Here is a 72,089-nt window from a genome sequence, read left to right as displayed (position 1 = left end):
GGCATACGCAAAGGCGGGATCGAGCCTCGGGATTGCCCCCGGATATTCTCGAGCATCTACCCCCCAAAAACCAGAGTCTGCCTACTTTATTGCTTTATGCTCTCACCTCTGACTTTACTGGGGGCTGTCCCCCACCACCATCTCACTCTCTCTGTCAAAGAGTTAACTTACAGCTCCAATTAATAAAGTTCCTGGGCAATTAGAAGTGTTTAAATCCAAACCCCTCAGATGGCTCTCTAACTCGCCTGACAAGTTTACCCGGACACCTACAGCTATGCATACGATTGTTTACAGTCTCCCAGCCTCCAGAGGCACGGGAAGCTTAAGATATTCAAATAGCTTAGAGCCTCTCAGAGAATTAGAAATTGTCAGAATAAAACTAGTAAAAGATTTCATTGATGAGCCAATGTTTGTTGCCAAGTTTTCACATCCCCTGAATTGTATCCTTGAATGTGCATTAATTAATATAGTTGGTATGTAGAAAAAATAAGTAGTGGCCTGGTGTTAGTAACTTTAGACCCTTAAGGTAGTAAATTCTTTCCTTTGTAAACCCATTACACATCCACCCTATAGGAACGTAATCTTATCTTCGGAAGATGGCGCCAAACCTTAAAATAATTACTCTTAGAGAAAATAAGTCTTTGTTGATAAGTGCTTGTCAAGAGTCATAAAATGTTAATAGGCCTCTGGCCAGAAGATGATGTAAATCACCTAAACCATTTGTATACGATAAATCTGCAGGAAAGAAACCCTGGTTTTTGATAAGCATCAAAGACTGCTGACTTTGCATCCCCTATTATCCTCTATGTGTAACTTAGGGTATAAAAGCCCCTGTTGAAAATAAAGCTATGGGCCTTGCTCACCAACGCTTGGTCTCCCCATGTCATTCTTCCCTTTAACTTCTAGCTGAGTGTCCATCTGGAGCGTGGATGTCCTCTGCGACCATTTATTTGCCTGGGCTTCTAAGACCCACTCGAGAAGGTGTCTAAGGTGGGGCACCTTCTGCTATTCGAGAGGGCGCCTGCGGCCTCCGTGGTCAGAGCTAACCTGGTGTCACGGGTTATATTGATTTTCCGCGTAAACCAAGCCACTCAGCTTCTTTTCTCCACTGAATTTTCCTACTGAGCTATCCTCATTCTATTCCTCTTTATTATATCTAATTAACATTTGAATAGGTCGCCTAGCCGTCTCTCCTTCGAATACCCTGGATCAGCCGGGGCTGGACCCCGGCATGTTTCTATTTTTTTTTTTTTTTTTCAAAATTCTCTCTCTCTCTCTGCCTCTCTCCCTTTTTCTTTCTTTCTTTCCTTTTTTCTTTTTTTAAATGAAAACTTACAGGAACTCCAATTTGTAAAACAGATGAAAGCAAAGTTCTATTGGAGACACATCATCTCACTTGCCCTTCATTTACTCCATCTCCCACCATCTTCCTAAGTGCAAAGTTCTATTGAAAACCATTAAGCTAGATGCTATGCAAAATCTCTACTAACTTTAGTATTTTATGCATCTTGTATTTGTCAGAATATAATTTCACTTACAATTCCATTCAGTCTACATCACCTTATTCTTTAGTGACTGCTCCTTTTTGTGAACTTCATCTAGTATTTTAGTGTAAACTATAAAAGAAGAGTTCCTCAATAGTAGTTCTGGAGTCTATTTCAGGAAACAGATACAGCACTAAAGGAATTTGCTGCTCAGTGAGAACACCAATCCTCAGATAGCATATTCCTGGTATTTATGTCACATGGCATCCTGGATGCAATCTGTGGGACAAAACATACACAAAAAAAGCCACATACTCTTCATGGTGATACCATCTTCCAAATTTTCAACAGCCATCACTGCCAGAGTCTAAAAGACAAACCCAAGGTCATCATCTTGCAGGCCTGGCAAGGCAATGAGTCCGAGTTCAGGAAACTTGGGGAGTGGCTGTGTAAGCTTTTCTATAAGTCTGGTGTCTAGCCTTCATTTTCCCAGGGATGGGAAGAGAAAAACATTTCAGTACTACTCTTGGGTCCACTCCAGGAAGAAACTCCATTAAGCCTTTACCATTTTTTTTTTTTTTAAGAAATGATAAGTAACCTAGAAAAATGAGGAATATTCCAATCATTTGGGACTTGGTTATCAACATGGTCATTCTAAATTTAAGTGACCTATGTATGGTTCCTAGTCAGTGAGGCAGATTTTCCATTCCCCAATGTCTCAGTAGTAAAGAATCCACCTACCAATGCAAGAGACACAAGAGATGTGGGTTTAATCCCTTGGTTGGGAGAACATAGGCAAAACACTCTCTGACATACATCACAGCAGGATCCTCTATGACCCACCTTCCAGAACATTGGAAATAAAAGCAAAAATGAACAAATGGGACCTAATTAACCTTAAAAGCTTCTGCACATCAAAGGAAACTATTAGCAAGGTGAAAAGACAGCCTTCAGAATGGGAGAAGATAATAGCAAATGAAGCAACTGACAAACAACTAATCTAGAGAATATACAAACAACTCCTACAGCTCAACTCCAGAAAAATAAATGACCCAATCAAAAAATGGGCCAAAGAACTAAATAGACATTTCTCCAAAGAAGACATACAGATGGCTAACAAACACATGAAAAGATGCTCAACATCACTCATTATCAGAGAAATGCAAATCAAAACCACTATGAGGTACCATTTCACACCAGTCAGAATGGCTGCGATCCAAAAGTCTACAAGCAATAAATGCTGGAGAGGGTGTGGAGAAAAGGGAACACTCTTGCACTGTCGGTGGGAATGCAAACTAGTACAGCCACTATGGAGAACAGTGTGGAGATTCCTTAAAAAACTGGAAATAGACCTGCCTTATGATCCAGCAATCCCACTGCTGGGCATACACACTGAGGAAACCAGAAGGGAAAGAGACACGTGTACCCCAATGTTCATTGCAGCACTGTTTATAATAGCCAGGACATGGAAGCAACCTAGATGCCCATCAGCAGATGAATGGCTGAGAAAGCTGTGGTACATATACACAATGGAGTATTACTCAGCCATTAAAAAGAATACATTTGAATCAGTTCTAATGAGGTGGATGAAACTGGAGCCTATTATACAGAGTGAAGTAAGCCAGAAAGAAAAACACCAATACAGTATACTAAGGCATATATATATGGAATTTAGAAAGATGGTAACAATAACCCTGTGTACGAGACAGCAAAAGAGACACTGATGTATAGAACAGTCTTATGGACTCTGTGAGAGAGGGAGAGGGTGGGAAGATTTGGGAGAATGGCATTGAAACATGTAAAATATCATGTATGAATCGAGTTGCCAGTCCAGGTTCGATGCACGATACTGGATGCTTGGGGCTGGTGCACTGGGACGACCCAGAGGGATGGAATGGGGAGGGAGGAAGGAGGAGGGTTCAGGATGGGGAACACATGTATACCTGTGGTGGATTCATTTTGATATTTGGCAAAACTAAAACAATTATGTAAGTTTAAAAATAAAATTAAATTAAAAAAAAGAAACATTGCAAACAACAACAACAAGAAAAAAATAAAAAAAAAAATAAAATGGAGGTGAGAGACTATTAAGAATGTAAACCTTAAACACATCCTCACCAGTTGAAACATGAATTTTTGAGCTGGACCAAACTTCAAATACTCCAAATATTTGAGGAACTCTATAAGAATAATTCAGAGAAGGCAATGGCACCCCACTCCAGTACTCTTGCCTGGAAAATCCCATGGATGGAGGAGCCTGGTGGGCTGCAGTCCATGGGGTCGCGACTGAGCATCTTCACTTTCACTTTTCACTTTCATGCATTGGAGAAGGAAATGGCAACGCACTCCAGTGTTCTTGCCTGGAGAATCCCAGGGACGGCGGAGCCTGGTGGGCTGCCGTCTATGGGGTTGCACAGAGTCGGACACGACTGAAGCGACTTAGCAGCAGCAGTAGCTTTGGCAAACAATCATGTTCGGCCAAGACTAGCTTTCTGCCTGAAATTCCAATCAAAATTATTTGTAGCAAATTATTTAGACACTCCCTTTTTTGTCTTTAAAAACTTCTGATTTTGATCCTTATTGGGAAACCATTTGGTTGTTGTTCAATTGCCAAGTCATGTCTGACTGTGACACCCTGGTAGCATACCAGGCTTCCTTGACTTTCACTTCCTCCCAGAGCTTGCTCAAATTCATGGCCATTGAGTCGGTGATGCCATCCAACCACCTCATCCTCTGTCATCCCCTTCTGCTCCTGCTCTCAATCTTTTCCAGCATTGGGTTCTTTTCCAATGAGTTTGTTCTTCACATCAAGTGACCTAAGTATTGAAGTTTCAGCTTCACTATCATTCCTTCCAATGAATATTCAGGGTTGATTTCCTTTATTCATCTGGATTCATTTCCTGAATTCATCTCCTTGTAGTCCAAGGGACTCTCAAGAGTCTTTCAGCACCATAATTTGAAAATGTCAATTCTTTGGCACTTAGTCTTCTTTATGGTCCAAATCTCACATCCATACTTGATTACTGGAAAAAAACAAAAAAAAAGTAGCTTTGACTACTTGGACCCTTGCAGTTTCTGCTTCTTCTTTCTTTCTTTCTTTTTTTTTTTTTTTTTAATCATGATTATATGGTGGAGGTGACAAATAGATTCAAGAGATTAGATCTGGTAAGTAGAGTGCCTGAAGAACTACAGAGGTTCATAACATTGTATAGGAAAACGAAACCATTCCAAAGACAAAAAAAAATGCAAGAAGGCAAAGTCTGAGGAGGCTTTACAAATAGCTAAGGAAAGAAGAGAAGTGAAAAGCAATGGGGAAAGGGAAAGAAGCAACCAACTGAAAGCAGAGTTCCACAGAACAGCAAGCAGAGATAAGAAGCCCTTCTTTAATGAACAATGCAAAGAAGCAGATAGAAAAAATAAAATGTGAAAGACTAGAGATCTCTTGAAGAAATTTAAGATATCATGAGAACATTTCATTCAAGAATGGGCATGATAAAAGACAGAAACAGGAACAAAAGAGATTAAGAAGAGGTGGCAAGAATACACTGAAGAACTATACAAAAAATGTTACTAGTAATAATAATAATAATGTCTTTTTTTTTTTTTTTTGAGGGTGCACCAAGAGTGTTATTTGAAAACCATGCCTTGGAATGACTTAGAGAAAATGATTCCATTATAGCACTTTTAAAAGTTGGCATGTGGACATTTTGTTTTTCTTTTTATTTTAATTGGAGGCTAATTATTTTACAATATTGCAGTGGTTTTGCCATGCATTCACATGAATCAACTATGGGTGTACATGTGTTCCCCATCCTGATCCTTCCTCCCACCTCCCTCCCCATCACATCTCTCAGGGTCATCCCAGTGCACCAGTCCTGAGCACCCTGCCTCATGCATGGAACCTGGAATGACGATCTATTTCACATATGTTAATATACATGTTTCAATGCTATTCTCTCAAATCATCCCACCCTTGCTTTCTCCCACAGAGTCCAACAGTCTGTTCTATACATCTGCGTCTCTTTTGCTGTGTCGCCTATAGGGTCATTGTTACCATCTTTCTAAAAACCATATTTATGTGTTAATATACTGTATTGGTGTTTTTCTTTCTGACTTACTTCACTCTGTATAATAGGCTCCAGTTTCATCCACCTCATTAGAATTGATTCAAATGCATTCTTTTTAATAGCTGAGTAATATTCCATTGTGCATATGTACCACAGCTTTCTTATCCAATGATTTGCTGATGGACATTGAGGTTGCCTCCATGTCCTGGCTATTGTAAACAGTTCTGCGATGAATATTGGGGTACACGTGTCTCTTTCAATTCTGGTTTCCTTCGTGTGTATGCCCAGCAGTGGGATTGCTGGATCATATGGCAGTTCTATTTCCAGCTTTTAAAGGAATCTCTACACTGTTCTCCATAGTGGCTGTACTAGTTTGCTTTCCCAACAACATTTTAAGAGGGTTTCCTTTTCTCCACAACCTCTCCAGCATTTATTGTTTGTAGACTTTTTGATAGCAGCCATTCTGACCGGTGTGAGATGGTACTTCATTGTGGTTTTGATTTGCATTTCTCTGATAATGAGTGATGTTGAGCATCTTTTCATGTGTTTGTTAGCCATCTGTATGTCTTCTTTGGAGAAATGTCTATTTAGTTCTTTGGCCCATCTTTTGATTGGGTCATTTATTTTTTGGAATTGAGCTACAGGAGCTGCTTGTATATTTTGGAGATTAATTCTTGGTCAGTAGCTTCTTTTGCTATTATTTTCTCCCATTCTGAAGGCTGTCTTTTCACGTTGCTTATAGTTTTCTTCATTGTGCAAAAGCTTATAAGTTTAATTACGTCCCATTTGTTTATTTTTGCCTTTATTTCCATTACTCTGGGAGGTGGGTCATAGAGGATCCTGCTGTGATTTATGTCAGAGAGTGTTTTGCCTATGTTTTCCTCTAGGAGTTTTATAGTTTCTGGTCTTACATTTAGATCTTTAATCCATTTTGAGTTTATGTTTGTGTATTGTATTAGAAAGTGTTCCAGTTTCATTCTTTCACAAGTGGTTGATTAGTTTTCCCAGCACCACTTGTTAAAGAGATAGTTTTTTCTCCATTGTATATTCCCTCCTCCTTCGTCAAAGATAAGGTGTTCATAGGTGCGTGGACTTATCTCTGGGCTTTCTATTTTGTTCCATTGACCTATATTTCTGTCTTTATGCAAGTTCCATACTGTCTTGAGGACTGTTGTTATGTAGTATAGCCTGAAGTCAGGAAGGTTGATTCCTTCAGTTTCATTGCTCTTTCTCAGGATTGCTTTGGCTGTTCAAGGCTTTTTGTAATTCCATACGAACTGTGAAATTATTGTTCTAATTCTCTGAAAAATACTGTTGGTAGCTTGATAGGGATTGTGTTGAAGCTATAGATTGCTTTGGGCAGTATACTCATTTTCACTATATTGATTCTTCCAATTCATGAACATGATATATTTCTGTCATCTTTGATTTCCTTCATCAGTGTTTTATAGTTTTCTATATACAGGGCTTTTGTTTCTTTCAGTTCAGTTCAGTCACTCAGTCGTGTCTGACTCTTTGCAATGCCATGAATTGCAGCATGCCAGGCCTTCCTGCCCATCACCAATGCCTGGAATTCACTGAACTCATGTCCATCAAGTTGGTGATGCCATTAGGGCACCTTATCCTCTGTTGCCCCCTTCTCCTCCTGCCCCCAATCCCTCCCAGCATCAGAGTCTTTTCCAATGAGTCAAATCTTTGCATGAGGTGGCCAAAGTACTGGCGTTTCAGATTTCCTATCAGTCCTTCCAAAGAACCCCCAGGACTGATCTCCTTTAGAATGGACTGATTAGATCTCCTTGCAGTCCAAGGGACTCTTAAGAGTCTTCTCCAACACCACAGTTCAAAAGCATCAATACTTCGGCACTCAGCTTTCTTCACAGTCCAAATTTCACATCCAAACATGACCACTGGAAAAACCATAGTCTTGACTAGACGGACCTTGCTGGCAAAGTAATGTCTCTGCTTTTGAATATGCTATGTAGATTGGTCATAACTTTCCTTCCAAGGAGTAAGTGTCTTTTAATTTCATGGGTGCAATCACCATCTGCAGTGATTTTGGAGCCCAAAAATATAAAGTCTGACTCTGTTTCCAATGTTTCCCCGTCTATTTCCCATGAAGTGATGGGACCAGATGCCATGATCTTCGTTTTCTGAATGTTGAGCTTTAAGCCAACTTTTTCACTCTCCTCTTTAGAGTTCATCAAAAGGCTTTTTAGTTCCTCTTCACTTTCAGCCATAAGAGTGGTATCATCTGCTTATCTGAGGTTATTGATATTCCTCACAGCAATTTTGATTCCAGTTTGTACTTCTTCCTGTCCAGCGTTTTTCATGATGTACTCTTCATATAAGTTAAATAAGCAGGGTGACAATATACAGACTTGACATACTCTTTTTCCTATTTGGAACCAGTCTGTTGTTCCAAGTCCAGTTCTAACTGTTGCTTCCTGACCTGCATATAGGTTTCTCAAGAGGCAGGTCAGGTGGTCTGGTATTCCCATCTCTTTCAGAATTTTCCACAGTTTATTGTGATCCACACAGTCAAAGGCTTTGGCATAGTCAATCAAGCAGAAATAGATGTTTTTCTGGAACTCTCTTGCTTTTTCCATGATCCAGCGGATGTTGGCAATTTTATCTCTGGTTCCTCTGCCTTTTCTAAAACCAGCTTGAACATCTGGTAGTTCATGGTTCATATATTGCTGAAGCCTGGCTTGGAAAATTTTGAGCATTACTTTACTAGCGTGTGAGATGAGTGCAATTGTACAGTAGTTGGAGCATTCTTTGGCATTGCCTTTTTTTGGGATTGGAATGAAAACTGACCATTTCCAGTCCCGTGGCCACTGCTAAGTTTTACAAATTTGCTGACATATTGAGTGCAGCACTTTCACAGCATCATCTTTCAGGATTTGAAATAGCTCAACTGGAATTCCATCACCTACACCCGCTTTGTTCGTAGTGATGCTTTCTAAAGCCCACTTGACTTCACATTCCAGGATGTCTGGCTGTAGGTGAATGATCACACCATCGTGATTACCTTGGTTGTGAAGATTTTTGTACAGTTCTTCTGTGTATTCTTGCCATATCTGCTTAATATCTTCCGCTTCTATTAGGTCCATAACATTTCGATCCTTTATCAAGTCCATCTTTGCATGAAATATTCCCTTGATATCTCTGATTTTCTTGAAGAGATCTCTAGTCTTTCCCATTCTGTTGTTTCCCTCTATTTCTTTGCACTAACCACTGAGGAAGGCTTTCTTATCTCTCCTTGCTATTCTTTGGAACTCTGCATTCAGATGCTTATATCTTTCCTTTTCTTCTTTGCTTTTGCTTCTCTTCTTTTCCCAGCTATTTGTAAGGCCTCCCCAGACAGCCATTTTGCTTTTTTACATTTCTTTTCCATTGGGATGGTCTTGATGCCTGTCTCCTGTACAATGTCATGAACCTCTGTCCATAGCTCATCAGACACTCTATCAAATCTAGTCCCTTAAATCTGTTTCTTACTCCAGTGTATAATCACAAGGAATTTGATTTTCATCATGCCTGAATGCCTAGTGGTTTTCCCTACTATCTTCAATTTAAGTCTGAATTTGGCAATAAGGAGTTCATGGTCTGAGCCAGGAGTCAGCTCCTGGTCTTGTTTTTGCTGACTGTATACAGCTTCTCCATCTTTGGCTGCAAAGAATATAATCAGTCTGATTTTGGTGTTGACCATCTGGTTATGTCCATGTGTAGAGTCTTCTCTTGTGTTGTTGGAAGAGGGTGTTTGCTATGACCAGTGTGTTCTCTTGGCAGAACTCTATTAGACTTTGTCCTGCTTCATTCCATATTCCAAGGCCAAATTTGACTGTTACCCAAGATGTTTCTTGACTTCCTACTTTTGCATTGCAGTATCCTATAATGAAAAGGACATCTTTTTTGGGGGTTAGTTCTAAAAGGTCTTGTAGGCCTTCATAGAACCTTTCAACTTCAGCTTCTTCAGTGTTTATGGTTCATTTATAGACTTGGATTACTGTGATATTGAATGGTTTGCCTTGGTAATGAACAGAGGTCATTCTGTCATTTTTGAGATTGCATCCAAGTACTGCATTTCAGACTCTTTTGTTGACCATGATGGCTACTCCATTTCTTCTGAGGGATTCCTGCCCGCGGTAGTAGATATAATGGTCATCTGCATTAAATTCACCCATTCCAGTCCGTTTTGGTTCACTGATTCCTAGAATGTCAATATTCACTCTTGCCATCTCCTGTTTGACCACTTCAAATTTGCAGTTTAAGTTCATTTTTTTTGTAGGTCACCCAGTCTGTGGTATCCTGTTACAGCAGCACAAATGTTAAAATGCATATCATGTTCTAAACTCAACTATAAATCACTTCCATCACCACACTTGCCCTTGCCAGAATCCTAGCTTTGTAAGTTAGTTCCTTCTATATCCTCTTCTGACATAAAATTAATCACCAAATCTGCCAAATTTACTGTGTCATTTCCAATTTTGTTTGTTTTCCTGTACTCACTCTCACCAGTTCATGTCAAACCCTCTTTATTTTTCATTTGAAATACCACCTAGACTCATACTGGCCAACATAAATTCATATTTGTCTTTCTCTAATATATTTGACTATCATTAGAAAGATTGCTCTAAAAAGAATGCCATTCATCAATTTACCAGTTTCCTATTATTTTCAGAGAAAAATACAAACATATTATCATAACTTGAAAACTCTATTGTGCTTACCTTCAGGTTTCCTCTTCTATTTTGAATCCCAGCTATGCTGAAATATACTTGCAAGTCTCCATGCCATATTCTATGTGCCTCTACATGCCTTTCTGGGTATTAATCTTGCTTCTCTGGAAAAACTACAGTCTCCAATCCTAGACCTTTATCTATGACTCTCTGGTCTTTTCTCATGATAGTATTTTCAGTAATAACAACAGTAGTAGCAACAAAAATAGTGGAGGCATGAGTTAACATGAGAAAATATTCATTTTAAATGTTTTATTTATATCAGAAAACATTTTTAAAATATTTTCTTATTGAAGGTTCAGTTCCTCAGGGAAATTTTCTTTGTTATTTTTTATTTTATTTTATTTTATTTTTTACCAGTTCTTCAGTCAGTTCAGTTCAGTCACTTAGTCGTGTCCGATTTTTTGAGACCCCATGAATCGCAGCACGCCAGGCCTCCCTGCCCATCACCAACTCCCGGAGTTCACTCAGACTCACGTCCATCGAGTCAGTGATATCATCCAGCCATCTCATCCTCTGTCGTCCCCTTCGCCTCCTGTCCCCAATCCCTCCCAGCATCAGAGTCTTTTCCAATGAGTCAACTCTTTGCTTGAGGTGGCCAAAGTAGTGGAGTTTCAGTTTTAGCATCATTCCTTCCAAAGAGCACCCAGAGCTGATCTCCTTTAGAATGGACTGGTTGGATCTCCTTGCAGTCCAAGGGACTCTCAAGAGTCTTCTCCAACACCACAGTTCAAAAGCATCAATTCTTCAGCGCTCAGCCTTCTTCACAGTCCAACTCTCACATCCATACATGACCACAGGAAAAACCATAGCCTTGACTAGACGGACCTTTGTTGGCAAAGTAATGTCTCTGCCTTTTAATATGCTATCTAGGTTGGACATAACTTTCCTCCAAAGAGTAAGCATCTTTTAATTTCATGGCTGCAGTCACCATCTACCAGTTTTGGGTACTCCTAAAACATGTTTTCACATGTCATTCATCATTCATTAGTTCCCCCACTCATTTCAAAGCAAAATACAAGCATATTGTCATAACTCACAGAATCTATTATGTCCCTACTTCTTTCAGTTTTTTCTCTTCTGTTTTGAATCATACCTATACTGAAATACTTGCAATTCAAAAGCTGTTAAATAGCTAACTGGCAGCCATTATTGTATCAGTTACCCCTGGAGGAGGAAATAGCAACCCACTCCAGTATTCTTGCCTGAGAAATCCCATGAACAGAGGAGTCTGATGGGCTACAGTCCATGAGGTCCCAAATCATCTTAGTACCACTATTTTGTCAAATACGGTTCCCCTGAAATTTTGATAAAGCAGGCATGTGTCATTGGCTCTAGACAGCTCCCTTTGCCACACTTCCTTGATCTGCCCTTAACTCTGATTTTCATCACCAGAACTTTGGCTTTAAAGGTTGATATAGCTAGAGAGAAACTGGATTTACGAATATTATAGACAGCAAGACCTAGAATGGCTGAATAAAACAGATTGGCTTTTTACAATGCTTGCACCTATTTAAGGTGTTAACTTACCTATTTCAACGTTCTTCTTTCTTGCTTAGTGTTTTATTTGACTTGATAAGCCATGTTTTCAGTTTTATTTATTCTGAAAGCCTTTCCGTTTCATTTTCTGGGATAGCTTCTCAGTTAGTATACTGAAAACTATCACTTCATAAACATAATTTCCCAAATAATAATTCTCAGCTAATGGTGTGGCCATTTGTCTTGAAAGAAGAGAAGGAGAAAAATGCCTCTGAGCAGAATAATGTCAAGGCTATTGTTTTCAGTTCAGTTCAGTTAAGTCGCTCAGTCTTGTCCAACTCTTTGAGACCCCATGAATCGCAGCACACCAGGCCTCCCTGTCCATCACCAAATCCCTGAGTCCACTCAAACTCACTTCCATCGAGTCGGTGATGTCATCCAGCCATCTCATCCTCTGTCGTCCCCTTCTCTTCCTGCCCCCAGTCTCTCCCAGCATCAAAGTCTTTTCCAATGAGTCAACTCTTCGCATGAGGTGGCCAAAGTACTGGAGTTTCAGCTTTAGCATCATTCCTTCCAAAGAAATCACAGGGCTGATCTCCTTCAGAATGGACTGGTTGGATCTCCTTGCAGTCCAAGGACCTCTCAAGAGTCTTCTCCAACACTACAGTTCAAAAGCATCAATTCGTTGGTGCTCAGCTTTCTTCACAGTCCAACTCTCACATCCATACATGACTACTGGAAAAACCATAGCCTTGACTAGATGGACCTTTACTGGCAAAGTAATGTCTCTGCTTTTGAATATGCTATCTAGGTTTGTCATAACTTTCCTTCCAAGGAGTAAGCGTCTTTTCATTTTATGGCTGCAGTCACCATCTGCAGGGATTTTGAAGCCCCAAAAATAAAGTCTGACACTGTTTTCCCATCTATTTCCCATGAAGTGATGGGACCAGATGCCATGATCTTCGTTTTCTGAATGTTGAGCTTTAAGCCAACCTTTTCACTCTCCTCTTTCACTTTCATCAAGAGGCTTTTTAGTTCCTCTTTACTTTCTGCCATAAAGGTGGTGTCATCTACATATCTGAGGTTATTGATATTTCTCCTGGCAATCTTGATTCCAGCTTGTGTTTCTTCCGGCCCATCATTTCTCATGATGTACTCTGCATATAAGTTAAATAAGCAGGGTGACAATATACACCCTTGACATACTCCTTTTCCTCTTTGGAACCAGTCTGTTGTTCCATGTCCAGTCATTATTTTCAAGTTAGGTCAAAATCAAAGTAAATGGATAAATTCACATTCGTTAGTCTAACACATGCATTTATTTATTTATTCTTAATTAGGGGACACTTGGTTTACAATATTGTTTTGGTTTCTGCCATACATCAACATGAATCAGTCATAGGTATACATACATCCCCTTTCTTGAACCTATCTCACACATCCTAACCCATCCCTCTAGGCTTTCACATAGTACTGGTTTGAGCCCAGCTATCTACTTTGCAAATGGTAATGTATAAATGCCCATGCTACTCTCTCAATTCATCCCACCCTTTCCTTCCCCTACTGTGTTCACAAGACTGCTCTCTATGTCTGCATCCCCATTACTGTCTTACAAATAGGTTCATCAGTAGCATATATAGATTCCATATATATTCATTCATATAATATATATATATATATATATTTTTTTTTTTTTTTTTTCTGTTTCTGACTTACTTCACTCTGTATAATAGGCCTTGGTTCATCAACTTTTTTAGAAATGACTCAAATGCGTTTTTAAATGTAAGACCAGAAACTATAAAATTCTTAGAGTAAAACAGGCAGAACATTCTTTAATATAAATCACAGCAAGATCCTCTATGATCCATCTTCTAGACTAACTGAAATAAAAAGAAAAATAAACAAATGGGACCTAAGTACACTTAAAAGCTTTGGCAAAATAAAGGAAATGATAAACAAGGTGAAAAGATAAACCTCAGAATGAGAGAAAATAATGAAAAATGAAAAAACTGACAAATGATTAATCTCCAAAATATGCAAGCAGCTCATGTAGGTCAATACCAGAAAAACAAACAGCCCATATATTCTTTAGAGGAAATTTAAGACACTTAAATCTCATGTGTTTGCCCTTGAGTAATCTGATAATAATTTATCTTTAACTTTTACTGGTGGAGAAAATGAAAAAGATTTCTTAGTTGAAGTGAGTGGATCCTCTGGCTTTTATCAGAGTAACCAACCTTAGTCTGAAGAAGCCTCCATTAACATCAATCCAATCAGTCTGAGGCACCAGAATTTGGAAGATCCAGATAGGAAACGGGAATCTGGGATCTTTTGAGAGTTTAAGGATGGCAAGTAGGAGCAATGCTCTCATTAAAGAAGATCTAAAAACCTTTTAAAGAAGACCTTTGAATGACCCAGAGGGATGGTATGGGGAGGGAGGTGGGAGGAGGGTTCAGGATGGGGAACACATGTATACCTGTGGCAGATTCATTTTGATATAAGGCAAAACCAATACAATATTGTAAAGTTAAAAAATTAAATTAAACTAAAAATAAATAAATAAAAAAGATCCAAGTTTTGAAGATTAAAAAGATATTATATGTGATATTTGCATAGAACATATGTAGTTTCCTTAAAGTACTGTGCACATATACACATACACATACAGAGGAGGAAGAACACCTCTCTCATCTCCCACTATGTCTTGTTTTGGTATGTTTCTATAGCCCTTTCATTTCAGAAGTATTCAATCCTCTACTAGATTTGAATGTATCTTTGGCCTGACATAACAATTCTCAAGAAGAATCACTCTAATTTCTAAAAACTTTATAACTGGAAAAGTAGAGTAACGATCTTCTTACCTATCTAAAGAAAACTATATAGAGAGATGGCCCCTGAGCATTATAAACCAGCAGAACAATTTTCCTGATCTTTCTTCATTAAGCAATATGTAATATCTTCATAAGATTAAAAATGATAAAATTAAAAAGGCCTGCTATATTAAGCTCATGTTAAATAGCCCTGTCTCTTTTTTTGCATGCTCCCTACTCTCATCCTTCTTTCTAACTTTTCCTTATTCAAATAATAGCCTGAGTAATCTTAGACTGAAATACAAAATCCTTAACAGAACTTCCTGACTTCTCTAATGAATACTGTTCATTTTACAATGATTTTTGTTGCTGCTTTTGTTTGTTTATTTTAGATTCTTTTCCCACATAGCCCACTACAGAGTATTGACTAGAGTTCCCAATGCTATACAGCAGGATTTTATTAGTTATCTGGTTTATATACAGTTGGAGAAGGAAATAGCAACTCACTCCAGTACTCTTGCTTGGAAAATCCATGGACGGAGGAGCCTAGTAGGCTACAGTCCCTGGGGTCGCAAAAAGTTGGACACGACTGAGCAACTTCACTTTCACTATCACTTATTTACAGCAGGGTGTGTATGTCAGTCCCAATTTATTGCTCCCCCATGCTTATTTTCCAGTAATCATGTTTGTTTTCTACATCCAGAATTCTGTTTCTGTCTTATAAATGAATACTATGCACCTGTTTTCAGATTTCACATCTAAGTGACATCATATGATATTTGTCTTCCATGTCTGAATGTCACTCTCTAAAGTCCATCCCTGCTGTGACATATGGTGTTATTTTGCTCTTTTTTATGACTGAGTAATATTCCATTGTATATATGCACCACATATTCTTTATCTGCTGATGAACATTTAGGTGGTTTACATGTCCTGGCTATTTTAAGTAGTGCTGTAATGAATACTGAGGCACATGTATCTTTTTCAATTATGGTTTTCTCCAGGTATATGCCCAGAAGAAGGATTGCTGTGCCAGAATGTAGTTCTATTTTTAGTGTTTTTAAGGAACCTCCATACTGTTCTCCACAGTGGCTATACCAATTTACATTCTCACCAAGAGTATAGGAGGGTTACCTTTTCTCCACACCCCTTACAGCATTTATTCTTTGGTGATTTTTTGATGATGGCATTTCTGACTGATGGGAGATGATACCTCATTGTAGTTTTGTTTTGCATTTCTCTAATAATTAGTGATGTTATTTTTTTTTTCTTATATATGCTTTTTAGCCTGTATCTTTAATCCCATTTTATCCTGTATCTTTAATCCAATTTTCTGTTGATGCACAGGGCTGTGTTTCCTCCCTGTTGTTTGACCTGGGGCCAAACTATGGTGCAGGTAATGAAGATAATGGTGATCTCCCTCAAAATGTCCCATGCATGCACTGCTGCACTCAGTGCCCCCAAACCTGCAGCAGGCCACTGCTGACCCACACCTCTCCTGGAGACTCCTGGACAAGTCTGGGTCAGTCTCTTTTGGGGGTTACTTCTCTTTTCTCTTTGGTCCTGGTGTACACAAGGTTTTGTTTGTGCCCTCCAAGAGTCTGTTTTCCCAGTCCTGTGTTGGTGGCTTCATGGTGGGGTTAATGGCGACCTCCTCCAAGAGGGCTTATGCCATACCCAGGTCTATTGAACGCAGAGTCCTTGCCCCTGCAGCAGTCCACTGCTGGCCCATACCTCCACAGGAGACACTCAGACACAGTTCTTGCTCAGTTTCTGTGGGGTCTCTGGATCCTGGTGCACACAAGGTTTGTTTGAGCACTCCAAGCATCTCTGGCATGTATGGGGTTTGATTCTAAATGCAATTTCGTCCCTCCTACCATCTTTCTGGGGCTTCTCCTTTGCCTTTGGATGTGGGGTATCTTTTTTTGGTGGGATCCAACATTCTCCTTTTGACAGTTGCTCAGCAAAGAGTTGTAATTTTGGAGTTCTCACTCAGTAGTATCCCAATTCTTTGTGGGCTCTTTGTAGCCCACCAGACTCTTCTGTCCATGAATTTCTCCAGGCAAGAATACTGGAATGGAAAAAATAAAAAAAAAAAAAAAAAAAAAAGAATACTGGAATGGGTTGCTGTTTCCTCTTCCAGGGGATCTTCCTGACCTAGGAATTGAATTCACCTTCTTGTGTCTCCTTCACTGCAGGCAGATTCTTCACCACTGAGCCACCAAGCTTCTCAGGTGGCTCAGTGGTGAAGAATCTTCCTGCTCAAAAGCTTACCACATAGTGCAGAATCTTCCTGCCAATGCAGGAGGCATAGAAGACATGGATTCGATCCCTGGGTCAGGAAGATGCCCTGGAGGAGGTAATGACAATCCACCCCAATATTTTTACTGGGCAAATCCTATGGATAGAGAAGCCGGGTAGGCTACAGTCCAATGAATCACAAAGAGCCAGAACACTACTGAGCACACAGACATGCACATTAAATTATAACTAAGCAGGAAGATATCTTTAATCTCTGTATTCCCAATATCTAGAGTGATACCTGGTACAGATTTAAAATACATAACACCTCATTAATGAATATTTTCACATACTTGAAGATAGCTACCAACTATTTTCTGGTTTTACATTTTCCCCTAGCAAGCAACCTTCTCCTCTTCCTAATATTTTTGCATAAGAATTTCATCATTGGAGATCAAAATGGTGGAAGAGTAGAAAAACTTGGGCATGGAGCTCATTTCTGCCCACAAATACAACAAAGATACATCTACTAATTGAACAATTCTCACAGAGGACCAGCTGAACACTTGTAGAGGACCTTGGACACCTAAAAGGAAAAAAAAAAAAAAAATTCCAGTGGGATGAAAGAAGGAAGAAGGGGAAAAGAAGAGGAGATGAAGAAGGATCAAAATGGCAGCCCTGCAGAGGGAGGGTAGCTGAAGGTGAGGAGAGCTTCCTGCATCAGAAGAAGCCCTTAACCCCTAACCAGATCAGTTGGGACAAAAGGGGAGCTTTGAGGTTATCAGAAGAGAGTGAAACAACTTAGACTGGGAGTCAGGACAGAGTGATACCTACACAGATGGTCTGCACTACAGTCCTGCACACCCCAACCTTTAGACAGGTGTCTACCTGTGCACGTAAGACTGGGTGTTGGAATGTATGGTTTAGAGATTAAACCCAGAAAGGGAACTGCTGTCGGCTGGAGGAATACAGTCTGAGGTAACAGAAGTGAGGAAATCTACAACCAGGAATGTTCCTGGAGAAAACCCAGACAACCATAGATGCAAAGTTCCATTATTGAGTGGCACATAAGGAAGAAACTGTCGTTGCAGCCTGTCTTTCCACACACTGGCCTGTTACTTCTCAGGCACTAGGAAGTGCCCACACCAGAAATGACTCTTGCATGCCCATGACCACTGGCTCCTCAGGTGACCATCACCACCAGGGCTCCTAAGACATGGGCTGTTATGCTGTTTCCAAGCATTCAAAGAAATTGACAGATTCTTAGAAAGTTACAACCTTTCAAGACAACCAGGAAGAAATAGAAGGTGGGATCAGACAAATCACAGATACTGAAATTGAAATTGTGATTAAAAACTTCCAATAAACTAACATCCAGGACCATATGGCTTCATAGATGAATTCTATCAAACATTTAGAAAAGAGTTAACACCTAACTTCTTCAAACTATTTCAAAAATTGCAGAAGAAAGAACACTTCCAAGCTTATTCAACAAGGCTACCATCACCTTGATCTCAAAACCAGAAAAAGATATCACATACAGAGAAAAAAATTACAGGCCAATATCACTGATTAACATGGACCCAAAAAAATTCTGAAAAATAATACTAAGAAACCAAATCCAGTAGCACATTAAAATGATCATACACTGGGGCCAATTCAGATGTATCCCCGGGATGCATGGATTCTTCAACATACATAAATCAATGAATGTGCAGCACCATATTAATAAACTGAAGAATAAAAAACAATCATCTCAATAGATGTATGAAAATGTTTTGAGAAAATCCAAACCCACTAGGAATTAAAAACTCTCAAGAAAATGGACATAGAGGGAGCCTACCACAACAAAACAAAAGCCATATATGAAAAACTCATGGAAAATATCATTCTCAGTCATGACAAACTGAAAGCATTTCCTCTAGGATCAGGAACAAGGCATGAATATCCACTGTCTCCACTTGTATTTAACGTAGTTTTGGTGTTCCTAGCCATAGCAAACAGAAAATAAAAATAAATTTAAAAAATCCAAATTGGAAAAGAAGCAAAAGTGTCATTGTTTGCAGATGACATGGTACTATATGGAGAAAATCCTAAACATGCTCCAAGAAAGGTACTAGAGATCATCAATGAATTTGGTAAAGTTTCAGAATACAAAATTTATACACAGAAACCCCTTGTATTTCTACACACTAACTACAAAAGATTAGAAAGATAAATTAAGAAAATGATCCCATTTACTGACAAATCAAGAAAAGTAAAATATCTAGGAATAACCCTATCTAAGGAGGCAAAATACTTTTACTCAGAAAAATATAGACACTAATGAAATAAATCAAAGACAACACAAACAGATGGAGAGACAGACCATGTTCTTGAATTGGAAGAATCAATATTGTCAAAATGACTACACTACCCAAAGTAATCTATAGATTCAATGTAATCCCTATCAAATTACCAACAGCATTTTTCACAGAATTAGAACAACAACAAAAATTGCAACTTAGATGGAAACAAAAAAGACATGGCCAAGGCAATTTTGAGGAAAAACAAAAACAAACAAACAAAAAAAAGAGCTGGACAAATCAAACCCTTGACTTCAGACTATACTACAGATCTCTAGTAATCAAAGTAGTATGGTACTGGCATAAAAAATAGAAATATAGATCAGCAAAATAGGATAGAAATTTCAGAAATAAACCCATGCACATACAGCCACCTAATCTATTACAAGGAGGCAAGAACATATTACAGGAAAATGACGGTCTCTTCAATAAGTGGTGGGAAAACTGGATAGTTACATGTAAAGGAATACAATTAGAATATTCTCTGACACCACTCACAAAAATACATTCAAATGGATTAAAGACCTAAATGCAAGACCAGATACTATAAAACTCATAGAGAAAAATATAAGCAGAACACTCTTGGACATAAATCATGAGATCTTTTTTTGATTCCCTTTGAGACTGAAAACAACAGCAAAAATAAACAAGTGTGATCTAATTAAACTTAGCTTTTGTACAGTAAACAAAACCATCAACAAAGGAAAAAAAATGAAAACCCAGAGATTATGAGAGAAAATATTTGAAAAGGAAGCAAGTGAGTGATTAATCTGCAAAATATAAAAACAGCAGATGAAGTTCAATAAAAAAAAAAATCAGAAAGTGAGCAGAACACCTTAATGGACACTTCTCCAAAGAAGATATATAGATGGCCAAAAGACACATGAAAAGATGCTCAATATCACTAAGTATTGGAGAAAGGCAAATCAAAACAATTTTGATTTGTAATTAAATATCACTTTACACCAGTTGAGATGGCTATCATTAAAGAATCTACAAACAATAAATTCTGGAGAGGGTGTGGAGATAAGAGAACCCTTCTACACCATTGGTGGGAATGTACATTGGCAGAGCCACTATGGAGAACAGTACTGAGATTTCTTCAAACACTAAAAACAGAACTGTCATATGATCCAATAATCCCAAATCTGAGGATATATTTGGAGAAAACAATAATTCAGAAGTGTTTGGTGCAACACTATTTTCAATGGCGAGAACATGGAAGCAACCTAAATGTCTGTGGATAGAGTATGGATAAAGAAGATGTGATACATATATAGAATGGAATATTACTCAGCCATAAAAAAGAATTAATTCAATTTTGAATGACAATGGGTATATCTAGAAATTGTCATATTGAGTGAAGTAAGTCAGACAGAGATAGACACATATATGATATCACTTATATGTACAATCTAAAGACATGGTACAAATGAACCTATTTACAAAACAGTTATTGAATCACAGATGTATATAAAAAACTTGTGATTCCCAGAAGGGAAAGGTAGGGAGTGATAAATTGGGAGATTGGGATTGACATATACACAGTACTATATATATAAGAGATAACTAATACAATAGCTATAATACTGCATATAGCACAGGGAACTCTACTCAATACTCTGTAATGACCTATATGGGAATAGAATCTAAAAAAGTGTGGATATATGTGAATGCATAACTGACTCACCTTGCTGTACAGTGAAACTAACACAACACTGCAAATCAACTGTACTCCACAAAGTTAAAAATAAACAAGAAAACATTAGAGAATGAACTTTTGATTAATGGGAGTTGAGGGGAAGGGTGGTGGGAGATTGTGACTAACATGCACACATTGGTATATTGAAAGTGGATAACCAACAAGGAGAGGGAACTCTGCTCAACAAAGAAAATGGGAAAAGATTTTTTTAAAAGAATAGATAAATGTATATATAATAAATAAATAATATCACATCAAAAAAGAATGATTACATTCTTTTAATCAAAAAATTCATCAAGTTATCTATGTCTCTACCTACCTACTTGTTTGTCCTCTCCTACTAAAAAGAAAGGTAATTGTTCCTCTGATCTGAGGCTGATACCACCGCTTACGCTCTGAGTCCCATTCTGTCTCACACACAGAAATTTTACTCAAGCATTTATTCCACCACGCTTTCTACAGTGTCAGTTTCTCCCTCTCTCCCTTCTGTGTCAATCCCATTAGCATATCAGCATGCTTTAGTGTTAATTTTATCCTTTGAAAACACTTTCCCTTGACTATGTTTTCCCTCGAGTTATTTCCCATTGCTCTGCTCCTCTTCTTAACACAAGTCCTTAAAGGTTTTCTGTTTTCACTATTTTCATTTTTCCAACTCTTATTTTTTTTTAATGCAAAAGAATGACCATTATCTTCACCAGTTAAATAAAAATACTTGCTATAAAGGTTACCACTGACTACTTTTTGCTTTCTTATCATTTAACATGATGGGACATATCTTTCTCGAAAAATACTCTCTAGACTTCTGTGATGCTGCATTTTCAAGCCATTCTTTCTAAATCTGTCTGTCTACATTGCTGGCTTTTCCTCTTCTGTCAGACATCTAAAAGTGAGATTACTTATATTGGAACCTTTGTTTTTCTTTATCAACCTCTCCTTAGGTGGCCTCTTTTAGGTGGTACCATCATCTTAATATTACCTACATGCTAATTCCTCTGTGATTTCACTAGTTGTATATCATTAGTTTATTCAACATTTTCTCTTGGATGTACCATTTTCTAAACTAAAGATACATAGAAGGACTTCTGATATCATCTTCTATAAATCTGATTTTCCTAAGGTTTCTCTCACCACAAGTTTGCTCTGCCTCAGTAATTAATACATTTCACCCAGTTGCCAAGTCAAAAACCTAGAATTATTATTGATTCCTTCATCTCTTCATTAGCCCACATCCAATCCATCTGTAGTTTCTATTGACTTTTTTTTTGGAGGGGGGAGATATTCTCTTTAATTTTTTTTTAATTTAACTTTATTTTTTAAACTTTACATAATTGTATTAGTTTTGCCAAATATCAAAATGAATCCACCACAGGTATACATGTGTTCCCGATCCTGCACCCTCCTCCCTCCTCCCTCCCCATACCATCCCTCTGGGTCGTCCCAGTGCACTAGCCCCAAGCATCCAGTATCATGCATCGAACCTGGACTGGCAACTCGTTTCATACATGATATTTTACATGTTTCAATGCCATTCTCCTAAGCTGAAATATAGTTGGTTTACAATGTTGTGTTAATTTCTGCTGCATAGCAAAGTGATTCGGTTACACATCTATATATTTTTTTTATTTTCTATTCCATTATGGCATATCACTCTTATCTCCAATAACTACTTGCTATCATCTTTATTACTACAACCCCAACCTAAAAGCTGTTATCTCTTAACTGAAACATTTAAATAGCTTAGAAGTAGACTTTCTGATTCTATGCATATAACTACTTTGCTTAAATAATTCTAATGGATTTCTATTGCAAATAAAATCCAAATTCTTTCCCATTCTCTGCTGCTGCTGCTAAGCCGCTTCAGTCGTGTCTGACTCTGTGCCACCCCATAGACGGCAGCCCACGAGGCTCCCCCATCCTTGGGATTCTCCAGGCCAGAACACTGGAGTGGGTTGCCATTTCCTTGCCCCAAATAGTATGGCAGTCTTTCTCTGACTTTTTAACAGATCCTCCACCCAGTTCCCCCTCATTTCCTGGTCTCCAGAAAAACCAGCTTTTCTTACTCCCCCTTTTCATGACAAGACCATTCCTTACTCATAGCCTTTGTTCTTGCTTTCTCCTTCCATGGAATGCTTTTACTTTAAAACTTGACACAATTCCCTCTCTGTTGTTCAGGTATATATACTGAAATATCACCCCAAAAAGTTCTCATAACTGTTCACTCTGACTCATGTGAGTGCTTCCCCACAACAGTATCTGTTTCTATGGTCTAATCCTCTTTCTTGTGTACATTCCCTCAAAATATACTGTTTACTTTTGCATGTTTATTGTATAGCTACATCCACTACACTGTATGAAAGCAGGAAATTTATCTTGCTTACTGCTATAAACCTACTTTATAGATTTTCATTTAGTATATAAATATATAATGTATCAGTACTGTTCAGTTCAGTCACTCAGTCAAGTCTGACTTTTTGAGACCCCATGGACTGCAGCATGTCAGGCCTCCCTGTCCATCACCAACTACTGGAGTTTACCCAAACTCATGTCCATTGAGCTGGTGATGTCATCCAACCATTTCATCCTCTGTTATCCCCTTCTCCTACCAACTTCAATCTTTCCCAGCAGCAGGGTCTTTTCAAATGAATCAGTTTTTTGAATCAGGTAGCCAAAGCATTGGAGTTTCAGCTTCAACATCAGCCCTTCCAATCAATATTTATGACTGACTTCCTTTAGGATGGACTGGTTGGATCTCCTTGGAGTCCAAGGGCCTCTCAAAAGCCTTCTCCAACACAACAGTTCAAAAGCATCTTTGGCACTCAGCTTTGTTTATAGTCCAACTCTCACATTCAAACATGACTACTGGAAAAACCATAGCCTTGACTAGACAGACCTTTGTTGGAAAAGTAATGTCTCTGCTTTTTAATATGCTGTCTAGGTTGGTCATAACTTTTCTTCCAAGGAGCAAGAGTCTTTTAGTGACATGGCTGCAGTCACCATCTGCAGTGATTTTGGAGCCCCCCCAAAATAGTCTGTCACTTTTTCCACTGTTTCTCCATTTGCCATGAAATGATGGGACCGGATGCTATGATCTTAGTTTTTTGAATACTGAGTTTTAAGCCAGTTTTTTCACTCTCTTCTTTCACTGTCATCAAGAAGCTCTTCAATTCCTCTTCACTTTCTGCCTTAAGCGTGGTGTCATCTACATATCTGAAGTTATTTATATATCTGTCTGCAATCTTGATTCCACCTTGTGCTTCATTCAGCCCAGCATTTCACATAATGTACTCTGCACATAAATAAGCAGGGTGACAATATGCAGCCTTGATGTGCTCCTTTCCTGATTTGGAACCAATATGTTTTTCCATGTACAATTTTACTTGACCTGCATATAGATTTCTCAGGAGGCAGGTAAGGTGATCTGGTATTCCCATCTCTTTCAGAATTTTCCAGTTTGTTGTGGTCCACACAAAGGCTCTAGCATAGTCAATAAAACAGAAGTAGATTTTTTTTTGAACTCTCTCACTTCTTCAATGATCCATTGGATGTTGGCAATTTGATCTCTGGTTCCTCTGCCTTTTCTAAAAGCAGCTTGAACATCTGGGTGTTCATGGTTCACATATTGCTTAAGCCTGGCTTGGAAAATTTTGAGCATTACTTTACTAGTGTGTGAGATGAGTGCAATTGTATAGTAGTTTGAGCATTCTTTGGCATTGTCTTTTTTGGGGATTGGAATGAAAATTGACCTTTGCCAGTTCTGTGGCCACTGTTGAGTTTTCCAAATTTGCTGGCATATTGAGTGCAGCACTTTCACAGTATAATCTTTGAGGACTTAAAATAGCTCAACTGGAATTCCATTATGTCCACTAGCTTTGTTTTTATTGATTCTTCCTAAGGCAGTTTGACTTTACATTCCAGGATGTCTGGCTCTAGGTGAGTAATGACACCATCGTGATTATCTGGGTCATGAAAATCTTTTTTGTGTAATTCTTCTGTGTATTCCTGCCACCACTTCTTAATATCTTCTGCTTCAGTGTCACTATAAATCCAAAGAAAAATCTAAAATCACCAAGAAACTTAAGATCATATGTCCAGATTTTCTATATTTTCCCGTTCTCCAGTAAGTTGTAATATATTATCTAAAGCACTTTGTTGCTTCTGGTGGTGCTAAGTTGCTTCAGTGTGTCCTACTCTATGCAACCCCATAGATGGCAGCCCACCAGGATCCTCTGTCCCTGGGATTCTCCAGGCAAGAATACTGGAGTGGGTTGCCATTTCCTTCTCCAAAAGCACTTTGTTAGCATACTCATTACTGTGCTCCAAGGTGCCATCCTTTACGATCTGAGTAAATTAGTCATGTCTGATGTGTGCTTCTTTCATGGCTCCTTCTCTTTTCTGCTACACTTTCCTCCTGAGCTGTTACTGAAGCATAGTCATAAACAGCAGAAAAACTGGAACAACTCCCCAGCAATTTCCTGGGCAGTGAAAATGAAAGCAGTTGCTTTCTTTATTCTCAGTGGACTAGTATGCTGATATTAACTTAGCAGTAAACTTAACTGCTCAAATTCCCTTGCTCTTTGCTTGAACAAAATATGATTTTTTCCTCTGATATTTAGCTTCTCTCCTTTAGAAAACAGAAAGTGAATACTTTCTTTTCTCCTTACTGTAACAAAGTTACCAGAATGAAACATATACATGCATATTTACAAACAGGAATAAATACACACACAGAGGCATAAACTTAAGTTTCTATATTCTGCCTTCCAGTTTACTTTTAACACAATAAGTCAAATCAACCCTTATTTGTCACTATGCCAGCTCTTTGCCACTAAATGGTAGGGATGCCTCACTTTACTGATGCCTGCTTAACCCCAGAAGTGAAGTGTGAACTTGAAAGACTTGGTGGGGGCAGGGTGGGGGCAAGAAACTGACTGAACTGCCAAACAGTTTTAAAACTTCAGATAAAGAATCTCTTTACTTCTCGCCTCATCTGCTATTTGTCAGTTCTAGTTATTGCTTATCCATGAGATTCATGTGTATATTTTTATTTATTAAATACACAAAGGACCCTTTAAAATTTCTTAGAATAATTGATAGATGTTTATATGAAAATTAAGCAATAAAAATATTGTGAAATGCAGTAGATACAACTTTCTTAATTTCATGCTACAAATATATAATAGTATAAACATATAGCACAATAATATGTTCAGTTTGCACCTTTGTGAATATTTTCTATAATTTTAAAAAACACATAATACAATACCGATTTTATTGATAGCTGCAATCATTGGCTTCTTTGTATCCATGTCCTTTGCTCTGACTCCAGACTGGCCTTGTAACTTGGTTTTGGCCAGCATGATGTAGCAGAGGGACACTGTGCGATTCTGAACCCAGGTCTTCAGAAGCATTGTGCACTTCTCCATCTTGGATACCTGAACCTCCATTTGAATAAATTTGACCTAGATTAGTAGAGAATAAGAAACATGATGTGGCAGAGAACACACTTGTCTCAGCCAAGGTCACGTTAGACCAACTTTAAACTTTCCAAAATCATATGCTTTCCAAAAATATAAGTGGTCCCACCAGTGTCAGTAGACGTGCTTGCCCTATGTGCAAATTATTTCAGACACGTGAATAATCCCAGAGACAGGAAACACCCAGTTAACTGGTCAGCTCTTGAATAATAGTCAGTGCTTATTGTTTTAAGCCACTGAGTTTTGGGGTAGTTTGTTACTCAGCAATAGATAACTGACAAACATATATTTACCCATAACTTCCTTTCCATATTATTAATAATTGTTTTTTAAAAATTTGACAGTGTATGAAAAAACCTTAAAAAAGTCAACTCATTAAGAACTATCTCATTTTTTATGGCTAATCAGTATTTAAGTGTGGATAAATTATCATTTTAAAATGTTTAATCAAATTAAAGAATACCTAAGGCAACTATCCCAGTAGTATAGGGTTAAATAAAAACTATATTCTCCAGTACATCTCTCATCTCTCCCCATCTTATATCTGTATCCTATATGCCACTTTCTTAGATTATGTATTTTGTTATTTCCTAGTGATAATCTTCAGAATTCTCAATAACATAAGAATTTTTGTTTATCTGTTTTATCATCTGTTTTCTTATAAATCAAATACAAAAAATGATGTAGATTCCCTCATGAAAACTGAGACACAGCTCACTCACACCACCCCATTCATTGTCTATTCTACCGAATATGTGATGATACCATAACTTCAGTTCTTTTAATTCATTTTATATTAAATTATATATTAACCCTCATTTCCTCTTCCATCAGTACCACTTCATTCTCTTCTACATAAATTGAAGATAGTTGCCCTCATACAATTTCCTACATCTTTTCTCACCTCCAGTCATACCAATATCTTTAACCCAGATTTTTAATTAATATTATCAACTTCTTAATATTTTCATTTTCTTCAACATCCACAACCAAATCTTCTGAGCTTTGTCCACATGATATTAATAACTTAATGTTAAAGAACCAATGAAAAATATTTGCATTATTTTTGGCTATATACACATTACAATCTATCTGGAAAAGTGGTATACTAGAACAACATTTCCTTCTCTTTGGGCCCAATCTCCCAAATAATTTCACCCCAAAGAATGAAGATCTACTGACTTACAATTACCTAGAATTCTATACTTGGTCTTTACTTCTATAATTCTATCTAATGCTAAGCCATCACTTTTTTTCATTCTGTTTTCTCACTCTTACCTACTGAAGTATATTGTTTAACAATAGTGCCATTGCTTTCTTATATCATTGATTTTCCCACTTAATCGTATCATTACCTATGTGTGCTGAATTTCTCAGTCATGTCTGACTCTTTGTGGCCTCATGGACTAAAGCCTGCCAGACTCCTCTGCCTATGGAATTTTCCGGGCAAGAATAATGGAGTGGGGTTCCATACCCTCCTCCAGGGAATCTTCCTAACCCAGGGATTGAACCCTCATATCTTGCACTTCTGCCTTAGCAGGCAGTTTCCTTATCAGTAGCACTGCCTGGGAAGCCCAATCATCCTCACTCTATCTATAAAAATGCATTATAATATCTTTTATTAAAAAGAATCCTCTCTTGATCCTAATTGCCTATAGCTCCTCTAAAAACATTGCCTGTCTTTGAGATCTCCAAATGTACTTTATTCTATCTTGAACCAACTCCAATCACCCTTTTGTATCTAGCTCCCTACCAAACAGTTCCTGTTAATTTAACCAGTGATTTGTCAAATTAAATGTTTAATCCCCAGTAGCTTTTTTAACCTATAGAAGCATTTCAGAGTAACATTTGAAGATCTTCTTGAAACTCTTCATTCATTTACCTTTCAAATAGCAACCCTATCTTGATTCTCCTGCTACTTCACAGGCTGGCTACTTTTCCTAGTAACCCTTGCAAAGTTAATTAATATTTTTAGTCTTTGCTCTGTTTTTCCTCACTTATTTAGCAGCCTCCTCTAGTGCCTTGGTTTTCATTACTATTTTAAATAGGAAAGCTCTAGAAATTTTAATGTTCAGCCTATGCTTGTTCCTTGAATATTGTATTCACATAGCCAGTATCAACAGGTATCCATTTGAATGCTGGGTAAATACCTAAATATTTTGTTTTTAAACTTTTTGTTTTATATTGGGATATAGATAGTTAACAGCGTTGTCATAGTTTCAGGTGAACAACAAAGGGCCTCCGCCATACATATATATGTATCCATTCTCTCCCAAACTGCCCTCCCAATCAGGCTACCAAATAACATTGAACAGAATTATTGTGCTATTCAGTAGGATCTTGTTAATTATCTATTTTAAATATAGCAGTGTGTACCTGTCCATCCCTAACTCCCTAACTATCTCTTCCCATGTTTCCCTCATGGCAACCATAATTTTCCCCCCCCTCTGTGTCTGTGAGTCTATTTCTGTTTTGCAAACAAATTAATTTCTGTCATTATTTTTTAGATTGCACATGTAAGAGATATCATAAGATATTTCTCCTTCTCTGTCTGACTTACTTCATTCAGGATGACACCTCTAGGTCCATCCATGTTAATGCAAATGGCATTATTTCATTCTTTTTAATGGCTGGGTAATATTCCATTGTATATATGTACCACATCTTCTTTATCAATAACTGTGGGGAAGGACATTTAAGTTGCTTCTGTGTCTTGGTTATTATAAATAGTGCTGCAGTGAACATTGGGGTACATGCATCCCTTTGGACCATGTTTTTCTCTGGGTATTTGCCCAGGTTTTCAGGGTCATATGGTAGCTCTCAACAGAAAAGATCCTGATGCTCAGAAAGATTGAAGACAGGAGGAGAAGGGGATGACACTGGATGAGATAGTTGGATGGCATCACCAAGTCAATGGGCATGAATTTGAGCAAGTTCCAGAAGATGATGATGGACAGGGGAGCCTGGAGTGATGCAGTTCATGGGGTCACAAAGTGTCAGACACTACACTGCAACCAAACAATAACAACAACAATGGTAACTCCCTCCATACTGTTCTCCATATTAGCTGTACCAATTTACATTCCCATCAACAGTGTAGGAGGGTAGATATCTCAATCTTGACATTTGAACTCTCATTCCCCACCTACCTTCTCTGAGAGTGTTTTCCATTTTATTTTTACAGTTGTTCAAGCCAATTTCATTGCTCCAATTATTCGGAGTAGAACACTTAATTCTTTTGTTTTTCTTTCTTAAAATCCTCTACAATCTGTTGGTTTTACCTTCAAAACATGAATTTTGTTCATGACCCTCATTTCTATTCTTATCCTTACCTCCTAAACATACAGTATAAACAATCTGTTGATTTGTAGAAAATACTGTTAGGATTTCTTTGGTATTCTGTTGAGTTTATAGATTAATTTATATAGAAAATTAAAGTTTTTGCACTTATTATTATCAGTGATAGTGATATAGACTTCATTCTAGTTAAAACTTCTTTTATATCATTCAATATTTAAAATTTTTTCCACATATATTTTGCAACTATTTGTTTAAAATTTTCTTTAAGTATTATATATATATATATATATATATATATATATATATATATATATTTGGCAAGGAGAGTCTTGAAAAAAAAAAAAAAGTACTTCCTAGGCGGGGCAGTCCCAAGATGGTGGAGGAATAAGACAAGGGCCCCCTCAACAAAGAAAAAAATCACCACAGAAATCAAGCCAAGTGGCAATTGTGAAAAGCAGCTCACATGCTCGTGCAACCCACAGCAAGTTGGGGCTGAGTGCCCAGGTGATGGCTGCATTGGTGGTCCTTATGGAGAGGACTGGGTTGAATGCCATGAGGACACTCTGAGGGGACTGATACAACATAGCACAGGCAGAACAGGAGAAACCCAAGCTATGGGGATGCTAGAGAAACAAAAGCAAAGGACCTTTCCCCTGGGGAGGCTCTCACACAGCACTCTGACCCTTGGCACACTTACAGAACAAAGGGTCATGTCCTAGCAAATACCAAAGGAGAGTGAGTCCACTTCCATTTACAGCCCTCCCTGGAGGCAGAGAGGCAGACGTGCAACAGCCAGAGGTGGAAGGCAAGGAGCTGCTACAAACTCAGCCCTAGAGACTGTATGTCCCGCCAAACTGTGAGCAGGCTGCCAGTTGTAACCACGTCTTCTTGGGATCTTTGACAGTTCATATCTACTGAGAGTGTTACAGACTGAGACCTTGAGGAGATGCACAGCCCACCTTTGCCCTTTTAGCATGCCTGGGAGCCTGAGGGGCTTGGACCTGGGAGGCTCATGCTGCCTTGGGCTGTGGCCACTCCTGTGTGTTCCATCCACTTCAAGCACTTCCTACACATGCCAGAGGTGTTTGTTTGCAGTTTCTCTCCTTCTCCACAGCACACCTGAGCAAGTGAGCCCAAGTAAGGGATCATTCCTGCCCCCCCCCACCTTGGTATCAGGGCAAAGATCAGAAACTGGAGACTTGAAAGCAGAGGACAACCCAACTAAAAAAGAGGAGGGGGAATGGCCCCAGAAGCAGCAGGTGCAACAGATTAAAATCCTGCAGTTGAGCTGAGACTGTGCATTTGAGGAGCAACTGTAGACACTGAGAACAAGTACATGCCAGAACAAGAACATATCTGACACTGAACTGACCCCACACTGCCCACAACAGCTCCAGAGATTTTCCTAGGTATATATATTTCATTATCATTATTTTTTTAATTTTATTGTTTTTAATTTCTTTAATTTTTATTCCATTTTTTCTCTTTGCTTTTTTCCCCTTTTTTCACCTCCACTTTTTCTTTTTTCCCTCATACTGTTCTAATATGGTTTTCTATTACTCCTTTAACTTTTATTTTTATAGCCTGCTTTTATCTTTCTTACTATTTTTAAATAAATTTCATATATATATTTATTTTTGTGTCCAAGTTCTTTTATATTGTACTTCTGAGAGTCTAATTTTCATTGTAGGTTTTTAATTTTTGCTTTTTTATCTTCTGTTATTAATTTTGTATCTTTAAGAGTCTAATTTTTATTATCTTTTTTTACTTAGGGATTTGATTACTGGCTTGATTGCTGTCTTCACTTTTGACTCTCCCTTTTCTCCTCCTGGTCACCTCTATCCCCTTCCTCCTTTTCTCATCTCTATATAACTGTATGAATCTTTTTAGGCATTCCTGGCTATGAAGAGTTGTTTCACCATTAACCTAGGGGTTTTGTCTTCTGTGTTGTGTGGATGGAGAAGTCTTGATGGAACTGTAAGTGGTTTGGACTGAAACTCAGATACAGGAGTCTCAACACCAGAACTTTGTATAATTACAGAACTCCTGACCCAGGGAATATTAACATATACAACAGCCAATCCAAAATCCTCCATGCCTACACTGAGACCAAATGCCACCCAAGAGCCAGCAAGCTCCAGTGCAAGACACCCCATGCTAATCCTCCAGTAAAAAGAGAAACACAACCCTGGACATTAAAAGAAAGGATTCCCAAAACCATAGCAAACCCAGAGAAACTCCTAAACTCTCTACTGGACTCTACACTTCCCTGCAAAGAGATGAGATTCAGCTCTGTCCACCAGAACACAGAAACAAGTTCCCCTTAACAAGTGACTGGTCAAACGCTAACCACAGGGAACAGAATCTACAATTAAGAGGAACTACAAGCTTCTAGCCTGCAGAAAGGAGACTCTAAGCACAGAAAACTAAACAAAATGAAAGAGTGGCAAATCTATGGTATTTTTTTTTAATGAAATAATTTCAGGCATCCATTCTGATAAGAATTCTGTAAGCTTAGATATCAACTACACACACACACACACACACACAAATACTATAATAAACGCACACATATGAAAGCTAGACAACATGCTTCTGAATAACCAACAGATCACTGAAGAAATCAAAAAAGAAAATAAAAATATTCATGGAAACAAATGATAATGAAAACAAGATGACCCAAAATCTGTTGGATTCAACAAGCAGTCATAAGAGGGAAGTTCACAGCAATACATGTCTACCTCAAGAAACAAGAGAAACGTAAAATGAAAACCTAACCTTAAATTAAAAGCAACTAGAGAAAGAACAACAACAAAAAATAGACTTAGTAGAAGGAAAGAAATAATAAAAATCAGAGCAGAATTTAATGACCAAGAAATGAAGGAGACTATAGCAAAGGTCAGTAGAGCTAAAAGATGATTCTTTGAGAAGTTAAACAAAATAGACAAACTGCCAGAAACACCAACAAAAAAAAGGGAGAAGACTCAAATCAATAAAATTAGAAATGAAAAAGGAGAAATTACAACAGACAACACACAAATACAATCATAAGAGACTACTATGGGCAACTATATGTTAATATTATGGGCAACTTGGGAGAAATGGAGAAATTCTTAGAAAATTATAACTTTCCAGAACTAAAACAAGAAGAAATAGAAAATGTGAACAGACCAATCACAAGCATGGGAATCAAAACTATACTCAAAAATTTTCAAACAAACAAAATCCCAGAACCAGATGGCTTCACAGGTGAATCCTACCAAAAATTTAGAAAAGTGCTAAGACCTATTCTACTCAAACTCTTCCAGAATATTGCAGACTAAGGAAAAATCCTAAACTCATTCTATGAGACCATCATCATATTGATACCTAAATCAGAAAAAGATGCTATAAAAAAGGAAAACTGCAGGCCAATATCACTCATGAACTTAGATGTCTCAAAAAATTATAGTAGACAAAATCCAAGTACATATTAAAAAGCTCATATATCATGACCAATAGCTTTATTCCAGGGATACAAAGATTCTTCAATATTCAAAAATCAATCAATGTGATACTGCATATTAACAAATTGAGGGATAAAAACCGTGATTATTTGAATAGATGCACGGAAAGCCTTTGATAAAATCCAATGCCCATTTATGATACAAAATTCTATGAGAAAGTAGGTGTAGAAGGAACATAACTCAACATAATGAAAGCCATATATGACAAACCCAACAGCTAACATTATTCTCAATTGCAAAAATTCAAAGCATTTCCTTCAAAATCAGAAATAAGACAAGGGTGACTATTCTCACCACTACTGTTCAACATAGTTTTAAATGTTTTAACTAGGGAAGAAAAAAAAATAGTAAAATGAATCTAGATTGGAAAAGAAGTAAAACTCACTGTTTCCAGATGAGATGTTCTTTACACAGAAACCCCAAACATGCCACAAGAAAACCAATGAATATATTAAAGTTGCAGGATTAAATGAGTACACAGAAATCCCTTGAATTTCTATATGCTAACAATGAAATATCAGAAAGAGAAATTAAGGAAACAATCACATTCACCATTGCAAAGAAAATAATAAAATATTTTGGAATAAATTTACCTACGGAAACAAAAGATCTGTATCAGAAAACTATAAAACACTGAAATGAAGTCAAAGATGACACAAATAGATGGAGAAATATACCATTTTCTTGGATTGGAAGAATAAGCAAAATGAGTATTCTACCCAAAGCGATCTATAGATTCAATGCAATCACTATCAAATAATCAATGATACTTTTCACAGAACTAGAAAAAAAAATTCACAATTTGTTTGGAAACACAACAGATCCTGAATAGCCAAAATAATCTTGAAAAAGAAGAATGCAACTGGAGGGAAACAATCTTCCCTATTTCAGGCTATAATGCAAAGCTACGATCATCAAGACTGTATGTTACTGGCACAAAGACAAAAAAAATATGGGCAAACGGAACAAAGTAGAAAGCCCAGAGATAGGTTCAAACACCTATGGAAACTTTATCTTTCACAAAAGAGGCAAAAATATTCAATGGGAAAAGACAGTCTCTTCAACAAGTGGTGCTGGGCAAACTAGTCAACCATGTGTAAAAGAATGAAACTAGAACATTATCTAACACCGTACACAAAAATAAACTCAAAATGGATTAAAGACTTAAATGTATGACCCAAAACTATAATTGTTAGGAAAAAACAGGCAGAACACTCTGAAATAAATCACATCACTATCATCTATGATCTACCTCCTAGAGTAATGGAAATAAAAACAAAACTAAGCAAATAGGACCTAATTAAACATAAAATTTTTGCACAACTATAAGCAAGGTGAAAAAAAAACAGGCCTTGGAATGGGAGAAAATAATAGCAAACAAAACAGCTGACAAAGCATTAATCTCCAAAATATATGAACAGTTCATACATCTAAATACTAGGAAAGCAAACAACCCATTCAAAAAAAAAGGGCAAAAGGCCTAAACAGACATTTCTCCAAAGAAGAAATACAGGTGACTAATAGGGACACAAAAAAATTATCAATATCACTCATTATTATAGAAATGTAAATCAAAACTCCAGTGAGGTATCATCTTGCATCAGTCAGAATGGCTGCTATCTCATCAAAAAGTCTACAAACAATAAATGCTGGAGAGGGTGTGGAGAAAAGGGAACCCTCTTACACTGTTGGTGGGAATGCAAATTGGTGCAGCCACTATGGAGAACAGTGTGAAAGTTCCTTTTAAAAAACTGGGAATAGAACTGCCATATGACAGCAATCACACTGCTGGGCATATACCCTGGGGAAACCTGAATTAAAAGAAACACATGTACCGCAATGTTCATTGCAGTACTACTTACAAAAGCTACGACATGGAAGCAACCTAGATGTCTATCAGCAGTTGAGTGGATAAGGAAGTTATGGTACAAATACACAATGGAATATCACTCAGATACAAAAATAAGTGTATTTGAGTCAATTCTAATAAGTTGGATGAATCTGTAGCCTATTATACAGAGTAAAGTAGGTCAGAAAGATAAAGACAAATACTGTATATTAACACATATAAATGGAATTTAGAAAGATGATACCACTGATTCCACATTCAGGGCAGCAGAGGAGACATAGATTAAAAGAACAGATTTTTGGACTCAACTGGAGAAGGTGAGGTTGGAATGATTTGAGAGAATAGTATTGAAACATAAACAGTACCATATGTAAAATAGATGACCAGTGTGAGTTTGATGCATGAAGTAGAGCAGCCAAAGCTGGTATATACTGTGGCAACTTAAAGGGAAAAGGTGGGTAGAGAGGTGGGAAAGGGGTTCAAGATGAGGGGGACACATGTATACGTATGGCTGATTCATGTTTATGTATAGCAAAAAGCCATCACAATATTGTAAAGTAATTATCCTCCAATTAAAATAAACAAATTAATTTTAAAAAGTATTTGGTTGTGTTTTGAATACAAGAATGCTATTAAATGTTGTATATTGATCTCAGTTCTTGCAAATTAGAGGTTTATATTATTCCTTTAAAACATTTTCAATGAATAAAATCATATTTTCAGAAACAGTGATGACTTTGTTTCTTGGGCTTCAAAAAATTTTAGTTTATATTTTTAGCTTGCATTTTATTATCTTGAAATCTAGTGCAAAATTGAATAGAATTTTTTAATCTCTTATTTTGATGAATGCTTCCATATATATTTTTATTAAACTATAACTTCATTCCCAGAGTAATTACTAGCTTATTAAAAAAATATCAGCAATGTTTCCTATTTGACTGGAATTGCTTTGCTAACATGTTGTTTATAATATTTACATCAATGCACCTGAAAAATCAGCTTGTATTTTTCTAACTTTGCCTTTACTTCTCTGGTTTTGTATCAGTTTGGTTAGTTAGTTAGTTTAGTTGCTAAGTTGTATCCGACTCTTTGGACCCTATAGACTGTAGCCTGTCAGGCTCCTCTGTCTATGGGATTCTTCAAGCAAGAATATTGGAGTGGGTTGCCATTTCCTTCTCCAGTCAGTTTTGTACTAGCCCTGAAAAGAACTTAAGAAGTTTATTTCTCTTTTTATTATATGGAAGTATTTATATAAAATTGAGCTTATCAATTCTTAAAAGCTTTGTAAGACACTTCTCTACAATCCTTTGGGTCTGTTTTTTTTTTTTTTTTTCCCAGTAGATATAGCAAAGAAAATTTACTGGATTTATTATTTATTGATTCATTTGTCTTTTCATTTCTTTATGTCCTCATTTGCTAATTTACTTTTTCTAGAATTCCATCAATGTTATGTACTATATTTGCTTGTGATTTTTCTGTGTTTATGTTGATCTCTATTTATTATATCTCTTTATCACTAATATTGTTTTTGTGCTTATTCTATTTTTTCATACTCAATCCTGGTGAATGCTATTTAATGAGTCCTTTTTAAAGGAAGAGGTGTGCTTAGTAGCTCAGATTGTAACAATCTTCCTGCAATGCAGGAGACCCTTGTTCAACCCCTGGATCAGGAAGATTCCCTAGAGAAGGAAATGGAAGTACATTCCAGTATTCTTGCCTGGAAAATTCCATGGACAGAGGAGACTTGCAAGCTACTGTCCATGGGGTCACAAAGAGTTGAACAGGACTGAGTGATTAACACTTTTACTTCACTTTTAAAGGAAAAGTTTTTTTTTCTTTCTTTTCTTTTTTAAGAATCTGCTCAAAATTTTTGTTTTGTTCTGTTACTGTCTCATTATATATATATTTTTTCTTTTTAATCTTTATAATTTACTCTTCTATTTTCTTAATGGTTCAGTATTTTTCTGACTTCTCAAGTTGAGTACTTAGTTCATATTTTTTCCTTTCTTATTTTATATCTGTATGTATATTTATGTTTATATATGCATATACTATGTGCATGTGTTTTTATTTCTAATTATGTAGAAATTTGTTGCAGTCTTTATGTTATTGGGGTTTTAACATCATCATGCAGTAGTCAGAGAAGAAAGTTTGTCTCTGTATATTTTTGGATCATTGTGATGCGTTTTTATATGTTTTTGGATCTTTGGTTCCATGTGGAGAAGTGAGGGACAGAAATAAATACATCACAAGTCTTTGTACTGTTAGTTAACCATTACAATTCAAATTTCAGTTAACCCTTATAATTGAAAACCTGTACAATTTCAGTCTCTCCTTTTTTAGAGAGGTAGTGTAGTTCAGTGGTTAACAATTCAGATTTCAGAACAAATCTGATTGCACTCAAATCCTGGTGTGGCCACCTACTTGATGTGTCACTTTAGGGACATAACTTACACTCTATTTTCTTTTGTTTCATTATTTATAAAATAGAAATATTAATAGTGATTACTTCATAAGATGGTTGTGAGGATTAGTGACTTAAATATACAATATCCCTTACAATAATCAAAATATTTCAAATAATTCTGACAAACAATAACATATTACTTATCACGGTAGTATTTGATATCTAGAGAATCATTTTATTTGTAATGCAGTTCAGCATGTCCTGATATATCTATTTAGCATTCTGCGTGTATGTAATTGAAGTGGTACATCTCCTTAGTTGGTAGATCAGATGGCCATGTTGCCAAATTTCCTCTACTGACATTCACTTTCCAGAAATTTTAACATTTTCTTTCCCATTGCTGACATTTCCCACACTCTTGGATGTTCTGTATCTAATAATGTCTGTCTTTCTATATAAGCACACCCAGTTATACCATCTTAAATCAAAGGCCCAATTTATTTTAGACAATTACCAAGTGTTTGTTAAATAACAAAATTTTCCTGAAGCTTGGAAATCTGGAATGAAAAATCATCAACAAGAAAGCAAATTAATTTATGGATAAGAAGAAAGATGCATAGGTACCATAACAACTTTCTGAAAAAAAATTGAACTTGACCTATGATGTTGGTTAAATAATAAATTAGAAATATTCTTCCAAATCATTCTAGTTGCAAGGTTTGATGAGTTATCAAAGGAGGAGGTGACCCAGTTTTTGGTCCTTGTCTCCAGATGTGCACCATCTCCTTTCACCCTGCTGCTGAGGGCAAGTAATGACTAGTTCTCTTCACTCAGTAAAGTGCAGGCATTATATGCAATATAACTAGAAAATCCAGTTTTCTTCTTCTACTTTATTTCCATCCATCCACTGTTTTAATTGAAATTCTATTCTTTCTTAGAGGACCCCAAAGAACAGTTCATATGTTTTCACTTTAATTGAAAGACAAAAGGTTAAACATGGATGCTGTGCTGATAAAAATGCTTCTTGAAGCTGATAAATGGTTGAATTTCCTGTGATTTTCTGGAAAAGAGAAAAAGAACAGAAAATCAATATAGTAATCCCTGGAAGCCTTCAACTGAATTCTTACTGTGATTCTTTTTCTTATTTTCTTCCATATGCTTTTGCTATTTCCCCTACTTTCTGTTGGTGACCTTTGCAGCTATTTAGCAATAAGCAATCAGAGTGATCTTTGTAAAGTCTAAGGGAGATTTTACCATTTTCCTGAATTTCACTCTGCCATTTCTCCCACTCACGTTCTCTAGCCAGCTGTCTTTTTGCAGCATCTAACCAGCTTAAGCACATATCTGCCTCAGGAGTTTGCTTCCTGTTTCTGCTGTTGGGACACATTTTCCACATAGAACCATGAGGTTCATTCCCTACTCTATTCGTTCTGATTTCAAATCATTTCATCACTTCAAACCAGCCTTTTCAAAGTGACCTATCTATAACAGTACAGGATCTATCTTTTTATGTCTTTTTAGCCTTTTTTATTTATTTATTTTCCCTTAGCTCATATCACTCTCTGACATATATCTACTTGCTTGTGTATTTAGATTCTGTCTCCACTCACTAGAGTATGAGCTTTCTGAGAACAAGGATCCCATTTATCTTGTTCACTGGTATATTCTAAGCATCTATAATAGAACTTGGAACATAGTAAGTGCTTGATAAATATTAGTCAAATAAATAATTCAATCCCCAAATGTGGTTCCTAAAGGCTAATTAGAAACTAAAAGTTATTCTGTTGAAGTATCCATGGATTTATGTAACCAGAGTGTCAGAAACCAGGAGTAGAAGATGGTAGGTAAATATTTCTAGCATTGAGATGAAGTTTACAATAAAATATAAACTTTTTAAAACTTTATTTATTTATTTATTTTAATTGGAGGCTAATTATTTTTCAATATTGTGGTGGTTTTTTGCCATATATTGAGATGAATCAGCGACAGGTGTACAAGTATCCCCCAATCCTGAACCATCCTCTCACTTACCTCCCCACCTCAACCCAGAGTTGTCCCAGAGCATGAGCTTTGAGTGTTCTGCTTCATGTATTAAACTTACATTGGTCATCCTTTTTACCTATGGTAATGTACATGTTTCAATGCTATTCTCTCTTATCATATCTTCCACAGAGGCCAAATATCTGTTCTTTACAACTGTGTTTCTTTTGCTATTTGCATCTAGGGTTGTCATTACCATATTTATAATTCCATTTTATCTGCATTAACATACTGTATTGGTGTTTCTTTTTCTGACTTACTTCACTCTGTATAATAGAATCCAGCCTCATCCACCTCATTAGAACTGACTCAAATGTGTCTTTTTTTATAGCTGAATAATATTCCATTGTGCACAGGTACCACAACTTGCTTATCCATTTGTCTGCTGATGGACATCTAGGTTGCTTCCATGTCCTGGCTACTATAAACAGTGCTGTGATGAACACTGGGGTGCATGTCTCTTTCAATTCTGGTTTCTTTGCTGTGTAAACCCAGCAGTGGGATTGCTGAGTCAGATGGCACTTCTATTTCCAGTTTTTTTAAGGAATATCAACACTGTTCTCCATAGTGGCTGTGCTAGTTTGCATTCCCACTAACAGTGTAAGAGGGTTCCCTTTTCTCCACACCTTCTCCAGTGCTTATTGTTTGTAGCCTTTTGATGATGACCATTCTGACTGGCTCAAGATGATACCTCATTGTGGTTTAGATTTGCATTTCTCTGATAATGAGTGATGTTGAGCATCTTTTCATGTTTTTTTTATGTATCTGTATGGCTTCTTTGGAGAGATGTCTGTTTAATTCTTTGGCATATTTTTTGATTAGGTCATTTATTTTTCTGGTATATAGCTTCATGAGCTGCTTGTATATTTTGGAGGTTATTTCTTTGTTAGTTGCTTCATTTGCTATTATTTTCTCCCACTCTGATGGCTGCCTTTTCACCTTGCTTATTCATTCCTTTATTGTGCAAAAACTTTTAAGTTTATTTAGGTCCCATTTGTTTATTTTTATTTCCATTACTCTTGGAGGTGAATTATAGAGGATCTTGATGTGATTTATGTCAGAGAGTGTTCGCCTATGTTTTCCTCTAAGAGTTTTATAGTTTCTGGTCTTACCTTTAGATCTTCAATCCATTTTGAGTTTATTTTTATGTATGGTGTTAGCAAGTGTCCTAGTTTCATTCTTTTACATATGGTTGGTCAGTTTTCCCAGCACCACTTGTTAAAGAGATTGTCTTTTCTCAATTATATAATTTTGCCTCCTTTATCAAAGATAAGGTCTTCACAGATGGGTGGACTTATCTCTGGGATTTCTATTTTGTTCTATTGATCTATATTTCTGACTTTGTGCCAGTACCATACTGTCTTGATACCTGTAGCTTTGTAGTATAGTATGAAGTCAGGCAGATTGATTCCTCCAGTTCCATTCTTCTTTCTCAAGATTACTTTGGCTACTTGAGGTTTTTTGGTGTTACCATACAAACTGTGACATCATTTGTTCTATTTCTATAGCTTGATAGGGATCGCATTGAATCTGTAGATTGCTTCAGGTAGTATGCTCATTTTCACTATATTTATTCTTCCAATCCATGAACATATATACCATTTATATAGTGGTTTTCCCTAATTTCTTCAGTTTAACTCTGAATTTTGCAATAAGAGGCTCATGATCTGAGGTACAGTCAACTCCTAGTCTTGTTTTTGCTGACTGTATAGAGCTTCTCCATCTTTGGCTGCAATGAATATAATCAATATGATTTTGGTATTGACCATCTGGTGATGTCCACATGTAGAGTCTCTTGTGTTGCTAGAAGAGGGTGTTTTCTATGACCAGTGCATTCTCTTGGCAAATCTCTGTTAGCCTTTGCCCTGCTTCATTTTGTGCTCCAAGGTCAAACTTGCCTGTTATTCCAGGGATCTCTTGACTCCCTACTTTTGCATTCCAGTCCCCTCTGATGAAAATGACATCTTTTTTTCATGTGTTAGTTCTAGAAGTGTAACTAACTAATACTTCAACTTCAGCTTATTTGGCATTAGTGATTGGAGCATAGACTTGGATTACTGTGATATTGAATTGTTTGCTTTGGAAGCATATAGAGATCATTCTGTCATTTTTGTGATTGCACCCAATACTGGATTTTGGACTCTTTTTGTTGTCTATGAGAGGAGGATCCAAATGCATATATAGAGAGTAAACAAATAACAACATATTACCAAATTACATCAACAAGGAATACCAACTTACTAATTGACAACTAAAGCAATGAGCTGTCTTTGGTCCTCACTATTAATATCATTTTCCTATTTCTTTTGCCTGCCAACAACATCTCTTGACACTTACTATTTTCAGTTGCCAGGAAAGAGGTAGAAATATCTTGTCATAGAAAGTCGTTCAACAGTGGGCATCTGGGCTTTAACATTTGGTTTTTCAAATGATTGTTGTACCTAAAAACAAAAAAAGATTCTAGATGATACATATCTCTTATGCATCTCAGAAAATGTTTTGCAAAATAAGCCAAAGATTTTTTTGGAATGAAGGGTGCTCCTAGGATTGATAGAACCAAGCCCTTGGATATTTTAACTCCTTGTTGCTGCTATTCTACCTCTTAGATATGACACCCAATGTCAGAATAGTCTCTTTATCTCAAAATACATACTTAAGTCTCTCAGTCATGTCAGACTCTTGGTGGCCCCACAAAATTTTTGTCCATGGAATTTGCTAAGGGAGAATGTGAGAAGTGCTATTCCCTTCTCCAGGGGATCTTCCTGACCCAGGGATGGAACCTGGGTCTCCTGCATTGCAAGCAGATTCTTTACCCTCTGAGCCATCAAGGAAGCCCTATGCCTAAACTAAGTATTTTCAAATTTCATTTTCTCTACTTTCCATTTCTGATCTATAGATTTGATGATTAATTATCCATTGGTGTTTTTTTCATTGAGAACTGAACCTCAGAGATCCTCTATCTTCTACCTCCATAAGTCTAACTCTTCAATTTAATATTGCAGGGTTTTGTCCTTAAGGTCTGAATGATGAGCAAGATTCACAGTCCCAACACTAAGTTGATATTTGAGCCTTTTTTTTTTTTTTTCCCCATAGATTTATCAGTGAAATCCTACTTATTTAGACCCACTATTTCTAATCTTTTCTAAAGAATTCCCTTGAAAACATACTGTTTAAATCTTATTCTTTCAATAGGACTTAACTTCCTATGTTCCTATTCACTGAGACCCTGACTCACTTTATGTTACAATTTTCTCCAATTCATGAAAGGTATATTCTTTTTTTTCCCCCACAGAAGTATTATTATTCTCTATGGTTTTAGTTTAAAAACAACCACAGTTTCCCATGTTTGTACCAGTAACTTTCTTACTGAAAAAAGAGGAACATTTATTCACACACTCATGCATTTATTTCTTCAATGACTATTAATTCCTACCTGCTAGCATGTTGAGTATTCAATAAATCCCAGGTTTCATGAGCTTGCATTCAAGTAAGCAAATGAAGATAGCAAACAAATAAATATATATTATTTGGGTGGTGGTAAGAGTTATGGAGAAAAATAAATTAGGAAGGAGGGAGGAAATAGGGAATGTCCTGAGTTGGGGAATGAGTATCAAGCCTTCCCTTCTGGGCCACTCTATTCAAATAAATTTTTCACCTCTGTTCTCTTTCAAATATCCTTGCTGTTCAGTCACTAAGTCATTTTTTTTAAATTTTATTTTATTTTTAAACTTTACATAATTGTATTAGTTTCTTTGCAAGGTGTTCACATTTCCTAGGACCTTCTCTTCATGGATCCTATCACACTTGCATCACACAATGTGTTTGTTGGAATATTTTTTAATGCCTATCTCTCTTATAATAATGTAAGTTCTAAGTAGCCTTATATCACACGAGTCTCACTTACACCTGTGTCACAAAGATATAACCCATTACTAAGTAAACCACTATATATATACTATATATATAATATATATATATTTAAATGAAGCAGTGAAAATTAATCCAATATACTTTCCATTCTTTGAATTATAAGAACTTATAGCCCATAAGATACAAGCTCATATTTTGTAGCATTTTGTTCTTCTGTGGTGCATTAATGCAGTCTTTTTGTAAATTATATATTAAATACCTGAGTTACAGAAACCAAGTGCTACTCTACTTTTGTGTGCCTGAAAAAATCTTTTATTGTCACTTGAAAGGCAAATAATATTTAAGTTTTCCTTAACAAATTAATGATTAGAAAAGATGAACTTACCTTCCTAAATACTTCCTCAAGATGACAGCACCAAGCATATTTTTGGAAGCATGTGATGAGTCGTGTAATGAAGAGAGAACCTTTTTTGACGTCTCTCCAGGACACATTATCTATGATGATAAGGAGTGGTAAGCCTTGGGCTGTGGTGTTCATAATTTTTTTTTTTTTACTTTTTTTTTTTTTTTTGTCTTGTAAAACAAAAATGTATCTTGGGAATTATCTTGACATATTTAGGAGAAGAACTTACAACTTTCCATTAACTCATTTTCCAAAAGAAGTTCAACTAAAGAAGCAGATCATCACAACCGAAGTTCATTTCATAGAGATTGCATTGTCCTTTGGAGACTGACTCTCTACTATGTGTTTATGTTTATCCACTTGGCTTTGAAAAGAGGCTTGAGAGATGATTGTAATTATCCTATTTTACAGAGGAAGGAATACAGGTTCAGAAGAAAGAATTTCTCCATATGCATACAGGTGGTTGTTTACAGATATAAATCATGATGTCTTTCACAATATAGTGAACAAAATAAATGAATGCTGCTGCTGCTGCTAAGTCGCTTCAGTCGTGTCTGACTCTGTGAGACCCCATAGACGGCAGCCCACAAGGCTGCCCCGTCCCTGGGATTCTCCAGGCAACAACACTGGAGTGGGATGCCATTTCTTTCTCCAATGCATGAAAGTGAAAAGTGAAAGTGAAGTCGCTCTGTCGTGCCCGACTCTTAGCGACCCCATGGACTGCAGCCTACCAGGCTCCTCCGTCCATAGGATTTTCCAGACAAGAGTATTAGAGTGGGTTGCCATTGCCTTCTCCTAAATAAATGAATAGATCTAATGAAACTTTTGGAAGGGAGGAATATGTTTTTGGTATAGATATTGGTAACAGATAGTGGTATAGATAGTGGTATATACTTATCTCCTAACTCATTAAACTATATACATTAAACACGTACAGCTTTCTGTATGTTAATTATGCTTTAATAAAGTGATGAATGATTAAAATTTTCAAGTCAGAAATGCTCAGATATAAGGCTTCTCAAGATGATTATGTAGATTTGAAGAAATAAACGCTCTTCCCTTACTAGTAATAAGCCCCATTTTATCATTTGCTTCTTCTTTTAAAAGGATATGCACCTACTTGCTCGTGCATGTTTATGGTGCTGTTCTAAGAAGCACCAGATGAGAAATAATAGAGAACATGAGTTGGAGTTGATAATTTTTCAGAAAGGGCAGTCAGTCCTTAGATCCAAAAAAATCTATACTCAAAATGTGACATGGATTTAATAGAAAACTGAATCAATAATCTGTTTGTAACCAGTGTGATAGTAAAGGGATTATCTTGTATTAGGTTGTTTTAATGGTTACTATACTTTTGGCTATAAAGTACAACAGATAATAAAAGTAAATTTTTAAAAGTGAAGAAAAAGTAAAACATATTGACAGTATTCAAAATTTGTATCAAATCATTCTTACTCATTTTTTTTTTTTTTTTTTTTTTTTTAGGAATCATTCAGAGATAGCCTTAGACCCACAAATCCCTGTCTGCAACTGAAAGATACATACGTGGAGTTGAGGAACAGAAAGCAATGAAGTCCTTCTCTACATGAGTCTTGTAAACAGCATCCTCTTCCAGGTTCTCAGATGACTGTGAAAAGCTGTCTGCCAAGGCTGCTGGAGAGTCACTGACCCACAATTCCCCACGATTTGCTGTAGAGACATCAACTTTCTTCACACTGTCTCCCTCAGTGTGACTATTGCAATTACCTCATTATTTTACAATGTTTATTCTAACTAGTATTACACACAGAAGTACACACACAAATACACAGAAGTAAGTGCATCTCCACCCAACACTGTCTCTTTCTTATGTCATTGAGCAATGTGCCAATTAATAGTAAAAACATGGTAAAACTGGAGGAATACATTTGCTGAGAGTAACAAAGGAGTTAAAGCCTTATCTGCATAATCTCAGAGCATATTTATCATTTTATAGCTAAATTATTTCTACTTTTCATCTTTAAAAACTGCTGTAAAAGTTAAAATGGCAATTGGGAGTCAGAAAAAAAGATGAAGAAGAAAACAAAAAAATTTCCCTGAAATCCCAAGTTCCCTCATCTCCCAAGTCATTTCCATTTCAATAATCTATGAGGAAAAAAAATAAAAATATATTGCTATTATATAATATCCCAACTTTCAAATGAGTTCCTCTCAAGCCAGAGAACATCAAAATGTCTGTAAAACATTTACAAGCAAAGCAATCATTTAAATGATTTCATTCCAAGGTTAGAATATTTATGTCTAATTTTTTGAGGATTCTAGTGATCTCCTAAATCACTTACTTTAGATTGAATTTATCAGTTAATTTATCAGAAATTTATCATCTAACAAGTCTCATGAGATCAGCCCCCTAAATGGAATTTCCTAATAATTCAATTTAGTTTAAGATTATTTCCCCTAGAAATAAAACATGCACTACAAACACCTTTATGATCTTTATGAACTTTGGATTCTTCATCTCACAACTTACCACCTCTGCAGGCCTGGACAATGATGACTTTAGGTTTGTCCTTTAGACTGAGGCAATTACGGTTGTTGAATGTCCGGAAGATGGTATCATAAGGTAGCACATCTGGTTCTTCCTCACTGTGCATAGTCCCGCAGATCCCATCCAGGATGCCATGAGACATGAACACCAAGAATGTACTGTCTGAGGATTTGTGTTCTTCACGTGCAGCAAATTTCCACAGCACTGATTCCATGTCCTGAAAAGACCACAAAGTCTTACTTCAATGGGACAAGCATTAAAATTAAACTGACCTCCTATTTATTATGATCAGTATAAGAAAGGTCTGCAACATTTCAGTCACAGTACCTTTACATAGTGGATACTCAATGATAATTTTATTTTTGTTTCTATAATGGATCAGTAGATTCAAATTTTGGTCCTGATATAACCTGTCCTCTTAATACATTTTACATTTGTTTATTGTCACTATATACTTTCCCTTTCAACTCTTTCCTTTCTCTCACTACTTAATAAGAAACTTGAATAATAAATGTATCAAACCATTTTCCTTCTAAAACACTCCCCATCATACTTAGAATAAAATAAAACTTCTGACATGAGCATACTTCTCCTTCTGACATTCTTCCTCCTACTTTGGTTACACTGATCTTTTCTTACTTTTCATGTAACAGTTTCAAATTCAGTTCAGACTTTTCACTTGTAGTCATGCCTTCTTGGAATATATTTCATTCACATCTTTCTAGAGCTATCTTGTTTCTGATAGTCATGTGTCCAACCGCATATTATCTCCTCAAAGATGTTTTTCTTGGTCAAGATTGAAACATTATTACTTATTATTATGTTATCAATAAAACAATCAAACATTATTACTCCCCATTCACCAATGTATTATTTCATTTCCTTTTTCCTTTTCACTTTCTTTTCAATCTTTTTTTTTAAATTTTATTTTTAAACTTTACAATATTGTATTAGTTTTGCCAAATATCAAAATGAATCCGCCACAGGTATACCCGTGCTCCCCATCCTGAACCCTCCTTCCTCCTCCCTCCCCATACCCTCCCTCTGGGTCCCCCCAGTGCACCAGCCCCAAGCATCCAGCATTGTGCATCAAACCTGGACTGGCGACTCGTTTCATACATGATATTATACATGTTTCAATGTCATTCTCCCAAATCTCCCCACCCTCTCCCTCTCCCACAGAGTCCATAAGACTGATCTATACATCAGTGTCTCTTTTGCTGTCTTGTACACAGGGTTATTGTTACCATCTTTCTAAATTCCATATATATGCATTAGTATACTTTTCAATCTTAAAGACATACAGATACATCAAATTTCTGAAATGTTCTGTTTTGCTTATGGTTTGATCATTCCCTGCCACCCAGCAAGTTAACCTACATCAGTGTGAGCTGGGAACCTTCTGTCTCATTTACTGACCCATCCCCCATGCCAGCATAGCCCCTGCCAGAGTCAGGATTCAGCATTTATGTGAATGCTGTAAATAGCAGTTCACTCCTGCTAGCATTCTTTATTCTAGAATTTTCTGGGAAATACTAGGGCTGAATCTCAGCCTTCACACTTCAGAATTGTGTGGGTATACATACCCATCAGTTTTTTGGTCAGGTTTTATGGAATTAAGGATATTTGAAACTCTAAAGAGACACAGATTTCACCTGTCTTAATATTTACTTTACAATACACATTCACACACTTAGACACACACATGCACATAAATGAGATCTATGATTATTAAAGCATTTGCTTGTATTGTAAAGTTCCCTTGCTAGTAGGAGGATCTATATGTATTGGATATGTGTTGAATATGTGTGTGTCAGGGTAGGTGAGGGACGCTTACGCTGGCTGTGAGTTTCTCTTCCACTTCCACAGTGTAGCCAAGACCCTCAAGCAGCTGCTTCATTCCAAGGATGTCAAGGGCAGCCCCATTCCTGGGAGGCAGATGATCAAACTCTGTATTGCATATGATGAGAGCCAGACGAGTGCGGTCCTTTCTGTCCTTTATTGGGTAGATCTACAGGAAATTGATATGTAATGAGTTTGATTTACCTAAATCTCTCTTAAACCTTCATATACCAATCACTGTTGCTATTAAGGGCTTGCATAGTTGTCTCCTCTCCTATCCTATACCAGAAGACACTGTCCTTCCTCTCTCTTACTAATGGATTAAATTGACAATAGAAAAAAGTACAAACTGGAAGTGAATTGTCTTTCAAAAGCCCAGAACAGGATCCAAACATATTTGTAATGGTTACTCAAGAATCTTGAGGAGACTAGAACAACTCCTATCCTCTCCTTCTCGTCTTTCTTCTACACCTAGTCAAATCTTTCTAAACATTCAAGATTCAGGTCAAATTTTGTAAAAACTAGGAGATATTTGCCATTGGCTCCAGCTCAAAATAAATACACCAAAGATTATTTGCCTTAGGTAACATTATTTTGATACTATTTTTAATACTAAATTATTGTTTTGCAGATGTTAACTTTTTTTTAACTAGAATGCAACCAATTATTACTCAGTCATGTTATTTCATAAATATTTTGATTCTGTGACTACAGCTAAAATTCTAATAAATCCCAAATATGTTTGACAACAAATAAATGAAAAAATGACAGACATATTTTATCATAGGGAAAGAGAACTGGAATTTGTGTGAGGCCATGTGATTTCCTCCTGATCAAAGTATTTATAAACAAGATTACCACTGTCCCCACCCTGCTGTTCTGTAACTAGCGCTTTATGAAATTATGTAATTAGTGAAAGCAGTTGCTTCTTTTCCTCCCTTTCATGTACAGAACACAGCACCTCGCCAGCCCTTTCTTTACACAGTTTCAGGAATTCTTCATGAGGGCAAAGCTTGAGGGTAGCTGCAGATCCCGCTGACTCATCTGGTCCAGCCACAGTTTCCTCAGGAGCTGCAGGATACATCACATGATATAATTGGTAATATATGTCCTTGTGACCCAGTTATCACCCAAGAAGACTGACAGAGAGGGGACAGTCTGGGAAAAAGATTTTAACACATTTGGTGATAGGAGATAGATGTATTATCACTGGGAAAGAAAGGAGAAATACTTGTCAGTAAGAGCAGAGCTACTAACAAATGCAGTAACATATTCTGATATTGTGAAAAAAATAACCTTGATGATTTTGGATCAAATAACTTTGTTCCTTACTGAACAAAACAATTTTATTTTTCAAATAGTTTTATTCTAAGGTATTAATTTTATATGTGGACTTTCTGCTGTCTCTGAGCAAGAGCACATTGACTATTCATCAGTATTATCTATTATAAATATAATTGAATCACATGTGCAATTTTAAATTTTCTAATGCCCACATTAAATAAAAATAGTATCAATTAATTTAAAATTAACATAATATATCAAAAATGTTATCATTTTAATGTGTTACTAGACACAATTTATGCACATAAAAGCTAAGTCTGATACCCCAAGTCCATTCCTAATTCACACAACAAATACAGACACATACACCCCCAAATACTTAAAGGAATCTTGAATCTTGTATCACCCAGGTATTATTTTTTTTTCAACCTCAGCATGAGTTCTTAACCTTTCCAGAGAAAGTGAGCCTCAAGGATTCCTCATCAAGCTGTGAATTCAACTATTTAAAAGAGAAATGTTGTCTATTAACCATAGTACTGTACCCAGTGTCAAAAGGACAGATTTGTCAGAGATTCTACATTCTACATACTCTGAATGTCTGCCTCCAAATGCTGAATAACCAGCACTAGGTGCTCAACCCATATACAGGAAATAACTTCTCCCTCTTGGAAATGTTTGTTTCTGACTCATTCTGCCTTAATCCTTTGAGAAATGTAATATTTTCTGAAACTGGTTGGCTTCATTTGACTAAGATTGTGCAAGAGACTGGAAAAGTCCAAAGCCCTTCCTTTGAGAGGGGAGGAAGAGAGTCCTCATAAGCAAAAACAGAAAAGAAATTTATCAAGAACTAATATAACAAGGTTTTTGTCTATGAAAGGAATAAACCTCTATGTTCATATACATGAACTAATCAATTTTTTCTTATTAATTTAATTTACATTAGAAAGCCAATATCATCTATAATTATTTCATTTTTTTTCCATTACTTTTTAAATACTGTTTTTTTAAATGTCTTTCTTAAAAGTATGCTAAAAATCTAAGCTCTGGAGAGGAAGCAAAGGGTACCAAACTCTCTGAACATTTATTTTCATAGATTATGTGAACATATCTACCTATTTCAGAAGATTCTGCCAATGTGAAGATGTTTGGGGTCCTGGGATAGTCTCTGGTCAGAAGGCATGTTTTGTCATTGAAAGTCTCCTGTTTTCAGGTAATTTACAGGTTTGGTGTACTCTCGAATTTAACAAATGTTATCTACTAATAGCCATTATGTTTCTACATATAGATGCAGCATTTACAAATAAAACTGAAAATTAGACTTTCTTATATCTAATAGTAAAATTAGCATGAATCATTTCAATACAGCGTAATAAATATAGTGTAGCCTGCTGTCCAAAGGGAGTGCCCATGGGCCTGACAGAACAGCAAAAAAAAAAAAAAAAAGAAAGAAAAAGAAAATTAGGAGTTTAGATAAAAAAATTTAATATCTCAGTTTTATCTGTTATCTAATGGTGTGCTCAGGAAATCTCTTAAACTGAAACAAAAATAAAGATACTGATACTAGATAAGACAAGGCCATCTCCATTGGCAAGTTAAGAATTTGAATAATTATCTTCCTGACTAAATAGCAGTTCTTGGTACATAGTCTGTATGAAAGTGAAAGTGTCACTCAGTTGTGTCCAACTCTTTATTACCCCATGGACTGTAGCCCACAAGGCTCCTCTGTCCATGGAATTCTCCAGGAAAGAAAATTGGAGTAGGTAGACATTCTCTTCTCCAGGGGATCTTCCTGATCCAGGGATCAAACACAGGTCTCCTGCATTGCAGGCAGATTAAGATAAAACAAAATAGGAGATAATTCAACAAATGGAAATCAGAATTGAAGTAATGGGAACTTCAAGATAATTTTAGCAATTGCAGGATCCAGAACAAATCTTCAACTGAAATAACATATCCTCTCAGAAGAGTCTGTGGCAGACAGGAGGCAAGTATAGACCTATTTGTTAAGACAAATAGCTTGGATTCTTCTTATCCCCCACCCCATTTCCTCAATACTATGCTAAGAACCCTCCATGCCCCAAAGGCCTAATATTCTAATATTGCACATTCTAATTGCCCAACTTACCCAGCTTCCTGATCTCCTAGACCAAGGTACTCTAGGTATCCTAGGACTCTTCTGGAGGTTCCATGTACAGATAGAACTCAGGGGACGAATGGATACTTCATGAAAGGGTCTGCACCTGCCTCCTGCCTGCCACGGATTCTGCTGACAGGTTATTTCAATTTAAGATTCATTCTTGTTTCTGGGATTGCTAAAATCATTTTGAAGTTCCCATTACTTCAACTCTGATTCCTATTTGTTGAATTATCTCTGATTTTGTGTTGTCTTATTTTATCTTATGTTTTCTATTCTTTTCCATCCTGGCTTATTACAGGATATTGAGTATAGTTTCCTGTGCTATACAGTAGGTCCTTGTTTATCCATTCTATATGTAATGGTTTGTATCTACTAACCCCAAAATCCCAGTCAATCCCTCTCCCACACCTCTCCCCCTTGGAAACTACAAGTCTGCTCTCTGATTTTTTTTTTAAATCCAAATCATTTTTAACCCATCCCAGTTTAAGAGAAAATAATAAACTTGTACAAGGACCAACTTAAATATTAATGATAACATCTTGGATATCTATTAGAATAGTATGTACTTCCTGCTGGTGGTAGCGTCCCTTCTACATAGAGAAAAGTTAAGTTAGGTCGCTCAGTCGTGTCTGACTCTTTGCGACCAGGTGGACTGTAGCCCACCAGGCTCCTCTGTCCATGGGATCCTCCAGGCAAGAATACTGGAGTGGGTTGCCATTTCCATCTCCAGGGGATCTTCCCAACCCAGGGATAGAACCCAGGTCTCCCGCATTGCAGGCAGACACTTTAACCTCTGAGCTACCAGGGAAGGGCTTATTAAAAATACTTAGTTTCTCTAGTGAGGTCTCTACAATTGTGTGACATTTCATTTATTACAGCTTGCTATTATTGATAAGCTCCAGTATTCTGGGCTGGAATTTCAGGTTAAATTATACCAAATTGAGTCCATCACTGGTGAACTTGGACCTGAGGATATTTAGACTCTAGTGATATTTAGAATTCAATTAAAGTGAAGTTTTGAAAGAGGTTAAGATATTGGACACTTTATAGGCATTCTCCTAATCATATTTTGTAAACTCACAGGAATACATAAGCCTTGTAAAGGTATAAACATTATAAGCTAGAGAATAATTATGATAATTACTATTTATTACATGGATGCATCCAACTTTTATTATATGCCTTATAATATGCTTTATATATATGGTATATCCTTGGTACTCTGCTAGGAGCTATTATTCATTGGTGAAAAAAAAAAGTGAGCTGGATTAAGAAACTCAGTGAATTGTAGTCTTATTTAATGAGATAGGGGATAGAAGTGGAACAGATTTGATGGGGAGAATTAAGTATTTCATTTTTTGTATGTTAGCTTGTGAAGTCCATGGAGCAGTCAAGTGGAAATGTTGAATATGAAGCTAGAGCTAATCATATCTGGAGCTCAGAGGAGAATTCCAGATGGGAGCTAAAATATTAGGAATAGTCAGCCCATACCTGCCATAATGTTCCTGGCCTTACAAAATCTGTGACAAAGTTAGTGAAATTGTTCCCATTTCACAGATGCTCATATTGATGTTTATGAAGGATAAGAAACTTGAATGAAGACACATAGTGTCCAAAGTGACAGAAACCTAAGTTCAGGTTCAGATATTCCTTATTATAAAGTCTCTGTAGCTATCTCAATGAACAACCTAAACAGAAGAATCAGCTTCCCAGCTAATTGGAAATCGGATGCCCTCCCACAAGTGGCAAAGTGGCCTCTAAAAGGGCAATGATAGATTTAATGAAAATTATACATTAGTAATAGGAGGATGAGGGAACTATAGACGACAGTGGAACAGCCTTAGAGTCAAGTAGATTCTAAAAAAATTAAGATATCCCTTGTAAAGAATTTCAGTCTTACCTTTTATACTGGTGGAATTTTTGTCTATGTTTAGGAAAGTTTGAACAAAGACTTGACCTGCCTCTTGGTTTTTCTGTCGTATAGAATCAACCAAGACCCGGGCTTTGTCTTGAAGTTTGGCATCATAAATTTTTTTCTTCTCCTCTTCCTCCAATTTCAGGACATTTTTTTCCACAAGGTCATCCAAAAGGCCAGAAATGAGTTCTTTGCCCAAAGATTCCAACATCTTAAGTGGGTTTTTGTTGTGTTCGTCTTCTGTTAGAAATACAAAGCTTCAACTTGATCTTGTCTCAAAATATTCAGAATTGAAAACAATCTGGTGGTTGATCTTTCAATATTATAGATTAGCCTGACACCAGGTTAATTTATTACTGTCTGGGATAATTTGAATTTTTGTGGGGAAATAAAGAAGTCAAATTACTAAATATTTTGTTGTAACACCATAGATATTATTTGAACATGTAGTGTATAGGAAGACAGGATATCTCACCAATCCTTAATTAAACCTACAAGAGAGTTATACAATCCATCTAGAAATAAAGCTAGCCTTGACACAAAATGACATAGCCTAAAACAATTCACCAAGACATTGAACAAGAACTTTGGCCCAGAAGCATCAGCCTCATTGTTTATGTTAGCTTCAAGTATTCTTTCAATAAATGTATATTGGACAACTTTTATGAGAAAGAAACATGGAAATTAACAAAACATGAATAAAAAGTTTCCTAATATCTGTTCATTTAATAATAGCTAACATCTCTTAAAAGATAAGTATAAAGCAATATAAAATATTATTTACAAGTATACTAAGTAATTTATGAATATTAATATGATAGACACTCACAATCATCCAAAGAGATGGTTAATACTTTTCCTATTTTACAGATCATTTAAATAAAATGCTGGATCACATTTCTATTCTTATGCCATATTCTATAAATTTAACCATAGTGCAGCTTCAGTAAATACAATTAATATTAATTAAGTCCCATTGGTCTCAAGTGCTTCATATGAATCTCTTCAAAGGTAATAAAAGTTTCATGTAATAGATATATTATAATTTATATTATATGGTAAAAAAAACAAGCACAGAGCAGTTAGTTAAATATTTGACCAAAATTGTGTGAAGACTAGCCATGTTAGTAAGAGGGCAGAGAGGGATTCAAATTCAGAGGTTCAGAATCCAGAATCACCACTCTTAAATCATCAAACTACTTTATATGGTACTTGGGAAAGTGAAAGTGAAAGTCACTCAGTCGTGTCCGGTGTCTGACTCTGCGACCCCATGGACTGTATAGTACATGGAATTCTCCAGGCCAGAATACTGGAGTGGGTAGCCTTTCCCTTCTCCAGGGGATCTTCCCAACCCAGGATCGAGCTTGGTAAAGAGGTATTTAAGAGAACAGAAAGTAATTCAGGGACTCAGAAAAGACTGGACAAATTTCTTCAGGTGAGGGCGCAAAAGGCTGCTTCTCAGAAAAAGTCACAGTAACATTGGTCTTAGAGTACAGTAGACACGTCACAACAGAGAATTTGAAGAATTACAAACAACATACAATTAATGTATGAGATGTTTACTCTGATGGGTTTCTGGGATTCTATTTCATTTATTTCTGCCCTCAACAAGGTTGAATGTTGACTGAATGAGTGGTACTAGGAGAAATACGGTAAATGATTAAAGATTTGTATAATTTTGGCATTATATCCACTTATCTACAAGTACTCATGGCTTCAGTTATTAGCTTTAAATAATAAATTAATTATTCAAATAAATAATTTCTGAATTTATAGACCAGCCCAAAGATGGATCTCAATATTAAGGCTCATATAGTTATTTTTTCTCTGTATACCATGAACTCATAACTTCAACTTTTAAAAGCTGAACTGTTCATTTTTCATCACATGCTTCATTCCCTATACATACTAGTAAATGATATCTTACAGTCAATTATACCAAACCAGTAAAAACTGGTGATATTGAACCTTTTCTACCATCTGTATTTTATTTTCCATCTCACATCAAACTGTATTGATTTTATGTACTAAATATTTGAAGAATCTGATGGCTTTTCCTTTTCCAGTTCAGGCCAATATCTTTTCTTTTTAAAGTACTCTACTCTTGGACCTTTCTAATCAGTTCTTCACAATGAAGCAGAGTCAAAGTTCTAAAGATCATTTGAATAGATTTCACTGTGAAATGTCTCAGCTTAATGTAATCTAGGTTTTCTTGTTCAGCCTCATCCTCTGCTACCACCATATCCAACTTGCTCATTATATTTTGAACACTTTGTTCTTCGTTCAGGTTCTAGAAAGTTATGTACATTTTCTCACACCCAACATTCCTTATTCCTTTCTTTTTATCTTCAGGTCTCAAATGGCATTCCATTTCCTTTTGGAAATTCTCCCTAATGCTTAAAACTAGATGGGGTGTCAGAGCTATATGCTCCCAGAGAAACCTGTTTCAACCTAAGGTAGCATATTTCCCCCCTATAGTTGTGTACTAGTTAACAATGGCAACCAAACTCATTAGTGTATTGAATCACTCTACTAGTTTTTGTATACTACTTTTCAGTTTTTCATGTCAACTATCTAATGATGTCCTGATTCCAATTCAATAACCAGTGAAGTCATCCTGCCTAGCTAAAGATGCAGCCATGAGCGTGAATTTAAAATACTACTCCTCAGCCAAATGCTGTATTAGTATCCTGAAGAAGACATTAAGAAGATACTAGAAAACAGTCAATTCTCATATTTTAGGAGCTTAAATTAAACATGTGAAATGAGACAGAAACCTGGAAATAATTACACTATAGGGAAAATGAAAGAAATAAAGAAACACAGTAGCAAGAAAGTATGAGTGGGGTGAATGCAATAAACATTTTTTTAAGGAAACTGAAATCTTGCTTTAGAGAAATTAATGGAAGGGTGAATAAATATTAATATATTCTGAAAGGAACGAAAACCTGCCTGACAAGTTCAGACATTTTTTTTGTTTGTTTGTTTGTTTTAATGGTAGTAAGGATCATTGCAATTAACTGAGTAAGAAAATCTTAGTTTAGATATCTAGAGCATAAGAACTGAAAGATAATGATCTATTCTTTCCTAACAATGCTAATCCGCAGACAAACCTAATGCAGATACATAAGAATCATTTGTAGATCTTTAAAATATTATAAATTACAGCCTATTCATGATTGAGTAATTCAAGGTTGGAGGGGATAATCTAAATGTGTTAATGTCTACAGATTATTTAGATTTATTGTAAAGTTTAGAAATCACTGATTTAATTGAACCTCTTCCTTTTCAAACGAAGAAAATGAAGCAAAGAAATGATTTAAAGTACTTGAATATTAGCTGCATAAATAGCATAAATAATAGCTGCATAGATAGACTCCATTTCTTACACTCTCCAGCTTCTGTGAGTAAGATATGTGACCTGAAAGCAATATGCAAGATGGATTGGAAGATTAAATTCTGGAGAGAAGGAGACCAGTTAAAAACTGTGATAACAGTCCAAGAAATAGTGTGCTAGAGTAGCTAGCACCAGAGCTAGAAATAAGGAAAAAAAGGAGTCACTTAATAAAGACCAAGAGCATAATTCAATATAGGAGAAGGCAAGGGAAGGTGGAAATTCAAAGACTCACTTATCTGATCATGGAGAGAGTTTTATGGAATCAAGAGGAAGCCTAGAAGGTATCATAAAGTGTTTAAGAATTTTCAGAGTTTTCTCACATATAAAAATGTACTGTATTTGTCTTTTCCCACCCCTCATTTTGATTATCAGAAGCTGTAAAAACAGAATTAACTGCTTCCTGGCTCTGGGCTATCTGGAGATCATACTCTCCTTCAGTCTCTGAGGCAGAGTTCCCAGTTTAAGCTACACAGAACTAACAGGAAGAATGTAACTTTCACAGAATCCGCTCACTTCCCTTTTGTATATTTCTGTCTGCCACAGAGCAATTAATAAAGTGTTTTCTAAGACTCAAGTGTCTGACCCCTAGCTAGGAAAAAGACCCCTACTCACCAGCCATAGATAATAAGCTTAGTATCTTCCTACTGCCTTGAAGGAGCACAGTATCGAAAATGAAAGTTACTGGGCATTTCCTCAGTACAGGGGGCTGGGTCTTCTAACCACAGATTGGGAAATTTCTGTTCAGAACATCCGGGTTCACTGTCGGGAAATCCCCTGTAGTTAGCAAATGAATCTCCCAATCCTTTGGGAAGAAATGTTTATTCATTTTGGAAGAAAAAAATTGAAATGACCAAACATTTTCTGACCTATGTTGGCACCTCTGTTTTGTTTTGTTTTGTTTTGTTTTCCCTTTCCTCAGTCCCCTACACCTTGTTTTCTTTGTTCTTCTCTTTCAGATATCTCAGTGTTTAAAGGACTTAAAACTAACAAGTCCCATTTCGTTTCAGGATAAGGATTATCTGAATAACTTTTGCTTCCTTTTTAACTGTGCTAATAATGGCAATATCATCTCCTCTCTGTCTCCCTGTCATTTTAAACATTTATTGGAAATAAGTTCTGAGTACTTGTCTTCATTTCATGCTTTTTTTTTTTTTTTTTTTTTTTTTTTTACCGCCTAAGCTTCCTTAACATTTAATTTTTACTGAAAGTGACAGTTCCTCTTTTTGTTATATTCTGAACAAAGACTGACCATAGAAGCACTGCCAAGATGTAGTACAATGATCCTGTGATAATGCAAAAGAGATAGATTCAGTTAGTGAAAGAAAAAAAAAAATTGTGACATTCTCAACTTTGAAGAGTTTTAAAAGGTCAGAAGTTCTAGGTCCATCCATGTTGCTGCAAATCATACTACAGAAATAAGTCAGATAAGAAATACAAATATCATGTGATAACACTTATATTTGGAATTGAAAAAAAGTGATACAAACAAATTTTTTATGAAACAGAAACAGAGTCACAGATGTAGAAAATAAACTTATGCTTGCCAAAAGCAAGCAGGGGGGAGGGAAAATTAGGAGATTGAGATTAACATATACATAACTATACAAAAAATAGATAATTAATAAAAACCTTTTTATAGCACAGGGAACTCTATGCAATGTTCTGTAATAACCTATGTGGGAAAATAATCTAAAAAGAGTAACTGTATTATGTGTATAACTGATTAATTTTGCTGTACACCTGAAATTGACAGAACATTGTAAGTCAACTATACTCCATATATATGTGGAGCCTGGTGGGCTGCAGTCCATGGGGTCACTAAGAGTCGGACACGACTGAGTGACTTCACTTTCACTTTTCACTTTCATGCATTGGAGAAGGAAATGGCAACCCACTCCAGTGTTCTTGTCTGGAGAATCTCAGGGACGGGGGAGCCCGGTGGGCTGATGTCTATGGGGTCGCATAGAGTCGGACACGACTGAAGTGACTTAGCATAGCATAGCATAGCATACTAATAAAAATTGGAAAAAAAAAATCCCATTAAGTATATATTTGACAAGTCCAAATAAAACAACAAATGGTCAGAAATTAATCTTCACTTTTAATGGGTTAGGATTAGAAAGGGCTCGTATTTGCAAGTGAAAGAGTAGTTTTTCCAGTCATTCTGGGTATAACCTTGCTAAGTGAAAATATTATCCCAAACTCATAGGAATACTTTTGCATACATCTCACCCTAGCATTTATTTATAAGGTGTCATGCACTATATGCTGATTGTTTCATGTTTGTTGACTGTCTTGTCTTCTCAATGAGACTGTAAACTACTAGGTACCTAGATATACAATTATTTTGTGTTATGAAATGCCTTAAGGAAGGGCTAGAATTGTGTAAACAGTAGTCATGACTTTGTCAGTGATAAACTCAGATTTTGGATAAGTTACTTATCACATTACCTTCTCTGAATATCTCCTGTTGAGCTCAAAATTTGTTGAGGTCAGGTACCTACTGTAATTTATATCTGTATCCCTAAAGCAGAAAATCTAGCAAATGTTTTCTAGAAAGAATGGTGTGAGTAGCAAGTTCAATTCTTATGAAATCTGAAGACTTCAAATCCATTACTTTCTCCAAATTCCACCTCCCTACCTTCTCAGGGTGGTAAAAAAGAAACTGATGACCTTTCATTTCTATTTCTAATTTATTGAAATGTTTAAAGAAATGTCTGTTTTCTGCCAACAGGATTCCAAAACAGTTATAGAATGACAGAACTCCTGGCTTCCTATGGAAAAGGAAGAGAAAATAAAACAAGCATTAAAAAAGAATTCTGCTAAAATAAATGCAAGTTATAAAATGACTCCACCAAGTGGTTACACACACTCCTAAGAATGAAGAGCCCATGTTATGTCTCAATATTGCCCTGCTGAGGCAAAGGGGAGGAACGTCTAAAACTGAGCTTTCATCATCTTCTGGCCAAATCTCAATCTACATCAGCTAACCTTGAGAAATGGCCATCTACCTCTGCAGAACCTTAAGGGAAGTGCAGTGTGCCCTGTACTAACCAGCAGAAAGGCTTTCGATATCCTTCCATTATCCCCTGTTTATTATACTAGACCTTGAGATCTTAACTAGGAGGGTAGTTCAGCACTCGTCCCCCAATTTTGCCCCGCCCCTACAACATACACGTCTATCCTTACAACTTACTTACTTTAATATCCTGGAAAGAGGTAGAAACATCTTGTCAAAGTCACTCTTTCAGCAGTGGGCATCTGTACCTTACCATCTGGCAGCTCAAATGAAAATCGAACCTAAAAGGAAAATAAGTTCTATAGATTCCGCCTCCCGCCCCCCCCCCGCCCCCCCCCGCCCCCACCCCGCCCCCACCCCGCCCCCACCCCGCCCCTACCCCGAGTGGAAGGATTTTCACTTACGTTGGAAAAATAGTAGCAAAATAAATGATTAAAACAAAAAGATTTTCCTGTATACAAATCAGCAATATGCATGTCAAAGGATGGACTGACATGCTTTAAAATCTACTAAATCTAATAGTTTTGGACATAAGTAAATTAGAGTTCACTCATTTGTCTATTCAGGAAAGAGGGATGTTAAAATAAGTGATTTTCTAGGGGTTGTTTTCTAGATCATAATAGCTTGGAACTGGCTTCCGGGTTGGCTGACTCACCAAAGAAAACCTCAAAACTCATTTGAAAAGGACGTTTTTAGAAGAAAACATATCCAGAGCTGCTCCTTAGGTTGCCAGTTAGAATAGACAGGGAGGTAGTATTTCAGAAGTATCTAGCACGTACCTTTCGGAAAATTTCCTCCAGGTCACAGGACCAGGCATATTCTTGAAAAGTTTTGATGAGTTTAATAATAAAAAGAGAGCCAAATATGGGATGTCTCCAGGAAACATTATCTATGAAGAAAACACACTTCAAATTTCATGCAAGCTCTCTCACTTGGCTACAGAAATGGAGTCCTAGGATTTCTGTTCCAGCTAAAGCAGACTGTTGAGTTTATGCTATTTCTTACAGACTGTATGCCGTCATTAAGTGACTCTATTCAACATACAGTGTGTATATTTTCAGTGACACTTGACAGTTTTTAAAGCCATATGAAGAATGCTGTATATGGTACAGACGTTATGCAGGATAATCTTTGAGGTTCAAAGAACCACAAATATAGTAGAGAAGGAGAGAAAGGCAGGTTGGAATGGAAGGGAGTGACTGGGCCTTGAGGAACAAATACCAGAGTGTGGATCCCAAGAGTACCACTGTTAATTATACACTCTGAAATGCAGGCCTCGACTGTAATAAGTAGGGTAATAATTTCTGCCCCCAACATACATTTGCATATTAGATGTAATATGCATTACCAGGATCTGGAAGAATATACAAATGTAGTATCCAGTTTCGGGGAAGGCAATGGCACTCCACTCCAGTACTCTTGCCTGGAAAATCCCATGGACAGAGGAGCCTGGTAGGCTGTAGTCCATGGGGTGGCCAAGAGTCGGACATGACTGAGCAACTTCACTTTCACTTTTCACTTTCAAGCATTGGAGAAGGAAATGGCAACCCACTCCAGTATTCTTGCCTGGAGAATCCCAGGGATGGGGGAGCCTGGTGGGCTGCTGTCTATGGGGTCACATAGAGTCGGACACAACTGAAGCAACTTAGCAGCAGCAGCAGCAGTACCCAGTTTATACAAGGAATTCATATTAATAAAATTTCTTTAAATTTATCTACCTTGTGATTTAATTAAAATCAAATAATATTGGTCATAAAGCATTTAGACAAAGAAATTACTAATTAATATGAAAATGTTACCAACAGAAAAGAAGTCCATACTGAGAAAAGGTTTAAGAGGGAAAGATCATAAGACAAAACACTCTCATAGAAAAGATATATTAAAAAAAAAAGAAACGATATATTAAAAAAATAGTTATAAAAATAGTAGGACTTAGAAGTTATAAAGCAATTTTTAAATTATGCAAAGGAACATATAGGAAAATTATCAAAACATTTTAGCCAATGGAAATGGTAATAAAATGCATAATAGTAATAGATTAAAATCCTATCTAAAACTACAGCTGTCTTAATGAAAATGGCTTCAATTAAAGGAAGTAGGTGGGAGAGAATTGCAGGCCAATATCTCTTCAAGTTCTTAGTGAAAGTAGTTAGAGAATGGTCACTTTTCTTCATAAGAGTACTACAATGTAATTGGAAGTAATACCAGAGGATAAAAAGCTAGATTTACTCATAGAAACTCAAGGAAATGAACTGGAGTTTCTACGAATCATGTGGAAAGGAGCATGAGGAAAGTGAAAGAAAATGAGACAAAAATCAACAAGATAGATGTCAAGAAGCCAAGGGGCCTATAAAGATTATAACACCTAGAGGTAAATCTCTGTGGAAGAGTGGGATCATTTTTTTTTTCTTTAATAGCTACATCTAGTAACGATAACCCTGTATGTGAGACAGCAAAAGAGACACAGATGTATAGAACAGTCTTTTGGACTCTGTGGGAGAGGGAGAGTGTGGGATGATTTGGGAGAATGGCATTGAAACATGTATAATATCATATATGAAAAGAATCGCCAGTCCAAGTTCGATGCATGATACTGGTTGCTTGGGGCTGGTGCACTGGGATGACCCAGAGGGATGGTACGGGGAGGGAGGAAGGAGGGGGTTTCAGAGTGGGGAACACATGTATACCTGTGGTGGATTCATGTTGATGTATGGCAAAATCAGTACAATATTGTAAATATTAAATATTATTAAATATTAAATATTGTTAATATTCAATAAATTTTAAAATAAATTTTAATAAATAAATAAAATTTAATAAATTTTAATAAATATTGTTAATATTAAATATTATTAAATATTAAATATTGTAAATATTAAAATAAATAAATTTATATTAAAAAAAGTCTGTTAAATACACTCAAATTGTAAATGTATGGAGGCTTTCCCTAGTGTCATTGTTTTCATTTTTGAAAAAAAAATTGATTTCTGTATCAAGATATGCTCAACACAATGCAAAAGCATGCTGTCTCCTGAGAGATGGTAACTCATTATAGAAAAAAATCTGTAAGTTAAACTATTTTATCAGGGGCAAATCTTTAGGCTGGAAGTAATCAGGAGAATCTTAATGTCCAGGAAATTCCAAACTATAGTGGATGACTTTTATTCAAACCTGGATATGGAAAGTAACTCAAGGTAAAAGCTTGAATTTAAGCAACAACTATTAATAAAACATCATTAATAGTGGCAATAATTTAAAGTGTGCTTTACTCTATGTCATGCTTACTTAACATTCTGTATTTATTATTAAAATGTTTTCAGACTTATGACAATGGCACTTGTATTCACATATATTAGTGAGGAATTCAAAGAAAGCCCAGAGAAGCTAAATAACTGGAACTAATTTACAAAGTACCAAGTGACAGAGTCATAATATAATTGGCAGTACTCATAATCCAAAAACTTCTCCAAGCCAGGCTCAGCAATACGTGAACCGTGAACTTCCAGATGTTCAAGTTGGTTTTAGAAAAGGCAGAGGAACCAGAGATCAAATTGTCAACATCTGCTGCATCATGGAAAAAGGAAGAGAGTTCCAGAAATACATCTATTTCTGCTTTATTGACTATGCCAAAGCCTTTGACTGTTGTGGGTTATAATAAACTGTGGAAAATTCTGAAAGAGATGGGAATACCAGACCATCTGACCTGCCTCTTGAGAAACCTATATGCAGGTCAGGAAGCAACAGTTAGAACTGGACATGGAACAACAGACAGGTTCCAAATAGGAAAAGGAGTACGTCAAGGCTGTATATTGTCACCCTGCATATTTAACTTATATGCAGAGTACATCATGAGAAACACTGGGCTGGAAGAAGCACAAGCTGGAATCAAGATTGCCAGGACAAATATCAATAACCTCAGATACACAGATGACACCACCCTTATGGCAGAAAGTGAAGAGGAACTAAAAAGCCTCTTGATGAAACTGAAAGAGGAGAGTGAAAAAGTTGGCTTAAAGCTCAACATTCAGAAAACTAAAATCATGGTATCTGGTCCCATCACTTCATGGCAAATAGATAGGGAAACAGTGGAAATAGTGTCAGACTTTATTTTTCTGGGCTCCAAAATCCCTGCAGATGGTGATAGCAGCCATGAAATTAGAAGATGCTTACTCTTTGGAAGGAAAGTTATGACCAACCTAGATAGCATATTGAAAAGCAGAGACATTACTTTGCCAACAAAGGTCCGTCTAGTCAAGGCTATGGTTTTTCCAGTGGTCATGTATGGATGTGAGAGTTGGACTGTGAAGAAAGCTGAGCACCGAAGAATTGATGCTTTTGAACTGTGGTGTTGGAGAAGACTCTTGAGAGTCCCTTGGACTGCAAGGAGATCCAACCAGTCCATTCTAAAGGAGATCAGTCCTGGGTGTTCATTGGAAGGACTGATGCTAAAGCTGAAACTCCAGTACTTTGGCCACCTCACGTGAAGAGTTGACTCATTGGAAAAGACTCTGATGCTGGGAGGGATTGTTGGTAGGAGGACAAGGGAACAACAGAGGATGAGATGGCTAGATGGCATCACCGACTCAATGGAAATGAGTTTGAGTGAACTCTGGGAGTTGGTGTTGGACCAGGAAGCCTGGCATGCTGCAATTCATGGGGTTGCAGAGTCGGACACGACTGAGCGACTGAACTTAACTGAACTGATAATCCAAAATCTAGGTTTAGAATCATTCAGTTTTTTCCTGTTTCATAAACTCCACACTTCTGTTTAAAATACCTTTACCATAGGGACTCAGTATACTTTGTTTGCTTTTCTGCCTCTCCCCTTTTATAAATATTCTTCTATAAATACATGCCTAGGCAAACTGAAATGTTAAGTGATGTCAACATGTGGACCTATCTATTTATTCCTCACAGTACAAAAATAATTTTGCACCATGGGAGTTTAGTAAAATAAATGTATATTTACTTGGTTTCCATGGATAAGGACAATTGAAGGTGTAACTGAGAGGAGGACTTGAATTAGTCTTCAAAAGTCTCATGAAAATTTTACCTGTGGTGGATTCATGTTGATATATGGCAAAACCAATACAATATTGTAAAGTTAAAAAAATAAAATAAAATACATTAATTTAAAAAAAGAAAATTTTAACACAGATATCCGTTCTCTAATGTATTGACGTGAATTTCTGCACTGGTAATGCTCATAAAGGTGTTTTACACAGATACTCATTACCTGGTGTTGAAGAGCAGAAAGCAATAAAATCCTTCTCTATGTGGGCTTTCTTAATGGCATCAGACTCAAAATCTTCTGGGGCCACTAAGGAACAGTTTCCAGAAGCTGCTACTGAATCGTTTACCCATACCATCCCTTGCTTCTCTGAAAAGACAAGATTTGGTTTCTTGTTACTGCCAATAGCCAAGAAAACTTTCTCCACTAAACATCTGTTCAACCATTTACTGATTTGTCAATAACTTTAATTCAGATACAGATGCACATATATATCTCAAAAACTATCTTAACAACTCTTGTCTCTCCTAACCCTCAAATTAATTCTAACAACATCAAAGTCTTAAGATTAAAAGTGATATTTCAGTTGAAAAAGGAACAAAAATCTACCGACCAGTCATATAATTCATAGAAGCTATAATCCCTTTTGTAATGTCAAAGAATATCTACTTTTACCAAACAGGATGGTAGCTTTTCTTTGACACTGAAGAGTAAACTCAAAGGAATGGAAAAATACTGGACACACACAGATAATGAAATCAATACTTCAGGGCCCTGTGTTCTGACAGACATCAGCACTCACCACCACGGCAGGCCTGGATAATGATCACCTTGGGTTTGTCCTTCAAAGCTGGGCAGTTCCCGGTGTTCAAAATTTGAAAGATGTCATCAACTTTTAATATGTCTGGGACTTCTTCAGAGTATTTCTTCCCACAAATGCCAGCCCGAATTCCATGAGACATGAATACCAGAAAAGTACTGTCAGAGGTCTGGTGCTCTGAGCGAGCAGCAAATGCCTTCAGTTCTAAAATCATTTCCTGGAAGAGACATATTAATACCACTGGTGTTGAACTATGTGATTGGTTATCATGGCAGCTTGGAATCCAATAAAGAGACACTCCTGAATGATATGAAAATCAATGGAATACAAAAGGAACATTTAATTTTCGATTCATGGAAAGGTGAAAAAAGAGTTTTGGGGTGTAATTAAGGGATTTCTAGTGCAGAGTAAGGGACATTGCTTATTTATTTATTTTTGTGGCCACAAACATATAATTGAATTAATGGAACATTTTCCAGGTAAAGGTTTCACCAGACTCTTGCTAAAAGATTCTAGGATAGAAGCATGAAATACCGTACAAGAACAAATTTGAATTTTAGATTATCAAGAGATTAAGTTTCTGGTGCTACAACCAATATTTCTTACATTCTTTAGGAGTAAAGGCCATGACCATTGTCTCTACATTATGACAAAATTTACCGAAGCAGTGAGATTTTCTTTCACATCCACCTTGTATCCCAGACCTTCTAGTAGCACCTTCATATTTCTGGTATCAACATCAGCTCCATCTCTTCTGGTAAGATTTTCAAACTCTGTGTTGCAGATAATAAGGGCAAGACGTGTGCGGTTCGACATTTCCATTATTGGGTAAATCTGTAAGAAACACAGGTTGAACAAATAGCCTTGTTCTCTCTAATTAAATATTCATCTTGAGGATTTAACAGCTTCTCTTCCCTTAGTTCTCTACAGAAACCCAATCTCTTGAACCATAGGTAAAAATAAAGAGGGGTGAATGAGTCCTACCATAGGAGTGGAATGAAATCTGCGAATGCCCAGATGTCAGCTGAGCACTTGATTTTAATTACTTTTGAGAGGTAGGACTGAGGGAAATGAGCAGAATTAGGGCTACAATGACTCAATTTTAAAACTGATTCCTTGACTTACTGCTTAAGACACATTATTTCACAACTATTGCCTCAGTGTTATGATCTTTAAAATGGGCTATTTTGAGGGTTCAAGGTGTTATTATATGCAATATCCTCAGAACAGTGCCTGCCTCATATTAAGTAGCTGTTTTTATTATTTTAACTGTTTTGTTTTTACTATTATAATTATTTTCTCAGGGGATCGGACTAAACTTGAAAATCTCTAAATAAACCAGGGAAATAGGAATTCTTTATGTAAGGGAAGAAACAGGATGGTTTTCCAGAATCTGTCAAAGAAATTAGCTCTAAGAAAGAACCACTGCAGTTTAGAATTCTCTCCAGTGTGTCTTTCACCCAGATCCTTATGTTCCAAGCATAGCACCTCTCCTGATTTTTCTTTCCATATTCTTTGGGCTGTTTCTGGGGGGCAAAGCTTGAGGTTCCCTCCTGGTCCTGAAGATGCAAGCTTAACTGGGTTATCCTTCATTGCCTGAGGAGCTGCAAGAGACAAGAAACATTATGAATAATGGCATTCCTGAGTATCCCATTTGGTGTACCTCCCAGAATCACCTGTGCATGAAGCCATGGAGGAAGGCATTTATCCTTAAGATGATCCTGGTTACTCCTTACACCATTGAAAGCAACTCTGCTAAAGGAATATATTCCAAGTTGGAGATTTCCAGGATGTGATACAGGCATCACATCCCTTCATCACTTAGAATTAGCATTTTACAAATACTTTTAATTAAAAAGCAAAAGGAAATTTTTCAAGACCATCATTAGAAAACTCCCAGAAAACAGTATGTTAGATAAAAGAATTAAGCTATAAATATATTTCAAATAATTGAAATCTTAGATAATTGAAGTTGGCCTTAATGAATATATTCCAATGATTTGAAAATTCATGTTTATATATCTATTTATTTGCTTAACAGTTGAGAAAGTAGGCATTAGAGACTGCAAGGAAGGAAGGAAGGTAGGAAGGAAAAGCCTTTGTCCTATACTTTAGGATCTCATTACTGTGTGTACATAGAGGGAGAAAAAGAAGATATTGAATACATGGACAAAAATGAATATGAAATAAGTAATAAATCAAGGTGTACACCTAGAGGAATCCATAGCACTAAATATTGATTGCACAAATATATGAGGAAGAGTGGCTTATGTGAGAAAAGACTTGGGAGTTTATTTGATCACAAATTCAACATCATCCAATAATGTTACACATTTTCTAAATAAATTAATGTAATCTTTGCTTCAAAATATAAATAATTTCTATTGATGTTGGGATATGTTAGAAACTGTCAAACAAGAAAATTATATTCAATTTTGAGGAAGAACTTGTAGAAACTGTAGTATACTCAGGTAAACCGATGTAGCGTGAAGTTCGTTGACTATGGAGAAAGTAAGAGATAATTAGAATGGATACAGTTGGGAAAAAAACTATAGAAATCATTATCACGTGGAAAAAATATTGCATTTCTTAAAAAAGGAGTCTGAAGAACAATAGAAAAATTATATAAATATTTGGACTATATTAGAGCTATATTATTGGAGAAGGAAATGGCAACCCACTCCAGTGTTCTTGCCTGGAGAATCCCATGGACGGAGAAGGCTGGTAGGCTGCAGTCCATGGGGTCGCACAGAGTCGGACACGACTGAAGTGACGCAGCAGTAGAGCTATATTATATTATATATATTAGACTATATTATAGTATTTGGTTATACAATGAGTGTCCCAGATGACAAGAACTTTCTTGCCATCTGCGACCAAGGTATTCCTTGTGCTACCTTCAGTGCTATGTTGAATGAAAAGTTTTGTGTTTAAATTTTGTGGCTGAGACTGGTTAAACCTTCAATAAGACAATTCATTCTTTTTCCTGAAAACACAGCTAATCTATATAGCTAACAAGTCGAGTGATTAGGTATGGCCATATAACTAAGTTCTAGATAATAGGATGAAAGCTGATACACTATGTTATTCATCCAGACCAAGCCTAACAAAATTTCTTACAAATGATCCTACATATTCCTTCCAATGCCATTACTTTGATTGTTATTACCACAATCATTTTGGCATTGCATGCTGCAGATATCAGAGCCATAGCATGAAAGAGACCTAGATATCTCAGTTACCACCTGAAGGAAAGCTAAATCTGAAGAAAAAAAAATGCCCATTTTAGAAATTCCTTGAATTGGAACAAAAGTTTCTATCATATCTAGCTATTATAAATATTTATCTCTGTTATAATATTCTATATCATGTCACTGACAGAGGTTTGTGTAGTGTCATTTTCATCCCCAAATTTTTGGCTGGCTTTATTTTGATGATGGAGTTTCTTAAATGCCTATGCACTCACTATTCATATATTCAAGTAGTTTTAAGAAAAGAATAAATCTTGTTTGTTTTATTTATTACTTTCTAAATAGTCCATAGAACAGGGTCTGTAGCACAATTGGCACATGCAAATATTTTCTAATGACATAGTAAATAGTAGTGATTCTGCCCGAATTATTCAGTGAAATAGTCTTAACAAATATTAATTGCATATATATTACAGATTTACAGGAGAAATTCTATTAGAGGTGATCTATAAGCAAACATGTATGTTCAATTTCCTCATAAAGCTGAAAGTGCTATGAGGGAAAATAATGCATTTATTTTTAGTTACAAGAAAAATATAGTGAAGTTATGACTGGAGAATTATGGAACACTCTTGGAATAGGGGCTCTGAAATCTAATAGTAGAAGTAGAAATGCAGAAACCAATCAGAATTTGTGAGAGGAAAATAAAATTTGGGTGCCGCTTAAATGTTGGAAGTCAGGGAGAAGAAATGGCCTAAGATAATTTCAGGTTTCTGGTTTGAATAACTGGGTGCTAGTGGTACCATTAATCAAGACAGAGGAAAGTGGAGGAGAGCCAAGGTCGGGGAGGCATGGCAAGCTGTCTCAGTTCACATGATTGAAACTGTCTGCAGGAGATGAATGCACATGTTCAGTGGATGCTTGAATAGCAAAATGTGGCACTCAAGTGGTTATTCAGGATTTGATACAGATTCAGAACTGTTAACATGATAGTGAAGCTGTAGAAACAGCTCCTGCTAAAGCAGAATAGATAAAGAAGAGAAAAATGTATAGAATAAATCTGTAAATAAACCCATGGTCCTCTCACCCTGATTCATCCCATTAATCTGTAGTTAATATCAAGGAAGGTGGCATTCAAAGAATGCTATTGCCTTTAGAGTACCATTACCTGGAAAAGGAGGGACCACTGCTTGGGGTTTTTGTCTAAGATAATTTTCAGACTGTGAACCTGAGGAAAGACAAAGGACATTAAAATAGTTACAATCTCTAAAGATTCTTACCCCAGTGTACTGGCTGCTCATTACTAAAGATACCTTCTACAGGTTTTAATCCTGTGTAAGATGTGACTCACCTGGAGCCACACTTATCACTGGGAAACAAAAGCTTCTACACATGAATGACTGGACTTGTTAACTTAAAGTAGTGCTAGAACAAAAGTGTCTGAAAGTGACTTCCTTAATTTATACTTTCTATGATGAAAATAAAATGGAAACAGCATCAGCTATAGAATCACATATATCTTAAGGTGGCTCCTGAGGTAATCAGTACACCTAACTAATGTGTATTCAAAGTGAAGTTGTCTAATTCAGAGTTGACCTGGACTTCAGAGAAAACTAACACTAAAAGGCATCTGTGCTTGGACACTTAGCCATGCCAAGATTTATCACAACAAAATGAGAATGAAAATGAGGCCTATCCCCAATCAGTGTTAAGTGAATTTCCTAAGTCATATAACAAGAAGGTGGTAGAGCCAAGATTTGAATACAAAAATGTCTTGATTATCAATACTGGCCTCTTAATCACTAAGCTACTCTCTAGCCCACAAAGGGTTTTATACAATTATGCATATGACTGGAGCCCTGACCACAACCTGTAATCTGCACTTTTCTTACTCAATCAAATCTATCAATATGTTCTCTGAGGTTGCTAGATATTATGATTGTCAATTTCAAGCACAAGAATTGAAATTAACTTTATTTAAGGTTTTATAAATATCTCAATGTAGCACAACTGACCTCAGAAACATATTCTAGAAACTTAAGTATCAGCATGAACCAACACTACTCCAAGTCATAGTACCTACTAAAGACAAGATTTCCATAGACAAATAATGGGCCATGTCTCTCCTGTGAATGGAGGAGAGCCTTAGGACATCCCACATACTGCAAGTCCAAGACATAGGCTAAAATTTGTCCCATCCTTCCCATCTAGACTGCTGGACTAAATTAACCATTGATAAATTCAAGAACATTTTCTGGAGGAGGGCTTGTTATTACCATAGTTTATATGTCAAGAAATGTTTTTAGGTGTGTCCTCTTAGAGCAAATTTAAATATTATATCCAATTATCAAACACTTGGGTCCAACTGCCAAATAGATGAGGAGGAACCAAAGCCATTACAACCTTGACTGAGGAGGTATCATCCAACATCTGGAGAAACAGATCCAGGAATTATTTATCACAATGAGTTGCACAAGTGCTTCTAGGGTTAAAGGACTGTGAGTTAAAAGAAATATGATAAGGAAGAAAAAGTTTTGACAATTATATAGATATTCTAAACCCTTATTTTTATTGATTGTCTTTAATTCTTGGAGGTGGGAGTTAATCTAAAAAATGTATCAAAAAAATTCAACACCACCACCAAAAAAAACATTTGCTGTCACTGAGAGGGGCACGGCTCCTCTCAGGTCCTGAGGGACACATGATGTCTTGTTTCAAATAACATCTACTTTCCTTGAATGATTTTAGAAGCACAAAAGTGAAAGTTGCTCAGTCATGTCCGACTCCTTGCAACTCCATGGACTATACAGTGGGTAGATTTTCCCTTCTCCAGGGACTCTGAGCAGCTAAAAAGAAGCCAATAACTAGAAGCCCATCAGAGCTGCAGTCTTTTTTTGTGTGGAGAAGCTAGGGAACCATAGAAAGGGCAGCTCAGATGGCTGAGCCTGGACTGAGTCTTCAGGAGACAGAAAGAGAGGCGATGGACCTCCCAGAATGGTGCACAGTAGAGTGCACAATCTACTCGAAAGAAAATGCAAGGGGGCAATGAAAAGCAAGAGTCCACTTAAAATCTCTACTTTTCTGTAAGCAATTAATTTATTCTCTGAGTCTTCTGTTCTCCCTGAAATATATTTTATTCTTCTTGGAGAGCAAAATTTTGGAGAGACATTATGCAAAGTTTTTGGTTACAGAGTTTAAACCTGTCAAATCTCTGCGCATAGGTTTCTAGG

General features: G+C 36.5%; 2 protein-coding genes across 3 annotated transcripts in view; both read right to left on the bottom strand.

Moving 5' to 3' along the window:
* Positions 1-37,668: 37,668 nt before the first annotated feature.
* Positions 37,669-57,511, bottom strand: LOC129627976 (caspase-13). 2 transcript variants are annotated; one of them, XM_055547398.1, is made up of 9 exons: positions 57,431-57,511; positions 53,407-53,661; positions 49,047-49,156; positions 48,081-48,254; positions 46,226-46,460; positions 45,262-45,405; positions 43,699-43,808; positions 41,781-41,884; positions 37,670-38,463 (listed from the first exon to the last, which is right to left on the bottom strand). In XM_055547398.1, the coding sequence occupies exons 1-8, from the start codon at positions 57,435-57,437 to the stop codon at positions 41,786-41,788; spliced, it is 1,134 nt and encodes a 377-aa protein (XP_055403373.1). In that variant the 5' UTR covers positions 57,438-57,511; the 3' UTR covers positions 37,670-38,463; positions 41,781-41,785. The 2 variants fall into 2 exon arrangements, with proteins under 2 accessions (XP_055403374.1, XP_055403373.1); XM_055547399.1 differs by lacking the exon at positions 53,407-53,661 and having other exon boundaries at positions 37,669-38,463; positions 57,431-57,453.
* A 1,981-nt stretch (positions 57,512-59,492) lies between these two features.
* CASP1 (caspase 1) overlaps positions 59,493-72,089 on the bottom strand; it is a 13,840-nt gene continuing 1,243 nt past the window's right edge. Inside the window, exons 3-10 of the mRNA XM_055547416.1 lie at positions 70,028-70,087; positions 67,157-67,272; positions 66,329-66,502; positions 65,651-65,885; positions 65,074-65,217; positions 60,617-60,726; positions 60,019-60,118; positions 59,493-59,592 (exon numbers count right to left, since the gene is read on the bottom strand). Coding sequence (XP_055403391.1) covers positions 60,020-60,118; positions 60,617-60,726; positions 65,074-65,217; positions 65,651-65,885; positions 66,329-66,502; positions 67,157-67,272; positions 70,028-70,087 — 938 coding nt within the window. The 3' untranslated portion in view covers positions 59,493-59,592; position 60,019. The remainder of the gene's footprint in view (positions 59,593-60,018; positions 60,119-60,616; positions 60,727-65,073; positions 65,218-65,650; positions 65,886-66,328; positions 66,503-67,156; positions 67,273-70,027; positions 70,088-72,089) is intronic.

This window comes from Bubalus kerabau, chromosome 15 (assembly GCF_029407905.1).
Source record: "Bubalus kerabau isolate K-KA32 ecotype Philippines breed swamp buffalo chromosome 15, PCC_UOA_SB_1v2, whole genome shotgun sequence".
NCBI lineage: Eukaryota > Metazoa > Chordata > Mammalia > Artiodactyla > Bovidae > Bubalus > Bubalus kerabau.
This window is presented reverse-complemented; position numbering and strand designations above follow the sequence as displayed.

What these genes read in the sequence shown, in the direction of transcription:
- LOC129627976 (XM_055547398.1), bottom strand. An exon ending in TGTCCAGGCCTGCAGAGGTG is followed by an intron (nt 45,406 to 46,225) that starts GTAAGTTGTGAG and finishes ATGTCTCTACAG; the next exon opens with CAAATCGTGGGGAATTGTGG. An exon ending in TTTCTGTTCCTCAACTCCAC is followed by an intron (nt 43,809 to 45,261) that starts GTATGTATCTTT and finishes TTATCATCATAG; the next exon opens with ATAATGTGTCCTGGAGAGAC.